Source organism: Lampris incognitus, chromosome 13 (assembly GCF_029633865.1).
Source record: "Lampris incognitus isolate fLamInc1 chromosome 13, fLamInc1.hap2, whole genome shotgun sequence".
Taxonomy (NCBI): domain Eukaryota; kingdom Metazoa; phylum Chordata; class Actinopteri; order Lampriformes; family Lampridae; genus Lampris; species Lampris incognitus.
This window is the reverse complement of record NC_079223.1, coordinates 43,463,702-43,522,467: the sequence shown is the minus strand read 5'-3', so window position 1 is coordinate 43,522,467 and position 58,766 is coordinate 43,463,702. Positions and strand designations below refer to the sequence as shown.

Genomic DNA, 58,766 nt, shown 5'->3' with positions numbered 1-58,766 from the left:
GGGAACTGGGGGGAATTGCGTGATCCTCCCACGTGCTACGTCCCCCTGGCGAAACTCCTCACTGTCAGGTGAAAAGAAGCGGCTGGCGACTCCACATGTATGGGAGGAGGCATGTGGTAGTCTGCAGCCCTCCCCGGATCGGCAGAGGGGGGTGGAGCGGCGACCGAGACGGCTCGGAAGAATGGGGTAATTGGCCAAGTACAACTGGGGAGAAAAAGAGAGAAACCCCCCCCCAAAAAAAAACAAAAATATGCGACTTCTCGGTAGGCACCTGCTTGCTGTTTGTGGTTTCTACTCCACGATCATCAGAGTGAACACATTTCATTTTCTCTGTGGACGAGCGAGGGCTCACATGTGACCGGCCGCCATATAGTACCTCTGCTTCTGAACCACCTGGGTGTGTGTGTGTGTGTTGCTGTGTATACGCACACACACACACACACACACACACACACACACTGAGCTATAGGTTTAGCTAACAGGGTCTTGCATAGATCACCCTCCCTTGACAGCTCTCTTAAACGTCCTTGGCAGGACCCCCCCCTCCCCCACAACCCCTCCCTCTCCCTTTTTCTTCCTTCTCTTTACCTGTTCTGCCCCGGCCCACCTTGCTGATGGATGCAACCATTATTCCGCGGCTCCGGGCCCGGGGAATTCTCCCGTAGCCGCCGGGACCCGTAATGCGCGACACAGTCTGTACGTATCCCATTAAGCGTCGCTTCCCCGAACGAGCCTGTTTCTCTGCACTCCGGCACGGGCCGCCGCGGGGGGGGGGGGGGGGAGGGGGCTGACCGACCCATTCGGCGGCACATCAATCTTCCCCCCCTTCCTCGACCGCGACGTCCTAAGGTGAGGACCCTGTGGCGGGCGCCAAATTCCACAATTTAGACACTCGGGTAATTATTATTAACACCATCTTCACTCATATTTACAACAGCGGTTTTGCATCAGTTTCGCCCGAGGCGACGATTCATCTCCCGGACGAGGACGTCCTCGCAGGGCTGGGGGGGGGGGGGGGGGGGAATTACGCTTGAGAAATGATGTTTGCTTTCCCCCGTTCTCCCACCACAGTCTCCAACTAATATTCAATCTTTCTTCCCCCCCCCCCCCCCCTACGGCGTGATGTTTAGTATACTACACTCGCCGCGTCGCTATCAATCACGTTTTTAATTTAATGTATGAATATGTGATTTATGTTATCCGGGCGCGGGGTATAAATCTATTTTGTGGAGAAGGGGGGCGGGGGGGGGGTCCGAGAGCGCTGATGTTCCCTTATTGATTGTCTGGCTTAATAGTGTTTGTTCTTTATAGCTGATCTCAGGAAATAAAGCGAGTAAATAGTTCAGAATGAGTTCAGTCGAAACGCGCGGCGGTCGGACGGCGACGGCACGGAGGGCAAGGCTGAAGGAAACGGGAAGTGAAGCGAAGACCCGAAAGCGTGACAGCTTTTGACACATGGGCACAGTTATCACAAACACTTAAACTTATCCGTGACTAGGATATAATTTAATGTGAAGTAAAGTCGCCGGAAAATCAATTCGAGCTCACGGGACTGCATAAATCACCGGAAAGTTATTTGCACTTCCACATCCTCCGAGCGGGGGGTGGGGGGTGGGGGGGCAGGGAGTGAATGGCAGGACGGGAGCTGCGTCGGAGCTGAAGGCCAACAGACCCCCCCCCGGAGAACATCTCGTCCTCCTCCAGAGTCTGCCTCCAGACACGTCTGACCTTCACCCCCCTGCTGACCCGCCCCGGTGACGACACAAACGGAGAACGCGAGAACATGTTTTCCTCTCACGGCCGGAAGCTATAACCCACTTTATCAGATGTCAGACTTGACTCACATCCAAACCACAAATCTAATGTGTCAGTCAGGCTCGTGTTCACTCCGAGACCACCCCCCCCCCTCCTCGTTCCCAGAGGATTCGTCAAATCGATGTGAAAATCAAACTGTGATTTCTGCAAAACACCGGACTCTGCGGGAGATTTGCGACGAATCAAAGTTGTCTTGGCCGGGGAAGGAAAGGGCTGAAACGACGCTCCTTTAGAAAGTGAAAGACCTGATCATGCCATCTCAACGGTGGGGAAAAAGACTAATTGTGATAATGGCTTTCACCGATTTCACCGCTCATCTGCTAATGTCTATGATAGTCTCCCACCTGCCAGCTCCTACTAGTCACAGGTAGGATCCATCCATCCATTATCCGAACCGCTTATCCCGCTCTCAGGGTCGCCCCCGGGGATGCTGGAGCCTATCCCAACAGCCATTGGGCGGCAGGCGGGGAGACACCCTGGACAGGCCGCCAGACCATCACAGGCTCACCACATTTGATATTGTCAACTGATTCATTTGACATTTGTGTCTTGAGGGTAAACAAAACCGGGATTGGCTCCACAGGAGTGAGCGGGAAAACAAAGTGGGACGTGTTGGACGGCGTCTTCCAACGCCTCTATAAAGTAAATACTCTTCCAAATAGCTGACGGTGTTGTTTTAATCTATGAAAACCACTTCAAAACACACCGACACGCTTTAAAATATAGATTATTTTGGATAAAATCACATTAATTAGATTAGATTAAATCAGATTAGAGTAGACAAAATTTGATTCAATTAGATTAGGAAGTTAATGAGCCCCTTGGAGAAATTGATTTTTTTTGCAGCAGCAAATTGATGAATCAAAACAGAGAACCATAAAAGTAGACATTAAACAATCATTAAACTAGACATGGGTCTGGGCCAACCAAGCCCGAAAGCCCCCCCCCCCCCCACAGGCTGAAGAAGGAGGCCTTTAGGGCTTGGCTGGCCCAGGGGTCTCCTGAAGCAGCAGACACGTACCGGGAAGCCAGAAGGGCTGCGGCCTCGGGGGTCGCAGAAGCAAAAACTCGGGTTTGGGAGGCGTTCGGCAAGGCTATGGAGGAGGACTTCTGGTTGGCCTCAAGGAAGTTCTGGCAAACCATCCGGCGACTCAGATAAGATGTTCCCCTGAAACACCAGAAATATTAAAACTAGTTGAATTTCACTGATTTTGGGGTATTCTGTCGAGTCTGAGGCATAATACGTTCAGTTGCAATGCAATTCCTAGACATTAAAACCTCTTAATGCAGTCAAAGGACGTTGAATCAGCTCATCTGGATGCAACATTTATTGACAGATATGTGTCATCACTCGTCTAAGTGACCTCTTCAGTCTACACTGACTGCAGGTACCCCCATCCTTATAAGCAATGCAGTTGCATAATGGCCGAAACCAACGATCTAAGTTGGTTTCTAGTTTCTAGTAACTAGAGTTACAATGGCCATGTGAACTAGTCACAGAGGATTAGGGAATGCTGCAATCACAGCATCGTAAAATGGCGACAGATGTACTCTTAGGAAACTGGTCGTTGGCTTCGGTCGTTATGCCACTGCATTGTTTATAAGGGTGGGGATACCTGCAGCCAGTTTAGACTGAAGAGGTCACTTAGATGAGCGATAAACCATTTCTCCCAATAAACGTTGTGTCCAGATGAACCGATTCAACCTTCTTCGACTTTCTTACCTGGATTACTGAGCATGCATCAAGACACTCTTAATACAGTCCCCCACAAACAACATTTTTACTTGTATATTTTACTTGTAAAACTGTTCTTTTAACTTCTTTTAAGATGAAACAACCAAGTTAGATAAATCAAGATAAATATTCTCGAATCGTGATAAATAATCTTCCATAGTTTCTGATGGGAAGTTGCTTCTTGAAACAAGTTGATATTTAGGTGTGGTTTAAAGACTGCCAGACTTGTGACGCAGCGTTTTTGCAGCTCGCCGGCTTGCTCTGGGCCCTCTGCGGCCGTTCCTACTGAGAATAACACTAAACACATCTGAGACCCGCGCTCGTGTTCAACTTCTCCCGCACCGAGAGGAGGGAAGGAAAGCATAAATCCATCCTGTTAGCCCTCGGCCCCTCCTGTGACAGTTCACGCCCCTGGCTGATGTAAAACCAAACTTCCTGCTGGGAGATGGAGAAGCCTGTCAACCTGCTGCAACTACCCCGGCGCCCGTCAGCCCCCGTCTGCCATGCCCTCGCATTAAAGGAAAATCGATCCGGGAGGTGTTGAAGGGAAACTAGGGAGAAACAGGGGGATATATCCATCTCTGGTGGGAGGGGAGTGTGAGAAGATGTGGTTTTGGGGAGGGGGTGTAGCAGGTAGAGGGGTGGGAACCACTGGGAGATTATCATAGACATTAACTGATCAACCGTCTCCTTCTTCTGTCACATACGAGCATATAAACAGTAACTGTCGATAACTTAAACCGCGGGCGACTGCCAAGGCTTATGTCTATAATAGATTTATTGAATTTATTGACAGCCATGATGAATGTGGTTGCAGTAAGTGGGATTGTGACTTCAATACTTTGTGGCTTAGCAAAGAGACTTCAATTGTTACTCGTATGAAAATGGACTACAGTAAAGCAATAAAAAATTACAATAGTATTAATACTATAGTCATCATCGGCCAGTACCGTGCAGTGAGGTCCATGGCTGGGTAGGCAGTGAACTATATCTATTTGTGCCAGAGAGAGGCACAAGCACACTCTACCTCAGCAGCCTGCATTCACAAATGCTAGCTTTGGGAGCAAGCCATCCTGAACGGGGCATGCCTTTTATTGATAAAACAAGTTGTACATGATTTTTTTTATTATATTTACAACAGTCTTAACAAATTAAAGCTAAATAAATATTTATTTATTTATTTATTTTACGATCATGATTTTTTTTTTCTTATTAGCCTGGGTGAGGCACTGCCTACCCTGCCTCCCCTGACTGCACATCACTGTCATCGGCGGTCACGCGTGGTCGAGTATGACTATCCTCCCTCTGGGTCCCGAGGTGGGCATAGAGGCCAATCCTGGAACCGCATAATGGGAGAATGCCTGTGCGTGACAGCTTTTTACTTGGAATGGCTGATGCACCTCCAGCCACCACACAGTCCTTGGAAGGGGGTGTCCAGAGTCCAATGGCATAGAAAACCAAGACGATTGGGGACCACCCTCTGTTGCAGCCTTCATCTGCCTTCACTGCCGTTGTGACCTGGAGACATCTTCCACCAGTTCCACCGTTGAGGTCTTTGTTGGATCATGCTTTGTCTGGAACCTCCCCCTTGAGCTATCCGGGGTGACCTTACCAGGGGCCAAGCTCCGGACGGCATAGCTCTTGGGATCATTGGTACATGCATCTTCTCTAACACAGCAAGGTGTTGATCCAGGAGAAGAATATTGTAGTATATAAAATAGAAAATCGCTGTCGTTTTTCATGTTTTTTTCTCATCACATTACTATAGTAGTGTTTCTATGGGGTGAAAGTGTTCCTGAAGAGTTGCTCTCATATTACTGTAGAAATGCTGCTGTACATGGCTATGTCGTTTACAGTAATGTGACAGAACAAAAAAGAAACATTCACTCATTTACTAGGATACCTTTCGCCAAAGCAACAGGAGAATCATCAGTTAGCCTATAAATGTGAATGTTACCAAAGGGCTTTGCAGAGCATCATCCACGTCATCATTAGATTAGATTAGATTAGATTAGTTTTATTAGCCACACGACCAAGGCCAGTATAATTTGTTTTCGGTACATGTTAAAACTCTGCACTACGGGCGTGCGGGTAGCACAGTAGTCTATTCCGCTGCTTACCAACACGGGGATCGACGGTTCAAATCCCCGTGTTACTTCCAGCTTGGTCGGGCATCCCTACAGACACAAAGGGCCATGTCTGCGGGTGGGAAGCCAGATGTGGTTATGTGTCCTGGTCGCTGCACCAGTGCCTCCTCTGGTCGGTCAGAGCGCCTGTTCAAGGGGGAGGGGGAACTGGGGGGAATAGCATGATCCTCCCGCGCGCCACGTCCCCCTGGCGAAACTCCTCACTGTTAGGTGAAAAGAAGTGGCTGGTGACTCCACATATATCGGAGGAGGCATGTGGTAGTCTGCAGCCCTCCCCGGATCAGCAGAAGGGGTTGGAGCAGCAACCAGGACAGCGCGGAAGAGTGGGGTGATTGGCCAAGTACAATTGGGGAGAAGAAGGGGGGGAAATCCAAAAACTGCAGCATAATACATACATGGACAACAGCAGACACGCCGCATATTATCACAAACAATACAGTTACACAATGCCAGAAACAAACATATTATGCACAATTAGTGGAAATGATAGTATGCTTGCTGAGCAATGTGATGCCCTGATAATTGGAGCACACCCTCTGGTCCCCTTTTTTGAATATGGGAACCACCAACCCAGTCTGCCACTCCACAGGTACTGTCCCCGACCTCCACGCGACACTGAAGAGGCGTGTCAACCAAGACAGCCCAACAATGTCCAGAGCCTTCAGCATTGCAGGGCAAATCTCATTGACACCTGGCACCTTGCCACTGAGGAGCTTTTTAACTACCTCAGAGACCTCTGCCAGGGATATGGGTGGGGCTTCCCCTGAGTCTTCAGACTCTAACTCCACCACTGAGGATGTGTTAGTCGGGTTCAGGAGCTCCTCAAAGTGTTCTTTCCACCGCTCAACAACATCCCCAGTCCGGGTCAACAGTTCCCCTCCCCAGCTGAACACAGCCTGAGTCAAGCCCTACTTCCCCTTCCTGAGTTGCCGGATGGTTTGCCAGAACTTCCTTGAGGGCAACCAAAAGTCCTCCTCCATAGCCTCGCTGAACTCCTCCCACACCAAAGTTTTTGCTTTCGCGACAGCCCTTCTGGCCTCCCAGTACCTGTCTGCTGCTTCAGGAGATCCCTGGGCCAGCCAAGTCCGAAAGGCCTCCTTCTTCAGTCTGACGGCTTCCCTCACCACCAGTGTCCACCAGCGGGTTCTCGGGTTGCCACCTCGACAGGCACCGATGACCTTTTGACCACAGCTCCTGCCTGCCGCATCTACAATTCACCCTTTGCAGACACGTCACAATTATCACGTGACGAGGGAGACTGCACCATGACGGACGGCAGTAAGTGATAGACCGGACAGACGGAAGGAAGTGATAGACTGGGAAATTCAAAAGCGAACAACAAAAACAAACAAAATATTGCAACGGATGAGTAGCTATTATAGTTTAAATTTAAGTGATGGCTACCAATAGTCAGAGTAATGTTGTGGAGTTGTCCTGTGAAGTGAGTCACCTTTTAGGACGGCACAAAGAGCGATATGTGGAGAAGCTAGCGATAGCAGGGTTAGCTACCAACCCGTACCTTCTTCCTACCAATGTGTTCACGGATCTAGCAAAATCGTCCAGTCTGCCCGAGTTCAATCCACACGATCTGTACCACTATGTTACCAACTGAGTGTCCCCATACACAGGTGCTGACCTAAAAGCATACAAAAGTCTGGATGCTTACCAATTCTTTGTAGCTGGTTGGGTTACAGAATCGCAGTGCTACGCTCACAGCAGGGGGATGTACCTCATAATGGCAAAGGTAAGACATAGCTAGCCAGCTGTGTATGTTTTTAACCTGTTTCCCCTAGGATGCCATCAAAACTCAAATCGACTGTAACCAAAAGCAGCTCATACTTTCCTTGCCATTTCATAGTAGGTTACAGTCTTGCCATCTAGCTAGCATTGGGGTCATTCCATAGAAAGTGTTAAGTTTGAGTCCACAACATTCAAAGGGGACAAGGAGGCATAGTAAAACTGTCAGTAATGTTTTCAGTGTCTGAAGCCACTGATTCAAGGGTACTGCATGAAGCATGAAGCAAAATACAATTAAATAATAAATATACAATTTGTATATTTTTAGCTGTTTTTGTTAAATTACAATCATTTTCTCATGTCCACTCTGACCATTTCTCACATTCATGTAAGGTAACACTTAAAAAATATCACATAAATCTCAGACTTGGTCACCCATAACTCAATTCATAACTCAACGTTAACCAGTCTTGAGAAGGGCTAGTTAGCTAGTAGCTAGCCCTTCTCACGACTGGTTATGCATTAGCTAAACAAACTCAAGTAGGGTTTGTTTACTAGTAACGATGCTAGCTAGTAGCTAGCCCTTCTCATGACTGGTTATGCATTAGCGTTTAGATTTTGTTTTGACGCGACTCTAACTAACGTAGTTTAGGTTACATAACTTAGAAAACGTTATATATGAAACTTACCTCGTAAAAAATGCTCACTGCAGATCCGGGAGTATTTGGACGGCTGCCAGTCCTCACGATTGATAGCAGCTATCCAGCGCCGTCTTCTGTCGGCATCAAAAGGTACCCTGTAAAAGACTAGATTGAGCTTACAGCCTTGCCCGTTGGCACACTGCACGGCACAGCAGGAAATCACTATCGTACCGTAAAAGTAAAATAAAAACTAGCTTCAAACAACGAAATGTCGAACTATAGCTAACATGCCTGCTTGTCTTAAATTTGACGTCCAAGTCTTCTGCCGTCCGTCATGGCGTTCATATTCCCCACGAGTGGGACGTGACGTCACGTGCAAAGGGTGAATTGAAGCTTTGAACATGGCCATTTAGACTCCGTGTCCCCAGCCTCCCTCGGGATACATGAGAACTTCTTCCGGAGGTGGGAGTTGAAGACCTCACAGACAGGGGCCTCCGCCAGACATTCCCAGTTCACCCTCACTACACGTTTGGGTTTGCCAGGTCTGTCCGGCAGCCTCCCCCGCCATCTGATCCAACTCACCACCAGGTGGTGATCAGTTGACAGCTCTGCTCCTCTCTTCACCCGAGTGTCCAAAACATACGGCCGCAGATGTGATGATACGACCACAAAGTCTGTCATCGATCTTTGGCCTAAGGTGTTCTGGTACCAAGTACACTTATGAACTACCTTATGTTCGAACATGGTGTTTGTTATTGCCAATCCATGACTCGCACAGAAGTCCAATAACAAGGCACCGCTTGGGTTCAGATCAGGGAGGCTGTTCCTCCTAATCACGCCCCTCCAGGTTTCTCCATCATTGCCCACGTGAGCGTTGAAGTCCCCCAGCAGAACTATAGAGTCCTGAGGCAGAGCCCTATCCAGGACACCACCCAGAGACTCCAAGAAGGCCGGATACTCTGAACTGCTATTCAGTGCATAAGCACACACAACAGTCAGAGCCTTTGCCCCAGTGACTCGCAGTCGTATAGAGGCAACCCTCTCATTCCCCGGGGAGAACTCCAACACAGCGGCGCTCAACCAGGGACTTGTGAGTATCCCCACATGTGCCCGGCGCCTGTCACCTTGGCCAACTCCGGAAAAGTAATGAGTCCAGCCCCTCTCCAGGTGTTTGGTACCAGAGCCCATTCTATGTGTGGAAGTGAGCTCAACTATATCTAGTTGGTACCGCTCCACCTCCCGCACCAGCTCAGGCTCCTTCCCTGCCAGAGAGGTGACATTCCACGTCCCAAGGACACGCCTCGGTCCCCGCCTTTGCCTGCCGCCCGGCCTGCATTGCACCCTACCCTAATGCTCATCCCCGCATGTGGTGGGTCCACGGGGTGGTGGCTCCATGTTGTTTTTTCAGGCTGGGCCACCAGACGCTCACTGGCGAGCTCCCCTCCCAGGTCTGGCTCCAGGAGGGGGCCCCGGTTTCCCTTTTCCGGGCGAGGTGCTGTAACTCTGCTGGTGTAAATTCATTGGGGTTTTTTGGGAATCGCTCTTAGTCTGGCCCCTCCCCTGGGACCAATTTGCCTTGGGGGACCCTACCAGGGGCTATTGCCCCCAACAACACAGCTCCCAGGATCACCAGGACACACAAACCCCTCCACCACGTTAACGGACGATTCTCGGAGGAGCTCTCTGGGAAGTCTACTCTAGGGTGCTCGGTGGGTGACAAGGTTGTCCATTGTCTCCGATTATGTTTGTGATATTCATGGACAGGATCTCAAGGCGCAGCCAAGGTGAGGAGTGTGTCCGTTTTGGGAATCTCAGAATTGCATCTCTGCTCTCCGCAGATGATATGGTTTTGTTGGCTTCATCAGAACGCGACCTCCGGCGCACACTGGGGCAGTTTGCAGCTGAGTGTGAAATGGCCGGGATGAGAGTCAGCACCTCCAAGTCTGAGGCCATGTTTCTCTACCGGAAAATTGTGGATTGCTCCCTCCGGGTTGGGGATGAGTTGTTGCCCCAAGTGAATGAGTTCAAGTATCTCAGGGTCTTGTTCATGAGTGAGGGTAGGATGGAGCAGGAGATTGACAGATGGATTGGTGCAGCATCAGCAGTAATGCGGACATTGTACCGGACAGTTGTGGTGAAGAAGGAGCTGAGCCGAAAGGCAAAGCTCTCAATTCAATCTTCATTCCAATCCTCACCTATGGTAATGAGCTTTGTGTAGTGACCAAAAGGGTGAGATCGCGGATACAAGCGGCTGAAATGAGTTTCCTCCGTAGGGTGTCTGGGCTCAGCCTTAGAGATAGGGTGAGGAGCTCGGACATCCGGAGGGAGCTTGGAGCAGAGCCGCTGCTCCTTCGCATCGAAACGAGCCAGTTGAGATGGTTCGGGCATCTGATTAGGATGCATCCTGGGCGCCTTCCTTTGTAGGTTTACCGGGCACAGCCAACTGGGAGGAGACCCCGGGGTAGACCCAGAACTCACTGGAGGGACTACATGTCCAATCTGGCCTGGGAACGCCTTGGGATCCCCCAGGACGAGCTGGAGGGCGCTGCTGGAGAGAGGGACGTCTGGAGTGCCCTACTTAGCTTGCTGCCACCGCGGCCTGACCCCCGGAAAAGCAGCTGAAGATGAGATGAGATGCGATAGTATGCTTGCCAAAGGTGTGTGAGGAGGGGACTACATACATAGTTATCATATCAAGCCAAGAGCCCACGTCAAGACAAGCACATATGGTGTAGCTGCACTGCAGAACATGAACAGGCATAGAGTAGCAAAATGAAAATACAAAGTAGATGAATATTTCCACACGTCTGAAAAAACAGGCAAATTAAACTGTCAAGTGCAAGTAGAAAAGGGCTTGATAGTGGTGGGTACAGGAGTAATATAGTAAAAGCCAATTCATATTCATAGCACAGTACACTATGCTATGGAGGTAGGCCTCCGGGAGGAAAGACTTTTGACTTTTCTTGAAGGGATTAAGCGAGTCAGTAGCTCTGCCGGAGATCAGGAGTTTGTGCCACCATTTTGGGGCCAGAAAAAAGTCTGAAGCGAGAGAGGAGACAGATAGTATAACCTGCCAGAGGTAGGAGGAAGACGTCAAACTGGGCTATACGGTCCATAATACACACTAGTGCTGCACAATTTGGTGAAAAAGTCATATTGTGATTACTGTAGACAATATTGCGATCACGATATCCATCCATCCACTATCTGAACCGCTTATCCTGCTCTTCAGTCCTCAGGGTCGCGGGGATGCTGAGGCCTACCCCAGCAGTCATTGGGCGGCAGGCGGGGAAACACCCTGGACAGGCCGCCAGGCCATCACACAGGGCCGACACACACACCTAGGGACAATTTAGTACGGCCGGTTCACCCTGACCTACATGTCTTTGGACTGTGGGAGGAAACCGGAGCACCCGGAGGAAACCCGCGCAGACACGTGGAGAACATGTAAACTCCACACAGAGGACGGACGACCCCCCCAAGGCTGGACTACCCCGGGGCTCGAACCCAGGACCTTCTTGCTGTGAGGTGACCGCTATAATAAACAAATCTATACACACACAAATAACACAAATTTGTCGTGTTGCCGCGACATGTAGCGACCTTCATTTTGCATGTTTTACACAGTACCTGTTGCTGCTCAGTGTCGCCGAACTGGAATCCAAAATATCGCCATATAACAGAGGGGTTTTTTTTGTTTCTAGTTTCTTTTTTGCCACCATTTCATCAGCGTTAACCCGCTCGTTGTCACCGGCATCCATTTCTTTCCCCCCTTCTTTCTGGTCTGCACACGGCGCACCGGGTAGTCATGTGACCGCAGACTGTACTGCGTCACTGCCTAACCAGAGGCTGATTGGTCAGCTCTTAATTAGGGGCGTAGATATGCAGACTTCGCAGTCTTCCGCTGTTATATAATAGCACAGAGTGACGTCACGATTGCGATTGGATTAATCGTGCAGCATTAGTACCCGCCATAAGGGAGTCGGCTTCCATACGGGGGACACTAGTCCCATATTCCCACGGACGGCTCTGTCGAGGAGTTCACCGTTCTCGTCCTATCCAGCTGTTCTCCGTTGTCTTCCTGTGGGGCTTGTGATCTTTGAGCTTTCTATTTTAAACTTTACATCTTTACATCTTTTTTAATTCTGCACAGTAGAGGTGTTGACCGTAGCCTCTCGTCGCTGGCGCCTTTCCCGCTGACCTCGTGGTGGGACCGATAAACAAAACGTCTTGCCATCATTTCTAATGGCTTATTGATCCCACCCTTGCAGAGATGGCTACATCGTCTGCTTAGTGGGCCTGTGTCAAAAGATCAGCCACGTTACATTACCGTCGTTCACCACCGCATCCTGCACGAAATACTCCACATGGCCTCGATATTGTAGTACTGGCTGTAGGGCAGCTAGCTACTGGCGTGTAGGCGCTGGGAGATAATGATGTGAAATAGTATATATAGTAGACACAGACATCACATCACTTTCTTATTTCTAGAGCTCAGGCAAATTATTCATTACACATTATATACACATATATATACACATTACTTGTTACTTATGTTCATTACACGCAAGCTAACAGTAGCTAAAATAAACCGAATTGTTGGTCTACATTGTTGGTTGAACGCTTGGTTGAGACAAACCTTTGACCTTTCTCGTCCTGGCGGCACACGCTGTGAGCTAGAGAGCCAGGAGAACTTCCTTTGTTCCGGGTACCCATCCGCCTCCATCCCCCCATCCAGCTCTTTCTGTCTCGGGCGTCTCGGCAGGATAATCAGCCGTTCTCCAGCGAGGGGATTCCTGCACAGGAGTGCATGTGGCCGGCCCTGCGGAAATTCATTTTTTGGTTTAATTTCAGGCCTATTGATCGTGGAGCGCTTTATGGCGGTGTGACATCCATAATCACAACAACAGTGTGACAGCGGGGATAAATAATGCAGCGGAGGCAGGCAGCGAAGGAGAGATGGAAGGCTGGGAGGAAAAGGAGAACCAGAGAGAGGAAGAACCTTGTTGCATCACTTCTCGCGTTCTGTATTAATTACAGAGTGACACCCTCCCACCATAACACCCCCCCCCCTCCAACACCACCACCACCACCAACACCTCCCTCTCACCTCCCACCACCACCTGATTGATCTCTCCTCAGCGGTCATAAATTAGTTTTCTTTCCAAACTCATCTGAAATCTGTTTGTTTAAGCATGCATTAAGGATAGGAGCGACCAGGCTACAGTAATTAGTAAAGCTACTGTAATATCTGGGATTATTATGATTATTGGAGCAGAATTAATTTCGCAGCCATAGAAGTCACAAGCGGCCAAATGCCGCAGATCATGAATCAGACTTTTTGCATACCCTAACGTTGCAATGGAGCAATGCTACTTATGAGTAAATGAATCTAAACGAGCCCTGGATGGGTAGCGACAAGCTAAATTTAATGGATAAAATATTTATATCCTACAAAATTCACACCGTGACCCAAGGTTACCCTGGGTGTGAATGTTGACTTATCAAAATCAGCCGACCAGCGTACAGAAAAACATATTTGGATTCAAATCTGATGCTTTGATGTGGTATTCATGGAAATATGCAAAGTCACATTCATATAGGCCTGGTGTAAAGTGATTTATTTTTGAGCCCTCTACAGAGAGCAGAAACACTCGGGCCTGTTTGAGTTGGCCAGCAGAGAGAGCCAGCACCAGTCCCATGCAGCGGAGCAGAAACGTCCAGCTGAGCTGGTTTGGGCCGGCAGAGGCCAGAACATGGCGGGTGCCGGTCCCCCACCTCCCACCCGACCCATCCGGCTGCATATATAACCCAGGCTATAAACAGTGACACGTGTCAGTGTGTACCTCACCACAACCCCCACTGCTGTGTTTTCTCACCGTAGCCCCAACAACCGATACAACTAAAAGTGACCTTTCTTACTCAATATTGAGTCAAATAATAATAATGATCGTAATAATACAGTCTGGCAAACAGTAGCACCAGTGATGCAGCAGGGCAGGAGAGCACAACCCCCCCCCCCCCCACACACACACACACACACACACACACACACCTTACTGTTGGAAGCTGATTTATTTATTTGAACATAGGTGGAGGAGTCATTGTCATAACCCCCCCCCACCTCCACCCTTCACCCCTCCCCAGATACTGATGAGCGCTTATATCCATGAGCTCTTATATAGCAGTCTCTGTATCTCATTCAAGGAATGACATCGTGTAGCACATACTGAAGAGGCCAGAACTTTTAGAGTATCTTGGAGGGGAGAAGTGTCCAAACCACACAGTTTATCCACAGGGGTACCTCAAGGGTCAGTGCTTGGTCCCCTCCTCTTCTCAATATACACCTCCTCACTTGGTGCAATCATCCACTCCCATGGTTTTTCATACCATTGCTAGGCTGATGGGACCCAGCTCTTCCTATCATTCCCGCCAGATGACCCCACAGTCTCGGCACGGATATCGTCATGCCTTGCTGATATCTCTGCATGGATGAAAGAACGCCACCTTCAGCTTAGCCTATCTAAGACTGAGCTCCTTGTCATCCCAGCCAGCCCATCCTTACAACAACAGATCAATATCCAGCTCGGATCAACCCAACTCATGTCCACAGTCTACCCGAAACCTGGGTGTCAGGATTGATGATCAGCTAACCTTTAAGGTTCACATGGCCTCGATTGCTCGGTCATGCTGATTTGCCCCGCACAACATCAGGAAAATTAGACCCTACCTGTCTGAGCATGCAGCCCAACTCCTGGTACAGGCTTTTTGCTATATCACGCATTGATTACTGCAACTCCTTAGTGGCAGGTCTCCCTGCATGCACTTTCAAACCTCTGCAAATGATCCAGAATGTGGCGGTGCGTCTGGTCTTCAACCAACCCAAAGCAGCACATGTCACCCCGCTGTTCATATCCCTCCAGTTGCTGCCGGCATCAAATTCAAAACCTTAATGCTCACTTACAAAACAACAATTAAAACTGCTCCTGCCTACCTGAACTCCCTCATTCAGGTCTACACTCAGTCCCGCTCACTACGCTCTGCCAATGAAAGGCGCCTGGCACTTCCGCCACAACGGGGCCCTAAGTCACTAGCCAGACTCTTCTCTTCTGTTGTTCCACGGTGGTGGAACAAGGTACAAAACTCCATTTGATTCACTGAGTCCCTCTCCATCTTTAAGAAGAAGCTAAAGGCCCAGCTCTTTCTCGAGCACTTTCACACCTGATGGTATTAATCCATCCATATATAAAATCGCTTCTATGCACCCTATGCATTGACTTGACTTGACTGCCTGTTGACACCTAGTATATGTCCTATCGGACTTGAACCTAGTTTCTTTTACACTTACTTGTGTTGTCGCCTCCTGGCGAGATCCTTGCTTGTGTTGCATTAACTCTCAGATGTACTTCGCTTTATAAAAGCGTCTGCTAAATGAAATTGTAAATTGTAAATTGTGTGCGCGAGCGTGTGTGCGTGCGTGTGTGCGTGTGTTGCAGCGGTGGCTGGAGCAGGAGTTAATTGTTTCACGTCCTCGGCGCCTGGGGAGAGTTTCCAAGCCCGGTGTCTCGACTGTGCCTCGTCGACACGGGCAGCGGTTAGTCGGCGCAGACTGGCCCGCCGCCACCACGGGTGCAGAATGAGCAGAATGAAACGTGACCTGCTAGCAAAACTGTTTGCTTGTTGGCGTTACGGTTGAGTGCCGCCGAGAGTGAACTGTATAACAAGGCTGCACACCACTGGTCCACTATGGCCATTTGTATGTGAGGCGCCCCCAACCCCCCCGTCCTCCATCATCTCTAGTTAGGGCCAGTAACCCTATCGTGGACGCGAGCGGTTCAGCATTTCTTATCTGCGTGCCCTTGGAATACACGCCCATTGATATGCCACCTTGACTCTATCTTCATGCCAAGATGCTTCCAATTATGCGAGCCGCTGGAGTGAGGCGGAGCGTGGGTCTCTTATGCGATGAAAACTGGCCCATAGTTAATGCGATCCTGCTACTTTTCCCCCCCGACAGGAATGATTTTCACACACACGGGGGGGGGTATGAAGAACAGCTCCCCCCCCCCCCCCCACTTACCATCTCACAACTTCCTCTGAAGGTTTTGCGAGTCCCATAAGGGAAACTGAGCTGATTATTAGATGGGCGCTTCACCGGGGTACCTCTGCCACGAGCTTAAGTGTCCGTTATACTGTACAGTTCAATCCGTCATGCCGTAGGGAAATTCCCCAATACATTCATCACTGTTTTATCTGGCCCCGTTTGGGACAAGCACAAATCACCGCCTGGGCGCTAGCGCCACGGAAATGCATCGCTCATTTCCCAGAAAACACGTCCCGCGCTCTATGCGGTACTTCCGGCTCGGGTTTGGGCAAGGTTTCCCGACCAGAATTTGCCGGTTTGATAAGCTTTCTGAGACCCTGGTTACCGGAGGGGAATATATTGTAACGTGCATGGATAAGAAGACACGCTGGCCGCTGGCTCGCGGGCCTGACGCTTTAGTCGAGCGGTTAGCGATGTCTCCTGCGGTGCGGGCGACACGGGTTCGCTTCCCGGCCGCGGCACTTCCTGTGCTTGCGTTGTCCCCCCGAATTCGCTACAATATTGCTTGAAAATGTTTGTGATAAAAGTGTAACATCTCGTCTTCGTGTGGCTTGTCCAAACCTACTCTCGAATCTGCCAGTACAGGATGCTCTTGTTCTTCTTCTACTCCTCTTTACTGTGCGGCAGGAAAAACAACCATTGCTAGCAGAAGAAGAACAGGAGCGTCCATACCCAGATAGCGTCCGGATGTGGGCCATTTCAGGCAATGATGTGGCACTGATGGCCTTCTTCTGGCCCTGACAAAATGGATGTGAGCCTGAAGTGGCCCACATGTATAATAGCAAATATGGCCCAAATATGCCAAATCAAATGTGGGCCTTTTCTGGCAAAGATGCGGTGCTCTCAGCAACATGTGGTCTGGATGTGACCCTGAAGTGCCCCATGTGGTAAATAGTGAACATGGCCCAAATATCACAAAACAAATCTGGGCCATGTTTGGCAAATATGTGGCACATGCAGCATTGCTATGGCTTGGTTCTGGCCCAGATCTGGCAAACAGGAGCAGACCGCCCAAGTGCCATCATTCCACGCGGTATGTGGGCCGGATGAAGTGTCGGGTGTGGGACGGGTCCGGGCCACAGCAGTTTTGCAATCTGGGTATTGAGCGACGCATATGAAAGTGGAGTACAACAAGCCACACAAATGTGAGATTTTCTACTTCTCTAAACGATTTCTCGCCAAATGTTTCGCCCGGGTAACAGAAAAGGGTTGAAGGATTTCAGAGAGCTTAAGGGATTCACAAATTCGCAAAGCGAGTTTCCCAGGCTATTGTCCATGGGGACCAGCACCCACGCAATGGCTTGTGCTCATCCAACACAGGCCAGTGATTTATTACTCTGCCCTCACCGGTGTTTCTCCTCTCTCTCCTCATGCTGGTTCAGCTCCAACCAGAGAGCCCGTCTCCAACATCCAGCCAAGGTGGAGCCACCGCGTGACCGTGAGACGCATCCGACCTTTGACAGACAGCAGGCCGTGACTCAAGTGAAACGACGGGGCCCTGCGTTTGACAGCAGCCAGGAGGAACGAGGAAGAGAGGAGATGAGTGATGGCTCCGGCGGAGAGGGTTTTACGGGTAGTGCCTGGGAGAGTCCGCACCCGCCATTGAGTGAATTGTCAAACATAACTCTTGCTTCCGACGTCTGCGCTTCCATCAGCTCTTCAACTCGCCATCTGTTTCTTTCCTTCCTCCTGTCCACCGATGAAACCCCGGGATATCTGCACACACATGAGCTCTGGTGTGTCGTGTCACACGCGCCATGCTCGCATAGAAGACACATGACGTGCGGTTCCGATATGTCTGGCTTGTATAGACGTACGATGTCTCATAAACGTGTTTTCCTGCTGCCGTCAAAAGTTTCCATCAGCGCAGTTCCCTTCGTGTCCAGTAGAGGGCAGCACTTCTTTACTTAATCTGCTCAGAGCGGCAACCGCGCTTTACGCTTTGTTGCGGCAGAATAAGTAGAAAATGGAGAGAGGGACTTCTCTAAATCTGCTTTGTGTGGCAATACAAAGTTAGAGGACATGTCGACCTGAGTTCAACTCCCTCATTCTCTCTCTCTCTCACCCCCACCCCCCCCTTCTCCACCACCCACCCACCCACCCCCTTTTTTTTGTTGAAACTCTTATGGAAATGGACACAGTTCAGACTATAAGGAGGCCCTTCGACTCAAAGATGATCCATCAAAAATATGAATGGCACCATTTTCCAAAAAAGATAAAAATCTTGGCTACCTTGCTCGGTACTCATTTCTTTTTCTTTTTTTCCCCCTCTCTCTCGCTCGCTCTCTTGCTCGCCCTCCCCCCCTCTCTCTCCGCCCCTCTCTCTCCCCTTCTCTCTCTCTCTCTCACTCTCTCTCTCTCTCTCTCTCTCTCTCTCTCTCTCTCTCTCTCTCTCACCATCTCCTCTTCACTCCCAGCTCCCCCTTCGTCCCCCCGTGTGTATGTGTGTGTGTGTGTGTGTGTGTGTGTGTGTGTGTGTGTGTGTGTGTGTGTGTGTGTGTGTGTGTGTGTGTGTGTGTGTGTGTGTGTGTGTGTGTCTCCCTCTCCTCTACTGCTGCTCCACCCTATAATCACCCCGGTTCATGGCTCTCATTTGAAGAGGTATATATAGCAATAATTGTCAGGGTGCAGTGCTGAGACTGGGCAGAGCATGTGTGTTCTCTCACAGGGCTGTTTGCAGTAAATCTCATCGAGGAACTGAGGGATGAGGGAGGGAAGGCCGCTCCAACCCCACTGCAAACGTGCGCGCACACACGCACACACACACACACACACCTCTGAGGACATGGACCTGCACACACACACAGATACACAGGACTACAGATATTACACGTTCACTAAGATAAGGTGAACGTGGAAAAATGCTTAAGCAAGGTAAACAGATATGTAGAGTTTGAATTATAACCCGCGTGCGCTCTCTCTGGTTCTCTGTAAATAGGCAAAACGTGATATTTAACGATTAACTCCCAAACTGGATGTTCCGTATGCCTTCCTCTCAAAAGGATGGTAAAACTACGCAAATATGGTCATTACTGTGCTGAGTGTCTATCAGTAAACAGTCTTCACAGGTGACGAGTTAGGACCGGGGGGGGGCTACCAGGGCCCAGAAAAAGGGGGGGGAGGGCTCGAGAAGCCTGGAATTAAACGTTTGTTTTGGTTTGCAAATTTTATTTCTAACCAATTAGTGTCATATCTTCAGTTAAATTTGGCTCAATACATCGGTTGAGGGACGTAAAGAAAATAGTGGAGGCTCTCTGAGGCCCCTCTCGTCCCCCTTACAAAAAGGTGCAAAATGGTTTAGTCCGCCCCTCACGAGCGTCTCTCAATGCAGCTCATCTAGTCCTGTCGCGAGGGACTGCTGATACAGGCTCAAGCACAGGGTCATGTCTTTCCCAAAGAAAGCAAAATCTGAGTTCCAGAAAAGAAAAGAAAAAAAGGGAAGGGAGAGAAGGCAAAATGAGGGAAAACAACCGTTGAGTAATTTCTTTCAAAAGAGATGTGAGCTGGGAACTTTTAAGAGAAAGGTGGCTAGCTAACTCCTACTACCACAGCTAGGTAGCAGCTAGCTAGCTAACTATTAACTCCTACTACCTGAACACAGTAGGAGTTAGCTAGCTAGCTAGCTAGCTAGCGCTGTAACACACGCAGTATTGTGTATTTATCAGCATCACAGCTACGATGTCATATGAAATTATATCTGTGAACATTACCTAGCATAATATGAAACACATGGCCCTCAGTTTCAGAAACAGCCACAGGGAGGGGAGCAGCAGCAGGCCCCTCATCTCCTGATGATCATGTTACTAAGGATGTGAGACAAGGTGAGCTCATAAAGTGGCACTGACATCTAAAATTCATTCCAAGCAATTATTTGTTAAAGTAGGTTAATGTACTGTAATTGTAAATAATATACAGTATGCTAGAACTCAAAAAAGTGACGTGTGCGAGACAAAAGAGGAAAGGGGCTCACAGAGACTGCTTATGTATAGGGCCCAGAAGCAGTGGCGCCCCCAAGGGGTGCCCCCAAGGGGTGGCCAGGGGTGGCCACGGCCACCCTGATACTATCCCTTGCCCCCCCCCGCTGGCCCCCCCAGCCACGAGTCGCATATGCAGAATATGCTTCTGATTATGCATAATATGCTTCTATCTGATATTTTACATTAGGTGCTGTTCATTTAAATCAATAAAGTATATTTTTCTTAACTCTCATATTGACAGTTTTCCACTAGGCTATACAGTATACTACATCAGCATCATGGAATTCCCGAAATTCAGTCATGGCTTTTGGTTTTGGTGTGCCACCCCAAGATTTTCAGTGGCCCCATTTGCCCCCCCCCCCCCCTATGAAACATTTCTGGGGGCGCCACTGCCCAGAATTTTGTGCTACACCCCTGGTAAGGACCACGTGTCAACCAGCCTGCGTATTTAGCGTGAACAAACGGACACGTGCACGCACGTGCACAGAGAACCAGTGGAGTCAGTGAAGGATGAACGTGAATACGAACGAGCGCTCTCATCAGCTTCTCGTTCTGGGCACCAGCGCACCTAAACATCCCCAAATGTCCTAAAGAGACGCTCGATATTTAAACACAGCACAAATATGTAGGCAGTAAAATGCGTGAATGCCAATTCATTTTAATCATCTTTTTTTTTTTTTTATATGGGTGTCAAATGGCTTCAAATGCAGACGTCCTTCAGACGCCGGTTAGCTCGAGCTCCGTCGCCATAGCGACTTCTCATGCCGCTCCGGGTAATTAACCACAGGACGTCGCTGTGTACAGGTGATGGGGAAATGTGTTCGCAAATGCAGTTTGCGAGTGCGTGTGTGTTTGCGCGCGCGCGCGCGCGTGACAGGGCGGAGGTCCCTTGTAAGTGGAGGGGACAGATCTGTCATTCAGAGAGGTGCACACAGTCTCCATTGTGCAGCGGTCTGTGGTCCCACCCCCACGGGCCGGGGTGGGGTAACACGGGGGCCTCCCAAATAAAAACACGTGCTGCAAACAGGAAGTGGCACTGTGGGGATAAAATGAGAACGGGAGTTTATGAACGCGGCTTGCGCTTGTTTTCTCCTCTCTCATTTTGTCTCGGTTTACTTATTTTTCTCTCTCTCACGTTCTGATTTCTATTGACAAGCATCCCACGGTGGCCTCAGTAAGTCCGGGATGCTGTGTGCCTTTATGTCTGGAATTATGTGTATGCATGGCCATAGGGACACAGTATGCTGACATTTGTGTATGTGTGCCAGGCCATGAAAGGTTGCGGAGTGTGTGTGTCTGTGTGTGCGTGTGTTTGTGTGTGTGTGTGTGTGTGTACACAATCTGCTAACCCAGGTGCTCTTCTTTCAAGTATTCCTTTCCTGTTTGCCCAGCAGCTGCTTCATCTCAATGTTGACTTGTGATTTTTTTCTCTCTCTCAGAGTGACCACTTCACAGCTCAGCTGTTTTCCTAATGGGCGGACCTGTCAGCGGCGATCAAATCACACTTTTGTTAAGAGTGTATTTTCCTTCCAGACACGGCTGATTACCGCACCCTCTTCTTTACCAGATTTGATATGCTAAAATCTAGTCATTAATTCCTGGATACTTGTGTGTGTGTGTTTTGGTTTCTGAAATAGTCTTGGCAATTTCTCCTTTCCCATGGGGGAAGTGTTTGCATGTGATTAAGTCACAGGAAAGCTAACAACTTGAAAGGGTTTTCTTTGGACAACCTGCACATTCCAGGAGACGCCCCCAAAAACAAGGTGCTACTCCACCGGTCGCTCCGGCTCTCCAGATCTCACCTCCTCCTTGGCCCGACTTCCTCCGGGGTAAGGAGGATGCCGTCTAGCTGCAGGATTAGTTGTCACAAATAAAGTTAAACAGGTGCGAGTAACTACACACCAGAGGCCCTGTTGCCTTCCGGGCACAGAGAACTCGTGTTTTCGGCTAACTTGAGCAACAAAAGAGGCGGGAGTCAGAGGACATCCTTGTATGTGATGGGAGTTTTATTGATTCACAGTAATGATGAATGAAGAAACTGGTCTTCAACTGATCTTCATCAGTGTCTAACCAGTTATTACCCCCCCCCAAAAAAAGAAGTGTTACTTTCCATACAAATAACACACAATGCAAGAACATGCAAATACAGACTGTTTGGTGCAAGGGTAGTAGTGACCTCACACAAATCTTCCTGCGTCATCCTGAACGTGTCACACCAGAAACACACTTCACATGACAATGAGATGTTCTTACTACTGAAGCTAGAGTCAAAGTCCCTGAGACCAAAACTTATTTGACTTTTCTACTTTCTGACTGTAGGAAAGCGCCATGTAGCGCACACTCTCAGTTTACATGCCACACGGCGTGGACCTAAGAGGAATACTGGTTTTCTAACTGGCCATAGAACAATATCCAAGTGCCATTCATTTGTATAGCATGGATACACATACAGTAATTACATGTGTGTGAGTGTGAGGAGTATAAACCGAGACACTGTATATGGGTTACTTAAGCTGTAGAAGAGCATAAAAAATTAAATAACACATAGAACAGACGCTGTTAATATGGCATTAACTGTACACGAGCACAAAAAAAACACATTATTAGATATTCCTATTAAACTGCTATCTCCATCTGATAGGTTTTCCATCTACAACTGTAATGTGATGCAAAAGCGATGGGGCTGACTGACACACCATTACGTTTTACAGAAACGTAGGTCCTGTGACTATTAAAGTTGATGACAAGAAGGTTTAAATGGTTTGTAAGGCTCCTTTATGGGCGTCAAACTGGGAGGGGCCCATGAAGGAGCCCAGAGGATGACCAAGGCCGTCATTTTGATAGTTTTGGATTGTCAAAGTTTAATAACTTTGTGGGGGGCGAAAAAGATACAGACCTGTCGCTTCCTGGATGCTCCTAAAATGGCGTATATTCGCATTAAAATTAGTTTTAGATCAATTGCACAAAAAAAGTTATGATAAGATCTATCTAAAACGACCGTGAGCGGTCAAAAAGACAGCTCGTAATTTGCGCATGATCGTGCGCGGCATGTCAGTATTTATGACGTGTTGGTCGCGTCATTTCCTTCGTGAAGTTCGTTGCTCTGTCCTAGAAACATGCTGGAGTTCTCCAGTGCAGAGAAATAGTCTAAATAGTCATTTCTTTCAATTTCGCTATTCACGTTCTACCAAGTCTCGCTGAAGTTTAAGTTGTTTAAAAATAGCATTATAGTTGTTAAAATGTTAATTTTGGTGTCAGTCGTTTCCTAACAGACATACTAACATATACAATGCATTAATATCTCAACTGGATATTTACTTTGACAGAATATAGAGTTTAAATACCGGCAGTCATTTTGACCGTCCATGGTCGTTTTAGGTAAGAGTGAAATCCAGCAAGGCAGCTCTCATGTTTGGGGCAATTTAGTGAAAAGAAAAAAACAAAAATCAAAAACAAAACAGTGACGTGTCCCGGGAGCCGTATGTTAGAAAATCACCTTGACGGGTTTACCCGCTAAGGACAGTACGGTAAACCCAGCAGAGGCGCTAACTGAGTAAATGAACACGCGTGGGCGGTTTGCAGGTGCCTGCTGCAGAGCAGAAGGGCTTACATCATGGCTTGGTGAGGCCTGCACACAGACGGCTCAGATTCAGCTGACATGTCGGGGAGTGGAGCACAATCCCAGCAGGCCAGGGCTAGACCGAAAACAGGATCATTGTTTACTGTGCCGGAGAGCCACCCCAAGCATTTATTTTTTTCTCCCAGACAAACATGTTGTTGTTCTCTGGAGGGGCCGAAAATGCCAGTTTGCGGTCTGGGTAGCGCTGGCTGCAGAACGGCAGCTGGGCTAGTAAAAACTGGGCGTCTGTGTCGACGGTACTCCATTTTCTCGTCTTTCTTTCCTCTCTTTCTCAATTGTATGAATGGGTGCGCTCCTCGGCACTCGTGTCGTGAGATAACAGCGGCCCACACTCGGCACGGCTGCAACACCAGGGCCAGTGTGGGAGCATGTAAAGTGCCTGGGGTGAAAGAGGAGCCAGAAGCTCCTCTCCCAGCCTGGTGCCTCGTTGTGGACCAGCCTCCTGCTACACATCCATCTGAAGACACGGCGGCGGCTCCTACCAGCCAGGTCGGCACTACCTTATGGAACTGACTTGTGGTGAACTCTGCAACAGCACCGTTATTTTAGCTGTGCTGGTGTTTGACGAGGGAATCACTTCTCATTCCTTAAACTGTGATGGTGTGTTTTTGGATTTCAGGATGGTATGTTGACTATCCCTTACTTCCTAGCGTTTCTTTGGAACATCTTGGGACCACGTTGGAAATAAGCGTTTTTTACTTTAACATGTTATCCCTTGGATTTTTGTGTCTGACCGTCCATAAAATCCATCAATCCATCAACCAATCAATCAATTAATCAATCAAAACTCTAAACATGCTCGGTCTTTCTTTTTCGGTTCCTGCCTCTCTTCCTGTCACCCTCTTTATCTTTCAACCTGGAATCTATTCATAACCCCCCCCCCCCGTCTCTCTCTCTGTGTCTCTGTCTCACTCTCTATGTAAAAGTCAGAAATATCTTTCCAGGTCCCCATAAGTAACAGTTCCATAGTGTTCCTGCAGACAGCTCATGCTATGGCCGTAACCCTAACCTTAACCATAACCCTTGGCCGAAGCCAAGCAGACATAATTAAAAGGCTTTTTATACGCTCTCGAACCCTGCGTGCCAACCACAATACTGTGGCTTTTCCAGGCCGGCTTTCACTCCCCAGCCCGCCCGAGGCCAGGGGGACTGTACGGTTGGCGCGTCCCTTTAACATTTCTGGAATAATTCAATGGCTTATTCATGCATTATTTTTCAAATTACGTCCTGTTAAGTGATGCGGTGTCGGCGGCAGGACAGCTCGTTTCTTGCAGAGGTGACGGAGGGGGTTCAGTACTGTAACCTGCAAGCAGACACACGTCAGCCACGTGTACAGAAAACTGTTCAAAAAAAATAAAATAAAGTGCTTCATTCCATGAAAATATCTGACCTCTCCTAAAACTGATTTAAGATGAGAAGCAAAAGCAAGAAGGCTTACGACATTTTGTTTTAAGTTAAGGATTTTCTTGTCATCGAAGCAACGCTAAAATACCTAATAAATATTCAAAACTATCAGAAACTGTTTGTACAACACTATTCCACTTACATATAATAAGGTTAATTTCACAACGTACAGTATCAGTGAGGAGCACCAGTATTAAAATGATGGGACAGCTTTGAACATCCACACACGTTACGATAAGGGTAGCATAATATCACGAAAGGAAAGAGACAGTTACAGCACCGCGAGGTACCGTGAGATTACAACGACTTTTTGTTTTTTTCTTTTGTGTTCGCTGCAGGATACCACCGGACTTCTTCAGGGTTCCAGATCTTCCGGATTTCTCTCCTTGCAGCGCGGCCTTGAGATTCCCCAGCATCACCGCTAGTTGTCTTTTCCGTTAGTGTACGTGACAGGTTAGTTTATAGTGACGTTAACACAACTCATACAAATAAACTTTGAATAGCTAAAAGTTAAGTTACTAGTAGTCCACATTCACAGAAATCAGTTTGAATCGATATCCAATTACCTCCAACTTAACTGGAGTAAGACGTGTGTTGAGCCCGCGTGGCGCCTGTTCCGCTCTCGTTGTCAGTGGCGGTGGAGGTCGAGAATGGAGTCTCTGCAGCAGTCTCTTCTAGGATGCGGTGCACTGTTGGTTGTGTAAACCATATTGGCCAAGGAGAGGGACACAGGCGCCATTGCTGTGTGTTCTTTTGTACTGTGGCTCCCGAGGCGGTGACCCCGGCCCATCCTGAGTAGTCCACAGACCCCCCCACGGGGAGGCCCTCCACAGGACGGCCTACACAAAGTTATTGGTGATCTGCCGCTGGTGTTCGAACAGATCCTCCGTCTCCGCGCTGTATGCGTCTCCTGCAGGGGGCAAAACCAAGAGAGGTCAGCACAGGTCAGTGTGAGGACGGCTGCAAAGGGGACGCTATCCTGCTTCTTAGAAGACAATGCAGAACAGGATTCAGAGGGTAGCTTGCCTCCACAATGTGACGTACTTTCAAGTAAAACGGGATATTAGGGCAGGACATAACAGAGGGAGGGATGAGATTTGATCCTTCGGAGTTTGATTGGATCATAATCCTGCAGACACGGGGAGAACATGCAAACTCCACACAGGAAGGACCTGGGACAGCCTGGGGTTCGGATCCAGGACCTTCTTGCTGTGAGGCAACAGTGCTAACCACTGGGCCACTGATGGCTGGCCACGTGGTTAGCACTGTTGAGGTAAATGAGCCAACGAGGTAAAAATGTCCATGTTCATTTCACGTTGTCTTAAAAGGGGCACCAGGGAACTGTTTTGCATCAACATTCATTTTGGCTGCACAGTGTGATGGCTATGGGAGGCATCCCAACAGACATCAGGACTGCTTTATGGCACCCACTTTTATAGCAATTTCACTTTCACCTCGTGTGTGAACATTGCTCCTCTTCTTCTGCGACAGTTTTTATTTTATACTATAGCTTATAAATAAATGCATACTAGTTGATGCTATGCTATGAAAAAGTCCCTCAGTCCCTAATGTCTTTGTAGGACTTATTGTTAGTCAAAGAATGTACAAGATCTCTGTTATAGATAACTCCAGTTTGACATGCAATGTGTGGTTTATTTTTTTGGGGGGGAGGGGGAATTTTCCCCCTTTTTCTCCCCAGTTGTATCCAACCAATCACCCCACTCCACCGAGCCATCCCGGTTGCTGCTCCACCCCCCCTGCTGATCCGGGGAGGGCTGCAGACTACCACATGCCTCCTCCAGTACATGTGGATTCGCCAGCCGCTTCTTTTCACCTGACAGTGAGGAGTTTCGCCAGGGGGGTGTAGCACGTGGGAGGATCACGCTACCCCCCCCAAGTCCCCCCCCCCGAACAGACGCCCCGACCAACCAGAGGAGGTGCTAGTGCGGCGACAAGGACACACACCCACATCCGGCTTCCCACCCACAGGCACGGCCAATTGTGTCTGTAGGGACACATGACCAAGCCGGAGGTAACACAGGGATTCGAACCGGCGATCCCCGTGTTGGTAGGCAACGGAATAGACCGCCATGCTACCCGGACACCTCGTGTGTGTTTTTTGTTTGAATTTCAGGGAGTGCATTGTTCTATGGACACTGTAGTGGATGAATATGGTCACACTTTCTATGAAGCTTGCATTTATAACGCCCTATAAGCATCTATAACGCCCTATAAGTGTAGTTATAAGTCATTGTAAGATTCATTATAACCATGTATATGCCCTCACAGCACCTCATAACCACATTTATGATACATCATGTCAATTCAAAACGGATTTATGCATTATAAATACGTCATCATTAGCCTGTTTATCAGTCAAATGTCATAATGCATCATAGCCAACTTGTTTTGCTGAGGTTTTGTAGAGATGCATAATGAGACTTCAGTGCTATTTCACAGTCTTCAGCCATAGCCGTTAGTCATTGTAATACACATTATAGGAACGTATGGGTGTTATAGAGGCAATAGATGCTTATAGGGCGTTATAGGTGCAAGCTTCATAGAAAGTGTTACCGAATATTGTAGTAAAATGAATCTTTAACACAGTTAAAAGTATAGTGAGCACAGTGTCAGTAAAAGAAATAGTCCATGTTGTAATATAAACAAAAAGGGGAGTCTAATCACAAAACCAGACCAAAAGACCAGAGTGCTGTTTTCACTGAGCTTTCAGTGAGTTTTTAAACACACTTGGTAGAGAAACTCTCTCATGGTTAACTACATGCAGGCCTCTGGCTATGATTTAAAAGGTGACTGTGGTTTTTTTAACCCCCCTCCATCACACTTGAAATTTGCCCCCTGGTGCTCAGTCAGACAAGGCAGGGAAACACTGACAGAGAGAGCTGGAAAACCAGACGGAAAATGCGGGTGCGTTTGTTTTACTCACCTGCGTGACATCCGTACATGTACACCCTGTGGCCGTCATACTTGCATCGACACCTCATGACGTTGTTCATGAAGTCAGACTCGGCCATGTCCAGCGAGGGGTTGACTTCCACCTGCAATGTGAAAGCATCACACAGGACCTGTGTTAGCACATGGGGAGTATCCTCTGAGCTTCACTGGCACAATGGAGGATCAGAGCGACCCCCCCCCTTTTTTTTTTCTCCACAATTGTATTCAGCCAATTACCCCGCTCTTCCGAGCCTTCCCGGTCGCTGCTCCACCCCCTCTGCCAATCCGGGGAGGGCTGCAGACTACCACATGCCTCCTCCGACACATGTGGGAGTTGCCAGCCGCTTCTTTTCACCTGACAGTGAGGAGTTTCACCAGGGGGACGTAGCACGTGGGAGGATCACGCTATACCCCCCCCCCCCGTTCTCCCACTCCCCCTGAACAGGCGCCCCAACCGACCAGAGGAGGCGCTAGTGCAGCGACCAGGACACGTACCCACATCCGGCTTCCCACCCACAGACATGGCCAATTGTGTCTGTAGGGACGCCCGACCAAGCCGAAGGTAACGCGGGGATTCGAACCATGAGACTGACACTTTTATTAGAAAACAGGTGGAGTTTATCGCTTCACTGTTCTTTCCTCCATCTAATACCTCTAGCTGGCCGGACTCAGGCAGAAACCTGGAATAAAGCGTGCCGTACACTCCTGTCCATACTACTGATACACAGATCAGTAGTATGTAAACTGTTAGAGGCCCTGCTATGAAAAATCACTCGGGGTTGTTATTGTTTTTATAGTCCGGTCACATCCATAAAAAGCTGGACGACTTTTCCATACAGTATTTCTGCTCGGGAAAAGTAAATATTCTCTCTCTCTCTCTCTCTCTCTCTCTCTCTCTCTCTCTCTCTCTCTCTCTCTCTCTCTCTCATGGGCTTTACATTGGAGGGACATCCAAGTAGGTCTGCAGGTCTGCAGCTGGACGTATGCAGACTCTACAACACGCTGTGGTGAAGACTCTGCTTTTACTAGCGGGGCGCACGCCACAAAACTCCCTGCTGCGTCTTTAAGGGAAGCCCGTCGTAAAGCTTTTTTTTTTTTAATAGCTCACATGGAGACTCGTGTAATGTAACAGAGACGCCCACACAGGACCAGATAACTCGTCGCAGAAGGGTTTGGTGATTTTATATCGCCCGGGAATATCGAGCGCAGAGGTACCGGGGGAAAAGCTCCTACCACGGCCAGTCGCAGAGGAACGTCTCCCCTCGCGCCGGCACCGGCTGATCCGATTAAAGCCGATAGACGGCGTGAGAGTCTGGTTTTGTGTGTCTGAAACGGGCCTTATTCTCAGAGCTACCACATATATTGTAGTAATAGTCTGTTATTTGCCCAGCAGCTCCATAACTGCTGATACAAACATTCTCTTAATCCGGTCTGGTGATAATACTGAGAAGCCATTTACTCTAATAGCCGCTCTGCAAACTGCTACACCCTCTTTAAGTACAAGTTGCAAACGGCTACAGAGGGAAGCAAGGAAAACTAAACACGCGCACAAAAAAAGAACATTTCAGCGAATGCACAGAAAGTGCGCAGAGAAACTGTCTCCTTATTTTTCAGAGCAAATTACAGTGTTGGACTTTAGTGCCCGAGCCTCTTAGCGGAGGGCCGGCGCAGCGGCGAAACGCGTGACTCGGTGAGAAAGTGGCCGCAAAAATAAAAACAGGGCAGGAGAAATTCCTCGGTGGCAAATTAGCCGCTCCTAATGGAAGGGTGGGGGGTGGGGGGCAATAGGTGCTGTTTGACTAAAGGGAAGGCGTATTTAAGTTGGGTAAGTGGTGTGTTTCATTAGCTCTGGGTGGCTCTCTGGATTCCTCCGTGAATCCCAGGACGAGGAACGTGGACCATCATCAGATAGCAAGGCAGCGCCCTGAAAGCCGCTTGTGTTTTCCACCGCAGCCATGGTGACTAACTACATGTTGATCTTTATATCTGCCCTGTCTGCCCTCTTTTTTCTTCTCAGGTCCGTTTGGTTATAAGCTTCTTTGTGTTGTTCTCAACTCATCCATCCATCCATACAGCCATCCATCCTTTATCCAAACCGCTTATCTGGCTCTCAGGGTCACGGGGATGCTGGAGCCTATCCCAGCAGTCATTGGGCGGCAGGCGGGGAGACACCCTGGACAGGCCGCCAGACCGTCACAGGGCCAACACACACACACACACACACACACACACACACACACACACACACACACACACACACACACACACACATCGTTCTCAACTCTCAAATTGTAAACTGGAGCCTGACTTTTGGATCTCCACAAACACATCCATCTCTCTCTGTCTGTCTCTGTCTCTCTCTCTCTCTCTCTCTCTCTCATTCACCCCTCTTCTCATTTTCCCCTTCCATGCCAGTCTTCCTCTATCATTCATTCCTTCTATCCACCCCCACACAGTGCATAGCTGTGGCAAGGTGCCACTTTATAATTATGTCCCGCTCAAATTCATTGAGAAAGGGAGATTTTTTTTACCCCCCCCCCTTTTCTCCCCAATTGTATCCGACCAATCATCCCGCTCTCTGAGCCATCACGGTCGCTGCTCCACCTCCTCTGCTGATCCAGGGAGGGCTGCAGACTACCACGTGCTTCCTCCGATACATGTGGAGTCACCAGCCACTTCTTTTCACCTGACAGTTGAGGAGTTTCGCCAGGGGGATGTAGTGCGTGGGAGGGTCACGCTATTCCCCCGAGTCCGCCCCCGAACAGGTGCCCCCGATCGACCAGAGGGGGCACTAGTGCAGCGACCAGGACACATAACCCACATCCGGCTTCCAACCCGCAGACACGGCCAACTGGGTCTGTAGGGATGCCCGACCAAGCCGGAGGTAACACGGGGATTCGAACCGGCGATCCCCGTGTTAGTAGACAAGGGAATAGGCCGCCGCATTACCCGGACGCCCAGAGAGAGGAAGATTTTGACGACGGCCCAGAGGGACTGAAACTTTAATATGATCAATAACTGTGATGCTGAGCAGTGTGTGGGATCTTCCTCCCTCAGGACTGGCGTGGTACTCTCCAACGCACCTGCATGTGAGACAGTTGGATGTGCTAACACTTTGGAAAAAGTCCGCTCAAAATTCCTCAATACACTCTCTAAAAATGTGCATTTCTGAACGGGTGTGTGTGTGACTGTGGGACGGTGTGACGTGCCCATTACGACCAAATTAAATAAAGCCGTCTGCAATAAAAACAGAAGTCCAATTACCAGCGGGCCAGATGGAGTGGAACCCCTCAGAGGGATTAGGTAGCGTCGGTAATTAACAGACAGTCAGTTATGCTGTAAGCCCTCTGGCATGGCTGCGAGGTAATTGGCAGCACACTAAGATCTGACAACTGCTGCATACTGCGGCATGCTGGGATTAGTAGTCTGAAAGGGACACGGGGGATAACGGGCGACAGAAACCTTGATGTGTTTTACTCTAGTAACCACAATGACACGACTGACTGACCTGGTACAAAGTAATGACAGACGTAGAGAGGGCTGCGGGGGGGGGGGGGGGGGGCAACTGTGCTGCTGAGATTTACGGCGGTCTGGATGCTTTCTGAATGTTCATCATGACGCAATGCAACACAACACAAACCCAACCAGCAGAAAAGGAACCACAACCTAATAGCCTGGAAATGTCTCTCTTGTCATTGACCATTCTCGGTTTTCTTTGTTTTGTTGCCATTAGAATAAAGTCGTTTGTTACTGGCTAATTGGGGAAGTAGCATGTGGGAGGATCACGCTATTCCCCCCAGTCCCCCCCCCCCGAAAAGGCGCCCTGACTGACCAGAGGTGGCGCTAGTGCAACAACCAGGATACATACCCACATCCGACTTCCCACCTGCAAACAGAGTCACTTGTGTCTGTAGGGCTGCCCGACCAAGCTGGAGGTTAACACGGGGATTCGAACCGGCGATCCCCGTGTTGGTAGACAACGGAATAGACCGCAACGCTACCTGCACGCCCTGGTGAATACATCTTCGAGTTGTGCAAATGACTGAAATGTATTTTCAGGAGGGGAGGACCTAGACGCTAGGAGTAAGGCAAAATGACCTCTGACCTGGAAGATGTAGTCTCCTGGCCGCACATCTGTCATATCGACCCACTGACAGTCGATGTCGTGGCGGTAGGTATCCCAGCAGCCCACAGAGATGCCCTGGTCACCCATGTTGTAGCAGGAGAACCGCTTCTGGAGTCCTGAAATGCACGTCGACGTTCATGACTTCATGAAAGCTCGCGTCGTATTCACATTTTTATTACTGTAAACAGTCAACACGTCCTCACACTGCACTATACTGTGCACAGACACTTTAATGGCAAAGGCGCTGAGCAAAATTTGATATTCACCGTTTCATCGTTTAATCAATAAGTGGGTGAAGAGTTAGAAAACGAAATACAATTGAAAATAACGGACAACTATGTGACGCTAATTCCAAAAGGTGACTGATGGTAAACACATGGATGAAAAACTCATTCCTTGTCACGGCCAGAGAGGCATTACATTTTATCAAGGGGTATAAACATTACCCTCGGGGCAGTAGGTGTCCTCCAGACAGAAGCTGGCCTTGTGTCCCTCTGCCACCCTGGTGCCATTTAGAGTCAGTAGGTCGTAATGTGTGAACACCTCGATGCTGTGGTAGTGCCTGGGACAACACAGGGGAGAGTCCAGACTGAGTGTACGTGTGTGTGTGTGTGTGTGTGTGTGTGTGTGTGTGTGTGTGTGTGTGTGTGTGTGTGTGCGCGTGTGTGTGTGTTCACCCTATCGGAACACTAGCTCCCTATGGCTCGTAGCCTAATGAGTTCACTTCACGAGCGTGAGCGTGGGTGTCACAGTAACACCTCTCACAGAAACCTGTTTTAGTGCCTGTTGGGTTTTTGTTGTTTCCAGTCATGCTTACCTCCTCCCAGTGAATGGCGAGCTTTGAAACACACACCCACACCCACACACACACACACACACATACACACATGCATGGCCATGATGTGTTGTTGGAAGAGATTAACTGGGGCGGGCTTAACCGTGGTTTACCCTGTCCTTTGTACAACGCCTGGCCTGTGAAAGCCCGACCGGTTCAGCGGTCATTTCCACAGATCCTTGGTGCAGACAGCTAATGAACCCGGAGAGACAGCGACGGCGTTCTAGGCAACTGCACTTTGACACGTTTCACACAGCCGACAGTGTGGACCACAAACAGCTCCTTCTTGTCTTATGACGACAGACCCCAAAAGTGCTCTCGTCATCCGACGAAGAACGACCTGACCTGAGGGGGAGCATTCCTGAGGAGAAGCGTGAGCTGTGTTAAGAGGAGACCTGAGGGGCGATATAAGGTGTATGTCAAGAGTAACCAGTTAAACTTGCCAAGGAATAGACAATGGACTCTTATGTGCAGGACCTCAAACAGCTCCTTCTTGTCTTAGGACGACAGACCCCAAAAGTGCTCTCGTCATCCGACGAAGAACGACCTGACCTGAGGGGGAGCATTCCTGAGGAGAAGCGTGAGCTGTGTTAAGAGGAGACCTGAGGGGCGATATAAGGTGTATGTCAGAGTAACCAGTTAAACTTGCCAAGGAATAGACAATGGACTCTTATGTGCAGAGCCTGCGCTGAAGGTTACCTGCTGCCAAACCACACGTTCTACACTCAACGCCGCTGAGCTCACACTTCCACGTGTTTTCTTACCTGTCCACAATTTGGCTCAATTAAATTCAATACAGCTTAAATCCACCCAACACGGGGGCAAATTACGCCATTACACGGATGCATGTGTCCGTCGGAATATTCTTAGCATCCCCACACCTCTCCACAAACCACAGAGCCACTCACCTATACCCGGAACACCACAAACCCCAGCTTCCTCCGAAAAGTATTTAAAGTGACCACAACTGCAACCACAAGACCTCTGCAAAGTTCATCTGTCGCCCTGGACCTCCTTGCCGTGGCCCCCAGTAAGGTTCCGCAGCGAGCACAACCCCCATACAGCTAACGGTATACATAACTAGTGCAGGGCTGTCACAAGTGATCGAGTAACTCGATTACGAGAAAACCCTCATTACTATTGACCGCCTTAAAGCTTCGTTTCATCTCCTTACGTAAGTCTACACATGCCTTGGCGTCAGACAATAATTACGGTTGCACATAGATAATCTGAATAAAGGAAACGGAGGAAAGCAAAGACGAACAAAAAAGAAGAGGCAGGAGTAAAAAAAAAAAAAAGGAAATTGTCCAAAGCTTGACGCGTGGGACTGTTTTCAACTAAAAAGCAAAGAAAATGCGGTGGTCAACAAGCATTGTAACGCTGAACTTGCTTATCACAACTGCACAATGTCCATCCACGCTGCAGCACTCAGCAGAAAGCAGCCAGCCTGCAAGTGTATGATTTGATTTGACTGACTCCTTTCTGTACACTCAAGGTCACCTTCCATTGAAACTGTTAATAAAACAGGGACAACACAGGAACATGGACCAGAAATAAAAATATCACACAGAGGGAGACATTATAGTAGTGGGCAATAGGGGGGAGCCAGAGTATAAACTGGAGGCCTGAGTGAATCTTCAGTTACATTACTGCGCTTAAATAAAGTACTTAAAAGTATTTTTTCTCATCTGATTAACTCGATTACTCGTGAGATTAATGGATAAATTACTCGATTGCCAAAATGGTCATTAGAGACGGCTCTAAACCAGTGGCCCCTTTAGCAGTCCAATTCTTATGCTCTACCTGTGACACTGGTGCCATGTCCAGCTCTCTCTGGTGGCTTTGGGTCTGAAGTCGGCTCGGCCCAGGTTCATGATGCGGGAGGAGAAGCGAAGGAGGCGTCGGTGGCCGTACGGCCAGTTCATCCGGGCAGCGGAGGAGGACAAACAGTTCTCCTCATTGGCACAACTGAGCAGGTGCAGGGGCCGGTCTTCCAAGTAGGCCGTCTCCTGGACCAGCTGAGCATCCAGGACCAGGTCAGGGGCAGCTGCAGCAGGTGAGAGTTGAGTTTCATTGAAGCTGGACCAGGTTTTTACTTCAAAATAGGAGGAGACAAATGAAGTATGAAGTGACTTACTCTCTGAACAGGTGACTCCGGCAGCCTTGGTTCCTCCTCCTCGAGGACAGTGGACGTGGTTGTTACGGCGACACTGTTGGATTGACAACTCGGTGCCAACACAGTGGGTTCCACTGAGGATCAGTTCAGCGGCATTTGGGTCACCTGTCCAGTACCAGGTTTCCTAAAGAAGAGAGGAGGTAGGACCATAGGGCACAGAGAACTTGTAAGGCTATTCATCAATTAAGAAAGAAGAGGAAGAACAAGAACAAGAAGAAAAACAAGAAGAAGAACAAGAAGCAGCAGCAGCTTTGTGGAGATTCTTTTCCCAAAACAGTGCTCCAAATGTTTCACAACCAAGGCAAACAAAAACAAGGCAACCACATAGGATTTTCATGTGAGAAGTTAGCGGTCCCTAGTGGTTTTCAAGAAACTCCTCAAAACCCAGTTGTTAATTGCCACCTACTCCTCTATAATCTGATTGTATTTTAAATGTTTTAATTGTTGTTGGTTTTGCTTTTTCCCCCTTTTTTAGGGTAACGTTGAGAAAAAAAACAGTGGTAGTATTTCAGACACTGGTTCAAGCAATTTGTGAAGGAGCACTGTGGAGAAATGTAGTGGAACAATGCCGAAAAGGCCAACTAAATTCGGACGGTGTTCTTCTGTATAAAAAGTAAGTTCATCGTGGACAGTGAAGAGGAGTTAGTTGAGCCGTTACCTGGTGGGCGGTAGCGGCGAAGCCCATGCGCAGTTGCCGGCACACCACCATGGCCTCGTTGATGCCCCAGTTCTCACTGCAGACTGAGCCCCAGCGCTTACGCCCCCCCACCTCCATCAAGACCTCCACCCGGCCCTCCCCGGGCACCCGGCCACCAGCCAGCCTCACCTGCACAACAACCAAATACAGCAGCTGAATGGAACAATCATCTATGTAAAAAAAAAAAACATCTACATGCAAATCTGTCAAATCAAGCCCCTTCTTAAAGGGTGATAGGAGGCATCCTAATCAGATGCCCGAACCACCTCAACTGGCTCCTTTCAGAGTCAAAGAATAGGAGTAGACTTTTTATTACACTGCTTTTTTTTCCCCTTTATTGTGAAGAAATGTGGAAATGCTGTATTTTAAGTATTTGTAGTAGTGACAGTATTACGTTGACAACGTGCTCCTGACTTTGTTGACGCTGTTGTTCTCATACCGTGTTCTCCACGCCGGTCTTGGGCACGTTGCAGTGGACTGCAGCATCTTGGTTGTGTTTGAACGTCCACAGCTGCACGTCCTGGTAGCTACAGTCCAGGATTGAGCGCTCCGTCCCCAAACACCGCACATTGTTCATGTGGATTGGTCCCGTGCCTGAGGAGGGGGGGGGGGGGCAGTGAAATGGGGTGGTGAAAGAGAAGATGGGGAAAAAACCCCCAGATGACACAGCCATTAACTCAATTCACGGTAATGTTTCTATGCCCTGTGTGGGGGCACACAACACACTTACACACAATGGAGTCACGGTGCAATCGCGCTGAATGTACTTTTTCTGCCGTCAGTCACGCAGTGAGTCGCACACACACAAACACACACACACACAGAGTCACAAGCAAACACAAACACACACGAGTGAGCTTCTGGGGAATCGCTGATAAACCTGAAGGTGTTTTTCATGTGAATGAAACACGTCTGCTCAGCCTCTCCATCGTAAGAGGTTGCTATCTGTCCTATCTGTCCTCTTTCAGGACAACAACAACCCCGCCGAGTTAGTCCAACAACTCCTCAGGCGAACAGGACAGACGTGTGGAACCAAACCTCAATGAAACAAGCAATTTAACGGCTCGGTGTTTTAAAGGAGGACAAACCCCAAAAACCCAAAGTGATGAAAATAAAAATTAAGATGGTGTGGCACAAAAAGCTCGGACGAGAGGCCGCATGGAAATAAACACTTGTGCGGTAGAAAGACAAGAGGACGGACGGAGGAGAGAAAAGGATGATTGGTTGAAAATGGCGGGGCACAGATTGTGGAACGAGTGGTTTCTCCAGATTGCAGGCCTGACTCCATCACAGCACACAGCCTCGTATGCAGCCGCGCCGGAGCGGCACAACGGAAACCGCTTCCGCCCCGATCCGTTCACAAAAGGCCACGGGCTGAATCTCAACCCACTGTTTACATTATCGGGAACCAGCATGGCAACCGCAAAAAAGAAACCGTCACATACTGTATTTAGACCTCACTGTTGGGAAATACACACAGGGCTTGTAATGCATCCTCACAAGCTGGTTACCAACACACACACACACACACACACACACACACATGCTACACGCTTGTATACACACACACACACTACATGCTCCTACACACAGTGCTTTACCCCACATGCAGTGTATATACACATTATGCAGCATGTACCTCACAATTAGACTCGCACAGCGAGGCAGAAATACACCAGCGTCTGTCCAGAGAGGAAACAGAAAGAGGGACATCGTCCCTGTAATTTAACTGGGTGACGCTGAACGACCATGAACGTAATGACGACGGGCGCTGGACCGGTGGCCAACAGAGCGGAGTCTGGACTAAAATCAGACATGCTCTTCTTTACGTTCACCCCGACTGACATCGATTCCTGACACTCAAGACAGTCGCTTTCTGATCTCTGACGCCACATGTCAGTAATCTAAGACTCTGCATCATGATGTAAATACGGTGTTTTAAATTTAGAAGCAACAGTCCTATAATTAGCATTAGCTGATGCTGCAGATCAATCGGACGGATCAGGAAATTGACAGGAAGAGCTGGAAAAGGGCTGGCTCCGAGTCACATACTTGTTGAGAATAGCTCAAATAGTTGGTTAGCGGTTGGGAGGGAAACCCTGTCCCGTTCCCTCTCTCTGAAATTAGCCTCCGTTTTAGGCACATTAATGCCGTGTTTCTACTGTTTTTCTTTCCACTGACCGTCTCTTTCTTTGGCTATAATCGGATTCGGGGGCAACTCTCTGTCGTCCAGCGGGTCCCGTTCCAAAGCCAAGCCTCGGTAGTAAAATGGGGCAGGCTTGTGAATGACTCTGCCTGTGTGGCTCTTCGGGGGACGCAAGCCAACTGGCCACACCGGCCTTGTTTCCACAGCCAACCTATGTTAAGGGTTGGTGCACGAGTTATTTTATATTGTGTGTATCTGTGTGTGCATGTGAGTGTACATGTGTGTGCATGTCTATGTGGGTACATGAGTTGTGTGTGTGTGTGTACGGACTGCAGGTTGGCCATAGTGCAAAATGTTTGTCTTCTTAGCTAGAAGGTCTGTCGTAGCGATCATTTAATTCCACTCTGAAAATAAATGAGTGACACAAATATCTCTTCCAGTATTATCATATGCTCATGGAACAGACGCACAAGCCTAGATACTTAGTGTGCGCCGATCAGTACAGTACAATCTCTCTTATATGTAGGTCTGTTCTTCTCCTTCTTATCGCTTTTTTTTTTTGTGACCAAGCCGGAGGTAACACAGGGAATTGAACTGGCGATTCCCGTGTTGGTAGGCAACGGAATAGACAACTACGCTACCTGGATGCCCCCTCCTCCTTATCTCATGTCTTCCAGCTCACATCCCACCAAGGCTGTTTCTCCAATCACTTTGTACAGACTTTGCTACACTAGCTGAGTTTCTCACACATGTGTCTGCTATCAGCTAACAGTTAACAATAGGCCTTTATTAGTTCACATGGAGAAGACACTTTATAAGACCACCTTTGTTCTGTTACACATGAACTTTAAGCATCTATCTAAGCAATGTAGAATAAAGTTAAACATGGTCAAAGATTAAAAGTAAGCAAATATCATATATGATTATATGGCAGACAAATTTCCTTCACAGCGTCTCAGGTTCAATTTCCACAACAGACAAAATTGTGTCAATCAACAGCCATAGCTTATTTCACAGTGTCCTTTAGCAAGGCACCAAACCCCAATGGGCTCTCATTGTACGGATAAAAGCATCGACTAAATTCTTAGATTTGTAAACCGTCATTGTACATCTCATTGTGTGAGTGTGTGCACTTGGAGTGGGTGGGTGGGGAGGGGGGCTCAGTGGACATAGGTGTCAACAGGCAGTGCACAAAGGCAATGCATAGGGTGCATAGAAGCATTTTTTTTAATAATACCTTTAGGTGTGGAGGTGTTCAAGAAAGAGCTGGGTCTTTAGCTTCTTCTTAAAGATGGGACAGGGACTCAGCGGATCGAATGGAGTTTGGTAAGTCATTCCACCACCGGGGAACTATGAGAAGAGCCTAGCTAGTGACTTAGGGCCCTGTTGTGGCGGAGGTGCCAGGTGCCTTTAATTGGCAGAGCATAGTGAGCGGGACTGAGTGCAGACAGGTAGGGTCTAATTTTCCTGATGTTGTACAGGGCAAATTGGCACGACCAAGTAATCCAAGGCCATGTGAACCTTAAAGGTTAGTTGGTCATCAGTCATGACACCCAGGTTTCGGCAGACTTTGTGGGCATGAGTTGGGTTGACCTGAGCTGGATATTGATCTGTTGTTATAAGGACAGACTGGCTGTGATGACAAGGAGCTCTTAGTCTTAGATAGGTAAAGCTGAAGGTGGCGTTCTTTCATCCATGTAGCGATATCAGCAAGGCATGACGATATCCGTGCAGAGACTGTGAGGTCATCCGGTGGGAATGATAGGAAGAACTGGGCATCGTCAGCATAGCAATGGTATGAGAAACCATAGGAGCGGCTGATTGCACCAAGTTGAGGTAGTGTATATTGAGAAGAGGAGGGGACCGAGCACTGACCCTTGAGGTACCCCTGTGCATTTTTCATTTGCTTTGGATTGTCCCACTTTTCCCATTTTACTGTTGATAAGAGGGGATGGAGCCAAGCAGCAACCACCAGGGATGTTGAAGCCAATGCGGAGGTGCTTTAAGTTACAGTTCCAACTGGGCCGCTAGATGGCTGGCACAACTTTCACCTTCAAATACAAGTCAATATGTTTTGTTGGGGTCTCAATCAGTAATTACAAGTGTGGAATACAGTGTGTATGTGTGGGGGGGGGGTATTTTGAAAATTCTTGTTCCATTGAGAATATATTAAGGATTAAAAAAGTGACATGTTGAGGCATGTCTGCCATCACTGACAAGTCTGTCAACTTGTCTGCCACTGAGGTTTCCTCCCTGTTACCCGTATGGCCAATCCTATTGCTCAAATTTGGATTTTCTGGCTACAATGGCTGACAAAATGGCAGGGAGGAATTGATGACATCAAAGGCGCTACATTCATCCTTTTTACACAGTCTATGGACGGAGCCTTAAAAATTTGTCATATCGAATTGCTAATTTATTTGAAAAATTGCAATATGTATCGAATCAGCATAAAAAATGTCATCGTAACATTTAATTGGGAGGTACTTGCCAATTTCTTTCCCAGTGTGTGCAGATGGATGTTTGATCACATGGATGTGTGCGAGTTCATTTGTAGGAAAGCACAGATTAGCAAGCAAGCATTTCAATACACGTGTGCAGGTGCGGACAGAGGACTGAACTGGAGGCCAAAGACACCGACGAGGCAGACTGTCTTTCATGCTCTCTTCATAGCCAGTCAGCCATGGCCTCTATCACACACAGAGGCTTTTGCTCCTTCTGGGGGTTCTGTTACTGAGGGGCCGCACTCCTTTCTATTGCACTTTCCCAGACAGATTATTGTCATGCACATACACAAATCACATCACTTGTGAGGCCGACGCATTGTCCATGAGGTCTATGCAGATATCTGATTGGATCTGAGATATGATAGACTTCATTTCTGGGGTTCTTCTTTATTGCTGTTGTTGTTTTTTTCAAGTAAGGTATGTAAAGACGACAATCATGGATCGTGATGGAATGCGTCGCAGGTGATGTCGACAGTGAAAGTTAAAGCCCGTGTGTAAAAACTGCAAAATATCTGTAGGTTCAGATCTTTGACCAAAAAAACCAAAAAACCCACACAAACTCAAAGCTCCTTTTGCAACTGTACATTTCAAAAATGCTACTGCCTGTCTTTCTATGAAGGGCTTTATTCTGCCGTCAAGAGTCTAATTTTCTAATCTGGGCCTTTTTCAACACCCTATAGGCCTGTGTTTATGTGGCCCATGGAAAATTATATGTGACGGTAAAAAAAGTCTACAAGGAGGCATGTTACAGAAAGGGAGCGGTGAGATTACTTTGAAGTCCACTTACCATGCCATCGCCATCCTTACAAGTTCCGTGTGTGTGTGTGTGGGGGGGGGGGTAAGAGAAAGAAAATGTGCATGTATGTAATGTGTGCGAGAGTAAAAAGAGACAATGAGAGAGCAAGTGAAATGAGAGAGTGAGAGTGTGTATGTGTGTGTGTGCGTGTGTGTGTTTGCATGCTTTAGGCGCCCACTCAGGAAACACAGTATAGCAAACCTGCATTTGCAGAGGGGAGACAGGAGTAATAAGAGGTAAAATCAAGATATAAACCTGCCATTTTTCAAACCAGACTACAGCTGCACAGCCACAACACACAACGTTACAGTTGGGAGGATGGATTCATTACACACACACACACACACACACACACACACACGGTCTTTCTCACGACTGCACACATACACATACAAAGACATGGACGGCACAGACACACATGCACATTATCCAGATACACATACACTTACACCTTCACACACACGCACACACACACACACGTATGTACACCTACACAGGGACAGCCCTGTGGGTGGACTGAAGAAACACGACCTTATTTTAGAAGCTAAATTAGAGGCTTTTTATCCCCTCCCCGGCAATTACGACACCTCTGCTGCAGACTGCTGGACTGGCACCCAGGGGAGACCCTGAACCCTGACCGAAGGTGCCGACCGACTTCAGACGTCGAGGAGCGCGAAGTGGGTTTGAAAGCTGCAGTAACCCAGAGCCCCTTCACAAAGAACCTTTCGAGATAGACCAGAACTCGGTTCTGCTCAGCCCGTCAGAGAGCAAGGTAGCAAAAGATGACATCATCAGCTGCGAAACCAAATCTAACGGGGTTAAAAGGTAAACCGGGGTCCACCGCAGCCTGGACCAAAATACCCTCTGTGTGATCGACCGCATGGTTAAACCAGCAAACCGTCGGCTTACATTTCATCTTGATCAGCATGATTAAAGACTACACCCCAGGTCCAGGGCATGGGGAGGCTGTTCTCATGTCTCCTGCGGGTGGGGACACTACATCTGGAGACCGGCGAAGAATGTCTGCTCATTGGAAAGTGAGGGAATCGAACACTCATCACTTGTAGGGGAAGGCTAAAGAGCTGGCTGGGAGCTGCTAACACCGTGCAGTGGCTTCGGCGATGACACTCTGTTAACGTGTGTGTCTGTGTGTGTGCGTGTGCGCAACAGCGAGCTGTTTGGACAGCTGGTGGGTTCGGCGTACAACTCATCTATCACAGCTGGAGAACACATACTTTGCTAAGCCCTCAAAGTAATGAGTTGGCGGTCAACACATTCAGATATTCTCAGGATAAGACCACAAGACCACACCCTCACATGTACATCAGTACACACACACACACACACACATGCTCTGATCATTCAGTAGCAGGGAGGTGGAGAGTCTTAGAGAAGCAAGGGACTGGAAAAGTTCCCCTGACTTACCTTGGAATGTCATGAGACACTGAACAAGCTCAAACGGCAGATATCGCAGAATCAAGATAGGCCTGATTCAGATTCAGATTCAGATTCGGCTCCAGAGATGCACGGCCTCGGAAGACCGAAACACTGTGCTGTTGAGTAGGAATAGAGCCCGGGGAGTCAGGCTTGTCTCACCTTGTCCCATGACGGCTCCAACCAGGGCCTCCTTGGCGGTCCCGAAGCCCAGCTCCCTGCACACCACGCTAGCTGCCGTTCTGTCCCAGAGGTGGTCCACGATGGTGCCCCACTTCCCTTCACGGAGCACCTCCACGCGACCCTCGCCAAGCCTGGGGCCTGCCTTCAGACGCACTGGCTGCTCGTGAAAGCATACAAAAACAATTTTGCGTGAGTCTGAGTGTCAGTGTGTGTGTGTGATTTCATTTCTCTACACTTGTGAAGACCAAACGTCTTCATGAGGAAATTACCCACTTCTCAAACAGTGGGAAGCGGGGCTTCCAAAGTGGCCCTCAAATATGATACCAAAGAAAAGGGTTGACAGAATATATTTACTCTTACATCGAATCGCAATTATTGTGCAAAACAAGAACACATTCATGCATGCCTTCATAGGTCTACATATCGTCATCTCACCACAACTGGATAAGGTGCCTGGGGTCTTCCGGAGGAAATGCGAGAAAACTGTGGCCCTGGTACACACTTGGCCACCGCGTGTCTGCCATTCTTACAGGGGGTCGGGATGCGGGGGGTCGACAGCTGACCATGGCACTCTGACAGGCTGTTTTCTGTGCCCAGGCAGTGCACCTTCTCTACCCAAAAGCCCTTCTTCTTCGCCATGATGCTCAGTCTGACAGGAAGGGGAAATGAGCCGGTCATGATTTGGCCTGTTTGCCCAAAGTCATCAGATTCATGAAATGGCTCAGTGAAGGAAAGTGAGGGGAGCAAAAAGTGAATAAATGTCATATTTCTCTTACTTTGTTGAAACATCTGCAACCTTAGAGTCCCAAATTTTCCTTAAAAAAAAAAGAAAAGAAAGAAGGGCAGAGAGAGTTGTTAGACCAACCTGTCCTGTGAGGTGAACTTAGGTAACACATAGGTAATACATGTCAGCAGTGAGACAGTATTTACAGTGAGATCCAGAATCTGCTGTTTGCAGCACCGACTCACAAGCTGGAATGCACACAAACATACACACCCATGCACAAACACAGACTCAGATACACACCCATACACAGAAACATACCGATACACAGACACAGACACACACCCATACACAGACATGGACACAGATACACACCCATACACAGAAACATACCCATACACAGACACAGACACACACCCATACACAGAAACATACCCATACACAGACACAGACAGACTCAGACACACACCCATAAACAGACACACACACGGACATGGACACAGACAGGGACACAGACAAAGAAACAACACAGACACAGACATTAACACGGATACAGACACACACCAATACACAGACAGACCCAGACACACAACACACCCATACACAGACACGGACACAGACACACTCTGACACACACCCATACACAGACACAAACAGACAAAGACACAGACACACATCCATACACAGACACAGACACAGAAACGGACACAGACACACACCCATACACAGACACACACCCATACAGACACAGACACAGAAACAGACACACACACATACACAGACACAGACACCGTGTTTATCTCAGTGATGGTGTTCTGTAGCTGACCTTAACAAAGCCCTCTGTTGAACACTGGCTGTATGGACATAAAACCCATGACACATGTCCCCAGTGTATCGCCACATTATAAGACTGCAGTGAGCGCCACGTGTGGTTTTGTGGCAAGTTTATAATGCTTGGCATACGAGTGACTATGAGGAATATAATGGAATAGTTTAAGAAATAATGCATTGTTCCTGGTAGCCCAGACCCAAACCATCGGCAGTCCCTCAGTCTTTAATGTGGAGTTTATTTCCATCTGGAATGCGTAGGCTGCTTACACTCGGTTTAAAGTGAGCGGTCAGTGTATTGTACATGACAGTCTCACAGAGTGACGATGCCTCCCGCTGCCCAAATAAAATGCGTGTTTACCAGGACCTAGCTGTTTTCTTTTTAAAACCCCCACAGTCTTTCATCATCTGTAATCGTTGCACAGGGTACAATTTTGTGAACATGATTTGTGAGTGCCAGCTTCCATGAAAACACAGCCTATCAAAGAAAGAAAGGAATGAATATCATTCTGCAAATGCTACGGAAAAAATAAGGGATTACTACCACACACTGTCTGCTGCTGGCTCGCAAAACATCTTTTATGGAATCTTGAAATATGTCTTTCCTACCTTTTCCTGTTGCCACTGCATCTACACGCCTGCAAATTACCCTCCTAACAGATAAAGGGGAGGGGGGGGGCTCTTCTCTAACTAATCTGCAAATAAAACAGCCTTGTGTTCATAATCAGGGATCAGGAACACTTAGTCATTTCATTTCATGTACTTTCATGGAATGAAACGACATGTCGTTTCCTCGGCCCAATGCAGTGCAACACAATGACAAAACAGATACCCAAAAAACTACAAGAACTTCGAAAACACACATACTAACACATATATCTAAACTAACACATATATCTAAACTAACACATATATCCAAACTAACAAAAACAATAAACAAAAACTCGGTGCAGGTCCAGGAGAACGAACGCTAGCCTACATGAGCTAGCGGTTAGCTTAGCCTGCCCCGCTCCCGCGTCCTGTCAGACCGTGTTCGGTGCTTCGTCCTCCGGCGCAGCTCCAGGCAGGGGCCGTGGTCCTTGGGCCCACCGGATGCGGCAGACCAGGCTCCCACAGCTCTCCCAGCCAGACCTCCCCGGACTCCACACGGCAACATAAAAAAAAACACCCCAGTCAACGCCAGGTGAGGCCGCCGCCAGACCGCCCTCGGTGCCGGTCTGTATGGGCTAGCAGTTAGCTTCGCCTCCCCTGCTTCCGCGTCCCGTCAGACCGCCCTCGGTGCGTCCTCCTCGGCCGCAGCTCCAGGCAGGGCCGTGGTCCCTGGGCCCACCGGATCAAACCAAGACAAAATTTAGACGCAGACGTGGACAAAGACACTGCATGGACGGTACTGGGTGACGGCGCCGCGAACGTGAACTCGCGTCGCCATCTTCCCACACCGGTACTGATACGCCGACAGGAAGTAGGCGCATGTTCGCGCATGCGTAAAACAAATCGGGTTTCCGTGTCGGATCGGGTAATGACAGGCGAATTCGTGCCGCCATCTCCCCACACCGGAAGCGGGTGGAGGAGGAGGCTGTTGTGCGCATGAACGATCTGGTGGTAAAATGAAGTACGGATGCACTTGATCACCTGCAGGCGTACTTTAGTGTATGCCTATGTAAACCAGTGTTTCTCAACCGGGGGTCCGCGGACCCCTAGTGGTCCGTGGTGTAATTGCAAGGGGTCCGTGAAAATAAAATATCTTTAAAAAAAAAGATCCTATGACATTTATAGAAATAGGATTATTTTACTCAAATGTGACTGAGACCTTTATCTACCTAAACTATAGAGGGTAACAGGGCTTTTTTTCTCTAATTACATCTGTTTCACGAGTGTAATTTATTGTATTTTAATAAGAGATCTCGCTCCCGTTTGCATTGCTAAAAGTTACTGCATAAAAATTCTGTTGTTACATATATCTGAAAGTTACTGAATACATATTCTGTTTTGTTACATATATCTGAAAGTTACTGAATACATATTCTGTTTTGTTACATATATCTGAAAGTTACTGAATACATATTCTGTTTTGTTAACTATATCTAAGTTACAACTGAAAGCTCTTATTTTTGCCCTGAAGAGTGAATAAATGCTATAATGCAATTTAAAATGCAGTTTCTACTGTTTCTATCAAATTGCAACCCCCCTCCCCCAAGATCAGGTGGAGGGGTCCTCAGGGTAGATCAAAAATACGCAGGGGGTCCAGGACCCCAAAAAGGTTGAGAACCACTGATGTAAACTAGTAATAAGACACGTTAGCCCCTAGCTCACGGGTCTAACCCTTTAGCCGAGCGGTTAGTGATGTCGCCTTGTGGTGCAGTACACCCCGTATCGAATCCCGCACCGGGCAAGAAAATAACCGGTTAGGCCTATATTCCTGATGTTGAGCAGAAGACAAAGCAACTATAGAAATAACAATGAATAAGATGGTTAAGATCCCACGTTGCCATTGCCTTCTGTGACATACTAGAGACGTGTCCGTAACTCCAGGATGTACGAGTTAAAAAACAAATTCAGGAGAGATGTTTTGAAATGTCCTCATCCTGCAAAGCCACACGCGAGCTAAAAACAGACATCGTCACATTCAGCAACGGACACGTACGGCGTTGTTGGGAAATCAGGGTTTGACCAAGCACACACATGCAAACAAACACTCCAAACTCTGGCACTCAGCTGCCCTGCATGGCCGAGAAACCCCAGAACCAAAGAGAGATTTATGGAAGGTGTGGGTTGGCTGGGTGGGGGAGGGCAACGGGGGAGGAAAGCCTTACGCTCTCTTGGTGTTCCCGCACAGACCATGGCCAAGATGCCCTTAAAGGGCTCAAAGAGCACACACACTTACAAATGTTTCTGCAAAATTGCATGTTTACACACAAGCACACACACACACACACACACCACAAGTCAATCACAGTGATGCTGATCAAATGCATTTAAAGAGGTAATACGACTCAATTGAAAAAATTATTGCGGCCAAGAAACAGTCAATTAATTCTACAATCACGAACCAGTGTTTCCAAAAACTACAACTAAGAGAAATTACAACTTGCCGTGTAGATATAAAAACACAGGCTGTTAATTGTTTAGATTTCCAATGAAGAACTGGCCATTATGTAGATGCTCGAGTGGAGTCGTTGGTTTTATACGATAAAATAACATAATTTGCCTCTCGAGGCTGTGAGTCATCAGCAGGCCAAGGGAACTCACAGCTTCGGCCTCAAACGCCTGACTCTGTACTTGAAAAACATTTCTGTTTGCAGGTCAGAAATACTGAGACGGGGCAGGAAATAAGGCGAAATGTCCTTATGTGGGCGAGTTTGAAGACAATACCAAGCAGGAAATAAAACAGCCATGCTGAAGTGCAAATGGCGAGGAACGGCGGCACAGTGTAGTTAATATAGTGGCTATGCCTCTTCATTATTGTAAGGTTTTTTTTCCCTTTTATTCTGTCACGTTTTTATTTTAATGGCTGATTTGGTAGCCTGCATGACAAATGGTGTGACTGGTTATGCGAATGGATATTTTTTCTCTGCATTTTTAATGCTTCTGTTTAGCACGTCCTTCAGTAAATTTGGGATAAAAGAAAAACTTTTATTTCTTTTGCACGCAAGTTTTGCCTCATTTCCACAATCATTTCTTAAGTGCAGGTGCTGCTTGTTCAGACGGGAGCTGCAGAAGCCGCGGTAAAGTCAGGAGAGGACTGAACACTTGACTCTTGAGTCACGGTCGTAAAAGATCTCGACTGAGTCTGACATGTGGCTCCGTAGTAGCATTGTCATCAAGGGCAGACACAGAGTATGCACACACACACACACACACACGCGTGCACACACACACACACACACACACACACAAATTTCCCATAAGGCAACCATGTCTGTGACTTGATTGTAACCTCACCACAGACGAGTCAGCTAAGTCTTGTCTTGCCTCAGAAACCCGTTGGGATTAAGGTTGAGATCCAATATGGAGGACTGCTCCTCACACGACACCAGACGCCACCTGGCCTTCGGTACGACTGACTTCCTGTGCTGTTTGATCACGGTGTGTTTGCAACCATGGCAAGCTAACCCCTAAATTTCACTAGTAATAAAAAAAAAAAGAAAAAGAAAAAGAAAGTGTGTCTGGGTTGTGAGGGGCCTGTGTAGCTGTCATCCGCCTGCTTTACAGAGAAAGGGCGTTATTCCCTTTGAGCCAGGCCATGAACGTCCAGTTAGCAGGCGCTCCGTCTGCCTGTTAGCTAGCACTGCAGCAGGGTGCTAGCATGTGTTAGCATTGAAGCTGCTGAATACCACCGGGTAGCCATCGTTTAAAATGCATCAAGCTAATAATGCTTCTTATCGTCTTACATGTAGCGTCAAGAGCCTCGTGAAAATGCTCTTTAATAAGAAATACAAAGTTGTCCAAAAAGTGAAAAAAATTCAAAAATCAAAGCTTAAAACCGAATTGCGGAACAGGCCGAAGATAAAACATGAGCCAGCCTCAGATTTTAAAAAAAAGAGAATTGGCCCACTTTGGTCAACAGAGGACAAAGTACTACAAGTTGTCCTCATATAAAAGACTCAGCTGCTACAAATCAACATATTCCAGCTCGGCAGAAATCTGCGCTGCACACTCGCTACCAAGCCACAGGGAGAGCCACCGGCATGCTTATAGAGATTAAAAAGATGGGCAATTAAATTACAGAGAAGATCACTGAGGAAGATCCCACGGTCCTGAGACACTAAACCAGACCTGGGTCGCACAACATGTCACCCTAGAGACGGAGAAATGATACTCCCATCTTAAGGGAACTTTCGGCGAAAACATAATTAAAAAAAAAACAACAAAAAAACATAAAATGGTGGTAACCATGGTGGCCATAGAGAAAGACAGACGGCTGCTGACACAGTGACCCTCTGCAGGCTGCAGCTGTAATTGGGACATATTTTACTCTAGCGAGCAAAAGCCTTGACAGTCACACTGATGCTCGCTCTCTCTCTCTCTCTCTCTCTCTCTCTCTCTCTCTCTCTCTCTCTCTCTCTCTCTCTCTCTCTCTCTCTCTGATGCTCTCCAAATACCTCTCTCACACAGCTAAAATTGGGGGGGGTGTTTTTTTTTCCCCCTCTCAGCAGAAACCCTTGAGAGCCTCAGTCCTGCCCAACCTGTAATTACAGCATCTTCAGAGTCCCATCCAAGAGACACAAGCAGACGGGGGACATGGCACGGTCTGGGCTTTCTAAGAATGGACCAGAGAAACTCAGAGCATGTACTGTAAGTCTGGACACTGGCTAAATTTTACCAGGCCATGTAAAACAAGCGTCCAATCATTTCTGGCAGATACTGAAGGCCCAGCTGTTACGTGAATATTTCAGGTTGCCTCAGACCTGATTGAAGGATCGTTGATTTTTTTTTGGGGGGGGGGGTTCTCTTGTGATACCGTGCCATTGTGTAAGCAATGTCCATCCATCCATCCATCCATTATCCAAACCGCTTATCTTGCTCTCAGGGTCGCGGGGATGCTGGAGCCTATCCCAGCAGTCAGTGGCCGGCAGGCGGGGAGACCCCCTGGACAGGCCGCCAGTCCACGTGTAGCAAAGTGTTCGAGAAACCCAATGTTAACTGGGATGCGCCTCATCTGATGTACTTACAGTTTTTTTAAGTTTGCATAAACTTGCCTACGCTTGTTTTAAGGTCATATTTATAATATTCGACTCACTGTATGACGAGAGCCTCGTGAGCTGAACACGAAAGCTCCGTTCATCCCAAGGGACACGGCACAGGTGATATATGATATACGAGTTATTATGAAGAACACAAAGACACGCTGTAAAACTATACCCAACTCCTAACCTCTGGAGTTGTTAAAAACACACCAATTTGGACACAAACCAGTCGTCCCACATCGAACCGGTTTGCCACCACACAACAACAGCGAAACACCAAGATGAGACCAGGCCCAGAACGCCGGGACCAAACTGAATAAAATCACAACCACTTCCATACCAGAGCCTTGTAATTTACACAGCAGGAATCAACATAATGACCAGTACATCTGGCACATGGAATGTCTGTTTGTGCAAGCTCCTCACAGCACATTTAGAAGCTGCCATGTTGGACATCTTAGCCATTTGTTGTGGCTTTGGTGAACGACTTGAAAAGGCCCGTCAAGTGCTATTCCCTTCACTTAATTTCCCTTGAACTCGAACAATGGTTTCACAAACAACATCCCAGACGAGACAGTGAGCAGCCTCCTCTGCGGCCCTCACCCCAGGTCCTTCAAGCTAAGAGCGACCTTGTCCTCCTCTCGCCGTCATAGCGCTCGTCTTGGCGGGCGACCAAATCTCTTGTGTCTTGGCTCTCAACATCTAGCGAGTCCGTCTGAGCCGGTCCCTTGTGCCTTTTCACGGTGCATAAGAGACATTTTGTCAATAGTTATGATGCTTAACACTGTCTTCCTCCGACAGCAGCTTCGCCCCACTTCATAGTTCTGATGTGCTGCCATTCAGATAAGCACACACAGGGTGACGGGACCGGGATTTCACTCCTACCTACAACGACCATAGGCGGTCAAAATGACCTCCGGTTTTTAAACTCTATATTCTGTCAAGATAAATACCCAATTGAGATATTAATGCATTGCATATTTTAGTATGTCTGTTTAGGAAATGACTGACACCAAAATTCACATTTTAATAGCTATAATACTATTTTTAAACAATTTAAACGTCAGAGAGACACGGTCGAACTTGAATAGCAAAATTGAAAAAGTGAAAATATTACCTGAAAAGCAAAACGGAAAACACACATTGCTAATCTAACAACCGTAACAAGGCCTGTAAAACCTGAAATGTAAAAAAAAAATGAACTGAAAATAAATATTGAAACAGTCCCAAACGACCAGAACTTGAAAACTACTAGGACGACTGTTTTTAAACTCTATATTCTGTCAAGAGAAACACCCAGTTTAGATATTCATGCATTGCATATGTATGTCTGTTAAGAGACAACTGACACCAAAATTAACATTATAATAACTTTAATACTATTTTTCAAACAATTTAAAATGGCTGCTGTCCAATGCCTGTACTGCAATGCCTTGATGCGTCTGTAACGGCTCATGGTGCATCTGTAACGGCGTCTGTACCCAGACATGTTGGCAATAACCAAAAATCAAGTTTAGACCGTTTCTCTGCACTGGAGGACGCTAGTGTGTTTCTAGGACAGAGCTACAAAATGACGTGACCAACACACGTCATAAATAGTGACATGACGCGCAAATTACGAGCCGTCTTTTTGACTGCTCATGGTAGTTTTAGGTAGATCTTATCATCACTTTTTTGTGCAACTGATCTAAAACTCCTTTTAATGCAAATGCAATTTTAGGAGCATTCAGGGAGCGACGGGTCTGTATCTTTTTTTTTCCCCCATAAAGTTATTAAACCTTGAAAATCCAAAAACCGTCAAAATGACGGTCTTGGTCGTTCTAGTTTAAAGGTACTACAGAAATACTTTCAGTGAGTGAGTCATACCTTGATATGAACAATTTGGGAAGTCTATAAATGTGTTAGAAAAGTCTATAAAGGAAATGAATTACCCCCAAACAGAAGCCGTCTTTCAGCAGAAAGTGGCTCTGGCATCTCCAGTGCAGAGCAGATGTTGTGGTCTGTCACAGGTTGACTCAGGCCCTGCTGGCTGCAGCCGGCCATGGGAGAGAATAGCTCAGCTGTGAATCACCGGCAACCAGCAGCCCTCTTAACAACATGCTGCCGCCGGGGTGCCCCAGCCTGTCCAGCCAGGCTACCAAATGGACAGAGGCCATTCATTTTTATAATAGCACTGGGATGATTCTCTGCTAATGTGTGATCCTCCTGTGGCTGCACAAGCAGAGCCCTTCCAAAACCACCCTCAGTCTATTTTTTTTTTTAAACAAGAGGGACAGGAAGTGGATCCGGGCATTTACAAGGGCAAAAAAAGTGACACCCACATATAGATTCATAAGACAGATCCTGGCACATGCGCAGGAAGGTGTGCCGACACACACTCGCTGGCACCGCTTGAAAGGCGGTATCGGAGCGGCGTGTAAGAGTGAGGAGATGAATGGAGGAGCTAAGTCCGCAGAGGGAGCCCTGCCAATAAGACGAGTCACTTCACAAAGAGTCTCATTCCGCTCTCTGATAGCTGTCTGGGCGCCGCGCTGCAGTATCGATGGGACAGTTAGAGAGCAATCTGCGGGGATATTACACCTCCTCGCGGGAATCTAGAAGGTAAAGTGAGGCAGTTTGTCTGTGAGCCGCACACAGAAGATAACATCACAGGGGAACAGAGAGGGAGAGAGAGAGAGAGCAAGAGAGAGAGGGAGATTGAATTAGGATCAGGAGAAGGGGAGAAGAGGGGGAAAAGGTTGCTGGTGCTGCAGGAATGGCTTAAATTGAAGCCCGGCACAACTACAGCCACTTCCCTGAGATGAAACAGTCTGAGTTCGCGTGGGTCGACAAGTGTGTTTACAGTGAGGGTGGAAGGAGGGAGCCGTACTCACTTGTATGTTTTACTGTTGTGCTGGGTGGCCTCGGGAAAGCCAAGCATCCCGCACACAACTCGGCTGCTGTTCAGGCTCCAGCCCAGGTCACACACCTGCCTCCATCTCCCAGCATGCTTCACTTCCACCACACCCTCTGTGATGAGGCTCTTTCTCTTGGTGGCCATGAGGATGGGCCGCAAGCGCACCTCCTCGATGCGGACCTTGCTGTGACGCTAAAGGGAGGGAGAAATGTCTTTAAGCCGTTGTGTAGGCGGTGGGGTACAACGCATGAAAAGCCACCGAAACAACGATGAGACACAGTAATCCTGAGCTGCTGACTCACTTACTTCCTTCGAGAAAGGCCTAAAAATGTTCCTCTGCAAGGCCTACCTCAACCTTTAAAGTGGTCTCTGGTGACTTTCCCTTGCACTTGGCTGCTCAACTTGCCCGTTTTCTGACTTGCGGGAATGAACATCTACGCTGCTGATTCCCCTCATCACTGCCTCTTGATGCTCTGAGGTGAACCTACACTAAAGGAACTCCACCTGACAAGCACTCTTGGGTACGATATGGTTACTATGTAACTCTATGATGCCAGTTGGTAACATTTGAATTTATCTGCTAATTACCGACTCTCGCTTTGGATAAAAGTGTATGCTGAATGAGAAAATTGTAAAGGCAGGTATGTGTGTGAGCCGCACATACAGCGCGAGTAATCAAAGGGAAACTTCGCTGACTTGTCGAGCGAGAGAGTGTGCTTCGAAAATGTGACCCATCCAGTGATGCTGTACCTGGTAGTAGTGGTTCCTGTAGAAACTGGGGATTTCTTGGGGGTGTCCATTGCCATTGTAAGCTGGCCCTGGATTCAGGGTGTTCTGCCATTGGGGCGCGGGGCTGATATTGGGTCTCGGGGCAGTGGGGGCACTTCTTGCCGTCTGATCCGGCCTGCGCTCAGGGGTGCACACCACCCCCAGGTCCTCCGAGTGCTTACAGTCATTCACCCCCCAGCCGTTGTGCTTGCAGTCCTTCACGGACTTCTCAGAGCCGTCACAGCGCACGTTATCCATCCATATTGGGCCTGTGGCATGGGAAGTGAATCGTTGAAACATACATCATTTGGACTTGGAGATTCATATTGATTACATGATATACTGACTAGGCAGCACATCCACACCGAGGACCCGACACAGACCCTCAACACCTAGCACTTGACTTTTACTGGCAGGCTGATTAAGGGTTGCACTTCAGCGACGTGTTTAGTAAATAGATTCACAGTATTTCACAACGGCATCCCATGACAGGCCGCTGTAGCTCCGGCTTCTTGAATCCTCTCGACCTTCTCTTTAATTTGGATTTAAAAGGAGCAATAAAGAATGTCTATAAACCACAGCAAGTGTAGCACAACTCTGGCAAGCAAATGCTGTCATTATTCTAAAACAAATGCCCCTTTCGGCCCATATATTTGCCCTGCCAGCCTGCCGGGCGACCGTAATGAGATGTAGTCTCCAAGCCCGTAGCAAGTTATGTTTGTCGCTTTATGAAGGCTTAGTCACTGTAGAGTTATTTTGGATGTCTTAATTGGTGGTCTCTTTACGAAGCCAGCTCTTTGGGTGTTGTATGGTATGGAAGGAGTATGCTGGAGATTGAAGCAGAGGCATGTGACAGAACTACTACAGCTACTCCAACTGGGGCCACTTACACAATAGGTACATTTTATGCTCTTATGAGGATCATTTGTCTGTTGTACGGACATGCAGCAATGCACATCCGCTTGGTACTTTGATTCTCCTATTCAACCACACCTCTTTACGATCTGCGCACTTATACCAATGCACCCAACATGACATGCATCCTTCACCATGTTTACTGCGTAGCAAATGTACAACTACTTCATACAGTAGGCTTCTACTACGATACGATAACTGTGTGGCTTAAGTACAACTACTACAGCTACCCCCGCCCCCCTTTTTCTCCCCAATTGTCAATTGTACTTGGCCAATTACCCCACTCTTCCGCACTGTCCCGGTCACTGCTCCACCCCATCTGCCGATCCGGGGAGGGCTGCAGACTACCACATGCTTCCTCCGATACATGTGGAGTCGCCAGCTGCTTCTTTTCACCTGACAGTGAGGAGTTTCACCAGGGGGACGTAGCACGTGGGAGGAGCATGCTATTCCGCCAGTTCCCTTCACCCCTCTGAACAAGCGCCCCGACCCACCAGAGGTGGCGCTAGTGTAGCGACCAGGACACATAACCCACATACGGCTTCGCACCCGCAGACACGGCCAATTGTGTCTGTAGGGACGCCCCACCAGGCCGGAGGTAACACGGGGATTCGAGCTGAAGATCCCCGTGTTGGTAAGCAACGGAATAGACCCGGACACCCCTAACTACTACAACTACTTAGTGCTACTGTGCTATTACTATGTAGCGCTCTGTTGGTGCCATTTGGTAACACTGGAAGCTAGCCAGCTAATTGCTGACACTTTTACATTTCTGGTTAAAAGTATCTGTAAATGCAGGGTTGAGACATTTGAAATCGAGTCCTTCACGAGCTCTCGGTGGACATCGCGTATTCCCCACCGACGGCGAGACTTAGTAGAACAAACCGTCGTTTGTGTTTGACGTCATCAGTCTGAGTGACGCTGGCCGCCGTTAGCCAGTCTTCTCTCACCTTGACCCTCTCCATATCTGGCGCTGTGCGCCCACGTTACGCCGTTCTGGAAGCCCAGCTCGCGGCAAACCACGTTGGCCAGTCGGATGTCCACCTCGTCGTCACACACCGTCCCCCACGTGTTGTTATGCAGCACCTCCACGCGCCCCTCGTGCGCTTCTCGTGCGTAGTTGCCCGCCAGGCGCACTTTGAGGGCCGACGCGCGCGCCGATCTGCGCGGGGCCGACCGGCGGGGTTCGGCCCTCGCCGGGCAGAGGAGGGGGGTCAGGAGGAGGAGGAGGAGGAGGAGGCGGGGGGGGGGAGGCGCGTCTCAGCATGGCGGAGCAAAGCGGGGACCTGAAAAGGGAAAAAAAATAGGGACACAGCCTTTACGCAAGCGGGTTTTAGTTTGTTTGTTCCGGGGGTGGCCGGAGCCGCCCTCCATAAACACCTGGGCACCTCCGTCGCTACGCCGGCGTCACAAAGCAACGTGAGTCCAGTTTATATTTAGAGTACAAATAACAAGGCTCCGCGTTGGCTCAGCTCACGTCACAATAGTCTGATTTGTGTCCCATCAGCGGTCACACAGTTCTAATAGACCCCGTTTATACTTGGTTTTAAAATGCGTTTTTTTTTCGCGACCGGATCACAAGTGGACAGCGCTAAATACAAGTGTAAACGACCACCATAATGTTTTGTGAGCCGGTTACTCAAACCACTTGCCGAGGTGGTCTGGGACGCATTTGACCACATATCTTTTGTAGTGTAAACGCTAATGCGTCCTGATGCGTCCCCGACAAGGACATAACAAGAAATCTTCTTCTTCTTCTTCTTCTTCTTCCCCGGAGCAACGAAATCTGATCACAAGTGGTCAGCAGGACGCATTTGGAGACGCATGGTAGACACAGGTGTAAACGGCGACGTGTCTCGCTGTCCACTTGTGATCCCGTCGCCCAAAAACGCATTTTAATACCAAGTGTAAACAGGGTCATAGAGACCTTACGGGCCCTGCCCGAGCTGTCTCCAGGTACCTCACTCCTCCTCTCCTGTCGAGGAGGGCGCATAAGTGGAGCAGCACAATATTTTCAATTTTCCACGGTTTCAAGCGCGGGTTTCTCGTTCTGCTGCAGCCTAACAGTCGTCGGCATTCATTTATCAAATCACGTCTCCTCACCCTCTTGACTGGACAACTAAAGAAGCTGCGATTGGTTTGGAAATACTCATTTTACACATTTTAAGAACAACTTCAGCCCCCCCCCCGAACCCATTTCGGGGGAGGGGGGCCATTAAAAAAAAAAATCTGCTGTCACCAGTTTGTCGGTCTGCCGTCAGCGGACCACGGCGTCATGGATTCTGCACGCGGGCTGTTTGATGTTCAGCCAGTAAAGCAAACGCATTTTACGCGTCAGACGTCCAATTAGGCAAAGGACTTAGACAGTAATTCTCCGTCGCGGACTCTTGGTTTTATCCCTAGATGTGCCGCCGTGTTTGCAGACAGGTGTCGGGCAGAGGCGAGTGAAATGGACCGATGCTGACATCATCCGGCCAGAACAGCTGAGGGCAGGAGGCGCAACGCTGTTCGCTGCTCAGCCAGGGAGCCGGGGTTACGCATGTTCTGAACAGTCGGTAATGATAATGATGGGATATTAATCCTGACTGTGATATGTGTTGGTGTTGGTGGTGTGGTGGTGGTGGTAGGGAGGGGGGTGTTACACTACACAGACGGCATTCCTGAAATTCCAGCCGCTGCAACAACACTCACTCTAACGGTTTACTTGGAAAGTCGCGACGCAGACTCTTCGGCATGCCCCCCGCCTATGTGTGCAACACAAGACGTATAATCAGCGGAATAAATGCGCTCGTGAGCGCTGAAATGGAGCCTCGCGGTGATAACACACAACCCCCCCTCCGGGGCCACCGAAGCACACTTCACCCCGACGCAGGCGGAGAGAGATGGCGGGTCGTGACTGGAGGCTAACAAGTGTCAGACGAACAACGCGCAGAACAGCTTTTACGCACCGCTGCGCAGACAGACGGGCGGCCAATGACGCGCCGAGACAGCAGGGCGCACGGAGGGCCGCCGGCTGAAATGCGTTGCCCCCCCCCCCCCCCCAAGTAAAAAAAAAAATTTTTTCTTGCATCAGAGTGCAAGAAAAACATAAAAAAATAAACATATAAAGAGGTTAAAAATAAAATAAAAAGCTGTCCTACTAAATGATCCAGCGTATTGCCAGGAAACGTGTGGATCCTGGCATTGTACTCCAGAGGGGAGTCTAGTTTAAGACCCCCCAGATTCGTAAAATCCAGACACCTGCAACAGTTGGTGCGTCACTTGTAAAAGTGTGCGTGCTCTCGCAGCTGATCTCTCCACACCAAAAGAATAGGAAGATAAATCAGAGGACACAGGGAAACAAACGGGACAGCAGCGCAACACTTGCTGTCCACTTCAACCACCTGTGGACGTGTGGACCGCACGGTCCAATACTGGTTATTCATTTGTTTCATAAATAAAATCAAAAACTGGGAACAAACCCGCTCCCACAGCTTGGTGAGTGTGACCTTCATCAGCGGGTCAGCAGAGCAGCATCGGACGAGGATGAGGATGAAGAGGGGGTGGTGGTGTGTGCGGGTGGAAGGGGACTCACCTGGCAGACAGCTGAACGGTGTGCAGTCCTGGACGCCTCCGGCTAAGAGAAAGTGACTGAGTGAAGGAGCGTGTCTGCTAGATGTTCTCCTCACTCCATCCTCCCCTCCTCCCTCCCTCCCTCCATCCATCCCTCCTCCCTCTCCACATCTCTCCCTCCCTCGTCACTTTCCTTACTCTCTCTCTCTCTCACTCACTCACTCACTCTCTCTCTCGCTCTCTCTCTCTCTCTCTCTCTCTCTCTCTCTCTCTCTTTCTCTCTCTCTCTCTCTCTCTCTCTCTCTCTCTCTCTCTCTCTCCCCCTCTCATATCATCTCTCTCTC

The 58,766-nt window shown here is 48.4% G+C and overlaps 1 protein-coding gene across 1 annotated transcript; it reads right to left on the bottom strand.

Annotated features, from left to right (window-relative positions):
- Positions 1-25,986: 25,986 nt before the first annotated feature.
- On the bottom strand, positions 25,987-52,300 carry loxl4 (lysyl oxidase-like 4). Its single transcript, XM_056291694.1, has 12 exons — positions 52,223-52,300; positions 43,829-43,867; positions 43,488-43,701; positions 43,032-43,209; positions 36,426-36,580; positions 35,948-36,115; positions 35,251-35,413; positions 34,917-35,160; positions 32,725-32,840; positions 32,258-32,394; positions 28,145-28,256; positions 25,987-26,110 (listed from the first exon to the last, which is right to left on the bottom strand). Exons 3-12 carry the CDS (start codon positions 43,689-43,691, stop codon positions 26,040-26,042), a joined length of 1,548 nt encoding a protein of 515 aa, XP_056147669.1. The 5' UTR covers positions 43,692-43,701; positions 43,829-43,867; positions 52,223-52,300; the 3' UTR covers positions 25,987-26,039.
- Positions 52,301-58,766: the final 6,466 nt, after the last annotated feature.

What these genes read in the sequence shown, in the direction of transcription:
- loxl4 (XM_056291694.1), bottom strand. Translation starts at nt 43,691, where the DNA reads ATGGCGAAGAAGAAGGGCTTTTGGGTAGAGAAGGTGCACTGCCTGGGC. An exon ending in AGGCACCTTATCCAGTTGTG is followed by an intron (nt 43,210 to 43,487) that starts GTGAGATGACGA and finishes TTTCACGAGCAG; the next exon opens with CCAGTGCGTCTGAAGGCAGG. An exon ending in CAGGAGACTACATCTTCCAG is followed by an intron (nt 28,257 to 32,257) that starts GTCAGAGGTCAT and finishes TTCACATTGCAG; the next exon opens with GTGGAAGTCAACCCCTCGCT.